Below are 72,089 nucleotides of genomic sequence, written 5' to 3'. Positions count from 1 at the left end.
GATGTTTGATTGTCGTTAAAATTGGTCCATCTGATGTTTGTCATTAGAATTGGTACATCCCGATGTTTGATTGTCGTTAAAATTGGTATATCTGATGTTTGATTGTCATTAGAATTGGTACATCTGATTTCTGATTGTCATTACAATTGGCACATCCCGATGTTTGATTGTCATTACAATTGGTACATGTGAAGTTTGATTGTCATTAGAATTGGTACATCTGATGTTTGATTGTCGTTAGAATTGGTACATCTGATGTTTGATTGTCGTTAGAATTGGTACATCCTGATGTTTGATTGTCATTAGAATTAGTACATCCTGATGTTTGATTGTCATTAGAATTGGTACATTCTGATGTTTGATTGTCATTAGAATTGGTACATCAGATGTTTGATTGTCATTAGAATTGGTACATCCTGATGTTTGATTGTCATTAGAATTGGTACATCTGATGTTTGTCATTAGAATTGGTACATCTGATATTTGATTGTTGTTGGAATTGGTACATCTGATGTTTGATTGTCGTTAGAATTGGTACATCTGATGTTTGTCATTAGATTTGGTTTATCCTGATGTTTGATTGTCGTTAGAACTGGTACATCTGATGTTTGTCATTAGAATTGGTGCATTCTGATGTTTGATTGTCATTAGAATTGGTACATCTGATATTTGATTGTCGTTAGAATTGGTACATCTGAGGTTTGATTGTCGTTGGAATTGGGACATCTGATGTTTGATTGTCATTAGAATTGGTACATCTGATGTTTGATTGTCGTTAGAATTGGTACATCTGATGTTTGTCATTAGAATTGGTACATCTGATGTTTGATTGTCATTAGAATTGGTACATCCTGATGTTTGATTGTCATTAGAATTGGTACATCTGATGTTTGATTGTCATTAGAATTGGTACATCTGATGTTTGATTGTCATTAGAATTGGCACATCCTGATGTTTGATTGTCGTTAGAATTGGTACATCTGATGTTTGTCATTAGAATTGGTACATCCTCATGTTTGATTGTCATTAGAATTGGTACATCTGATGTTTGATTATCATTAGAATTGGTACATCTGATGTTTAATTGTCGTTAGAATTGGTACATCTGATGTTTGATTGTCGTTAGAATTGGTACATCTGATGTTTGATTGTCGTTAGAATTGATACATCTGATGTTTTATTGTCGTTAGAATTGGTACATCTGATGTTTGTCATTAGAATGGGCACATCTGATGTTTGATTGTCATTAGAATTGGTACATCCTGATGTTTGAATGTCATTAGAATTGGTACATCTGATGTTTGTTTGTCATTAGAATTGGTACATGTGATGTTTGATTGTAATTAGAATTGGTACATATGATGTTTGATTGTCGTTAGAATTGGTACATCTGATGTTTGATTGTCGTTAGAATTGGCACATCCAGATGTTTGATTGTCATTAGAATTGGTACATCTGATGTTTGATTATCATTAGAATCGGTACATCTGATGTTTGATTGTCGTTAGAATTGGTCCATCCTGATGTTTGATTGTCATTAGAATTAGTACATCCTGATGTTTGATTGTCGTTAAAATTGGTCCATCTGATGTTTGTCATTAGAATTGGTACATCCCGATGTTTGATTGTCGTTAGAATTGGTACATCTGATGTTTGATTGTCATTAGAATTGGTACATCTGATTTCTGATTGTCATTACAATTGGCACATCCCGATGTTTGATTGTCATTAGAATTGGTACATGTGAAGTTTGATTGTCATTAGAATTGGTACATCTGATGTTTGATTGTCGTTAGAATTGGTACATCTGATGTTTGATTGTCGTTAGAATTGGTACATCCTGATGTTTGATTGTCATTAGAATTGGTACATCCTGATGTTTGATTGTCATTAGAATTGGTACATCCTGATGTTTGATTGTCATTAGAATTGGTACATCTGATGTTTGATTGTCATTAGAATTGGTACATCTGATGTTTGATTGTCATTAGAATTGGTACATGTGAAGTTTGATTGTCATTAGAATTGGTACATCTGATGTTTGATTGTCGTTAGAATTGGTACATCTGATGTTTGATTGTCGTTAGAATTGGTACATCCTGATGTTTGATTGTCATTAGAATTGGTACATCCTGATGTTTGATTGTCATTAGAATTGGTACATCCTGATGTTTGATTGTCATTAGAATTGGTACATCTGATGTTTGATTGTCATTAGAATTGGTACATCTGATGTTTGATTGTCATTAGAATTGGTACATCTGATGTTTGATTGTTGTTAGAATTGGTACATCTGATGTTTGATTGTCGTTAGAATTGGTACATCTGATGTTTGTGATTAGATTTGGTATATCTTGATGTTTGATTGTCGTTAGAATTGGTACATCTGATGTTTGTCATTAGAATTGGTGCATTCTGATGTTTGATTGTCATTAGAATTGGTACATCTGATATTTGATTGTCGTTAGAATTGGTACATCTGAGGTTTGATTGTCATTAGATATGGTACATCCTGATGTTTGAATGTCATTAGAATTGGTACATCCTGATGTTTGATTGTCATTAGGATTGGTACATTTGATTTTTGATTATCGTTAGAACTGGTACATCTGATGTTTGTCATTAGAATTGGTACAACTGATGTTTGATTGTCGTTAGAATTGGTACATCTGATGTTTGATTATCATTAGAATTTGTACATCTGATGTTTGATTGTCATTAGAATTGCTACATCTGATGTTTTTTGTCATTAGAATTGGCACATCATGATGTTTGATTGTCGTTAGAATTGGTACATCTGACGTTTGTTATTAGAATTGGTACATCTGCTGTTTGTCATTAGAATTGGTACATCTGATGTTTGTTTGTCATTAGAATTGGTACATCTGATGTTTGATTGTCGTTAGAATTGGTACATCTGGCGTTTGTCATTAGAATTGGTACAGCTGATGTCTGGTTGTCGTTAGAATTGGTACATCTGATGTTTGATTGTAGTTAGAATTGGTACATCTGATGTTTGTCATTAGAATTGGTACATCTGATGTTTGATTGTCGTTAAAATTGGTATATCCTGATGTTTGATTGTCGTTAGAATTGGTACATCTGATGTTTGGTTGTCCTTAGAATTGGCACATCCTGATGTTTGATTGTCGTTAGAATTGGTACATCTGATGTTTGATTGTCGTTAGAATTGGTACATCTGATGTTTGATTGTCGTTAGAATTGGTACATCTGATGTTTGATTGTCATTAGAATTGGTACATCTGATGTTTGATTGTAGTTAGAATTGGTACATCTGATGTTTGTCATTAGAATTGGTACATCTGATGTTTGATTGTCGTTAAAATTGGTATATCCTGATGTTTGATTGTCGTTAGAATTGGTACATCTGATGTTTGTCATTAGAATTGGTACATCTGATGTTTGATTGTCGTTCGAATTGGTACATCCGATGTTTGATTGTCATTAGAATTGGTACATCCTGATGTTTGATTGTCATTAGAATTGGTACATGTTGATGTTTGATTGTCATTAGATTTGGTACATCTGATGTTTGATTGTCGTTAGAATTGGTACATCTGATGTTTGATTGTCGTTAGAATTGGTACATCTGATGTTTGTCATTAGAATTGGTACATCCTGATGTTTGATTGTCATTCGAAACAGTTTTGAATTGTTTCTTCTGTAGACTTATCCAGAAATTGATCACTAATGACATCAACATTCAATTGAGTCAAGCCACATTTGTTTAAGAAAACCTCTATTCAAAATAGTGAAAACGTCCAAGGGTTTATATGGAAAGTGTTATAATTTTGATTTTATAAGGAGAAATGTGATGTATATGGAGTGCAATATGGGGATACAGAAACAATGGGTGCAGATCTTGCAGTAATTACTTGAAATCTTAGATTAATCCATGCAGAGGACCTTGCTTAAGTAGTAACACTGACTTATGATAGCTTTACTTTGTAATACAACGTCTTTCTCTCAAATCGAATGTTCAGTGCGTTCATCGAGTACTGCGATAGTTTCAAACAGTTAGGATGATCATTAAAAGAACATTAGAAATATCAATGGAATTTAAGAGGGTGTCCATTATGATATCAGGCAGAGGTCGGCACATGCTATCTCTCAGATTTTCATGAAACTTTGTGCACAGGTTCCTACTGACCCCAATATGAAATTTGCCAAATAAAAAGTTTCTATCATGTTTAGTTTGGGTTCGACATGGAAAAACAACTTTGAGATAATTTTCGGTGCAAAAAGGTCACGAAATATTGGAAAAAAGTGCTATGTTTGAACAGCTCTAAAATGTCATATAACTAAAAAAAATAGAGAAAAGCAATATTTTATATGTTAGATATACACTATATGCAATAACTAAGAGGGTTTTTGGTGTGTATATTCATCCAATGAATGAATTTATTAATTGTTAAAATTGCACATATTTCACACCAATATATTTTACAAAATAATGATCAAAATATAAGATCTCACAGAACCCAATACAATGTCTCAAAAGAAATAGATTATGTATAACCAGAAACTTGAAGAGGTGTATTTCAAGTTACAAAAATAAATTCAGTGGGAAAAGCAAGGTTTGATGGTGAAAAGTTGAACTGAAATCTCAAAATTTTCAATAAGTGCAAAAAGGTCAACTACTTAAATGAAGGTTGTTGAACTACATAAATAGAAATAAATATGAAGTAGATATAACAAATCAATGATTAAATGATTAAAATTCATGAAAAATTACTAGAACATATGAACATTCAGAAATAAATTTCATGTCTTTGTATACATTCTATATAATAAAGGCAAAAAAATGCCTATGTAATTCATTGTATAAAATTTTACAATGTTGATTTTTAGAGGTCATTTCTGACACAGGATTTGAGATAATAGTCAATTAATTAACACACATATATGAAGTTAAAATTATCAGTAAATCAAATTTTAATAAATTGCCTATCATGAAGAATCTAAAATCATTCACTCACATTACAAACTTGACATTGGCAGATCCCGAGGGGGTTGGGGGGAGGGGTAGAAAACACCCCCTCCTTTTCTCTGGGACATGTAGATAGTTATTTAGCATTAACCAGAAATTTTTTGACTCTCTTGTAAAGCATTTCCCTTTGCATTCATGAAATAACATGCCATATTCCATTTTCTGCCTACATCAGATTGGCAGACTTGCTTTAATGCATGTTTACTCTGATGTTGAAATATATATTGACCACTTCCAGATACACAAAATGTTTGTTGAATTTTACCCAGTGACAAAAAATGTTCATAAAGTATCTTCAACTGATGCATAAAAGGTTACATGTAACTAGCAATCAATAATAAACATATTTACTTTATCAATTCATCGGATATGACCTAATGCAGATTTTAGATCATTTTTCTGGAACCCCCCCCCTTTCAAATCACTGGATCTGTCTCTGTTTAACAAATGAAAATAAACAAATCATGTCTTAATGCCTGGTACTTAGTAGCATGGTTTGCAAAGTAAGAGCTAGTGCATATTTCTGACATTTGTTACAAACAAACTTTTCCCCTAGAAATTATGAAAATTGGCACTGAATTTATATTGATACATGTATATTAACAATTGATACATTTCACAGTATGGAATCTTATTTTGCCACCCCACCACTCTCTTCTAATTTATGTCTAACGCCATAGCAGTGTTTCTTTTGAATATTGGTTCACAAACAGGAATAAAATTTGTCACTTCAAAAACTGAAATATGCTGCAACCATAGAGTTAAAGTAGTGGTCATCATTTGATTATCTTTGTCAGCTGCAAAGTGTTTCTGTGAAATAACTGTCAACATATCTAGATTGAAGTGGAGCTATGAGTTCTGCAATTCCCCTTATAACTTCACAAGTCTTTTGTCTGTAGTAATTCTGTGTTCTCTCCAAAGCCTCTTCCTATCTTGGACTCAGCTGAGATCTAAATAACAACAGTTGTGTAAATTAATGGAAATAAAATGATGAACATGTTTAAATAGCACTGTAAGCAATGCACTAAGAAAGTCAAGATCATATGTTTGATATAGTCACAAGGTCAAAGGTCATGATATAAAATAAATTCTGGTCATTAGGCATTTCATGTGAAACAAACTAACCCAATACCTTATTCCTCAAGATATAACAGATCTGGTAGTAATGAATGTTTTTCAAAAGTAGGTCAACATGGTCAAAGTCAGAAGTTCAAAAGTAAAGCTCTTTTCATTAGTAATCTATAATATGTGAAATCTATATCAAAGCCCAATCCAAAGTGGCTGAGAAACTATATACCAATTTAAAGTTTTTGAAAATCATGCTATTTTGTTAAAAGGTACTAAATTAAAAGTCTGGTAATAAAGAATATACACATTTTGTATATCTTTATGTAAAATATCAATATAATAAAATCTGGGTTAAACTTCAAAACCAAGGTCACAATATCAAACAGCATGGTATCAAATGAAAGTTCTTGCCATAAGATATCTAAATACTAAACATAAAAGGCTAGACTACCTTATATATAGTTCAGGAGAATTGCCTACTGTAGGTTATATTTTGTTAAAAGTAGGCCAAACACAAAAGTAAAAAAAAAATTGATATCAAAAGAAATGTCTTATTATAAGGAATAAAAATATGAAATATGAGAGCCTTATTACTAACATGAGCAAGTTCCAGACAGACAATGCCCCCCCCCCCCCCCCCCCCCCCCCGACTTTAGTCATGGGTGCATAGAAATGAAAAATGAATCAACACAAATTAGGAACATTTGCAGTTTGAAAGGATTTAGTATGGCCCTGCTAACCTTGAAAAGAATTTGTTTTAATTTCCTGTATATTCCCACATCATACTCCTCCATACCCTAATTCTTTAGCCTCTGAATTGAACAAAATAAAATTTACACTACCTGAAGATCCTTGCTTATGAATATGACTAATCATTGACATACTCTTCTTGAGAAGAGGATTGTTAAAGATGTTTCCTTATATTATCCCTTATAAAACTTTGACCCCCTATTATAGCCTCATCCTACACCCAGGTCATGAATTGAACTAACTCCAATCTACACAACCTGGGAATGCTTGCATATTTTCATTACATTAAACGACCCCATCCTATTTTTGCCTTTTCTTGATTATCTCCCTTCAAAGGGGGCATGACCTTTCATTTAAACGAAAATGAATCTCATTCAATTGGGCCAGTGGTTCTGGAGAAGATGAAAATGGGAAAAATTATTACCACAATGATGACAACAGAATCCAGACAAATATTTATGAGAAAAGCTCTCTTGAGCCTTCAGCTCAGGTGAGCTAAAAAAAAAAACCAACTATATATTCATTGATTCAAAAATTAAACCACATTCTGATTTCAAAACATCACCTTTGATATATATATATACGAGCTAGTATTTGAAATTATCTAAACAAGAATTGTCTGAAGAGAGTTTAAAACTTGTCGAGTGGGTTAAAATCTTTGATAACAGTCATGAATTAAAAATGCATGTATGTGTTGTGTGTGGCATGGTGACATCACATAAAACTTCAATGTGAAGGGTCAAGGTCGTAAGCTAAAAATGTTACTATCATATGACATGAAGGAACACACATTTCTGAAATATCCAACCCCCATCTCTAACCATTCTTATGTTATTGTCATAATTAAAGTTTTTATATTCTACATGTATGTCTGTCAAGTGAGTTAAAACAAAAGGATTATAACATTGGATGCCTTTGGCCAGGATTTGTCTCAAGAAATATACATGTCAAATGTGGAATTAAGCTCTTATCTGTAATAGTTCTAAACTTACATAATTTATGAATTATGACAATATGACAAGGTCAGATGTACCATGTTCTGAATTTAAAACCTTTTGATTGAAATAAATAAATATACTCACTGATACAGTCTGATAATTGGCTTGCAGTAGGGGTGATTTGACTATAATTATTTTCCAAATCTGTAATGAAATGGGTGTTGTATTAATTATCAAGCTTTCGTAATTGGTATATACATGTATGTCACACTAATACACTTTAGTACCTGTGTGCATTCAAATAAATCATCAGATTTTGTGTCATGTTAAACCATCTGAATTTTATAATCCATTCAGCTTAAATTTAGAGAAATTAATGATATACATCAACCTGTAACACACACACCACCCCCACCCACATAATGGTTCTTATAGTTGCATAATTACATGAATAAATATATATCATTATTTTTTTTATATTTGTTATTCGGTTTTTGTCACATACATACATGTACATATACTACCCTCTCACACTGATTCATTCATCCTTTAATAGTTATTAAATCTAGGAATCCAAAAAACAAACACATGTGAAAAGTAGCTAGTAAAAAAAATCAGTCAAAAATAACCTGATATAATTTTAATATATATTATCTTTTATGCATGCATGCTGATATGTACATAGCTTGCAGGACAATAAACACTTTTCACCTCTTTCATCTTGTTTTTGTGTGATTCTATTGTTTCTTAATTCAATGATTTGTGGATAAACATGGTGTTGTAGTACAGATTTTAAAAATCCCTACATTAACAACAACAACCCCCCCACCCCCCACCCCCACCCCCGATTGATTTAATGTTTTTTTTACTGTGGGATTTATCATTTTAATCATTATTATTTTAAAAAGAATCATTTCATCAAATGAATTGTTTGCATTGAGACATCATGAGAACTTGCATCAAAATTGTCTAGCAATCAAAGACAGTTTTCAAAGAAAAATAACAGAGAAAATTCGACATTTATACTTACCACTTCCAACGGGAACAAATATTTCCCTTGAAACATTGAAGTTTACTGCTCTGTCTGCTTTACACTTTCCTTTGTGTAGTAGATAACAACATTTGGTGGTGGTTGCTTCCAGTAAATCCCCAAAGAATCGCAATGACCTCGGCATACTAGTAAGCATCTGCACCGTGCACGATAGTTTAAACAGTTAAACTTTTACGTCGAATTCGAAGTACCCCGATCTGTACAGCAGGGGGTCAATCTCGGTTGAATATTACACGCAGTTCCAACTTTAAAATATCTTGAATATCCACTTATGTCTTTTGAACAATTATTAAGGGTTGACAAGTCCCTAAAATAAGGACCACTCCTAGAAAAACTTCACCTTTCTATCATTTGTCAGCTATATCTGTTTACCCACGAAACTTATATAAGGTCCGGGCTGAATATTTATTTTTCACCATCAAATTAAAAAAAAAATTAATTCCACGTTTACACTTGATAAAAAAATCGAGATAAGTGAAACATGTTCTAAATAAATACTGTTTTCTTCGAAAATTACAATTTATGCAAGTTTCGGATCATTTTACATGTTTTACGCCAAGGGAGGTAACTCAAATTACTGGCTTTTTGGCTACTTCTGTCAGTAAATGCTCAACAACAGCATTGTTTCCCAGCAATTTTATTGTTTCATCTTAATTATTAAGGAATTTCCTTCAAATATTGTTTATACTTTCTGGACAAATTTTATTGTATTGGGTATTATTTAACTTTACAAAATGATCATTTTCTATAGATTATATAGTGTCCTCGAATTTATGAAATAGGCCAAGTTTTGGCATCTAACAATGTTTTTTGTGAAATTCACTTTACATACGATAAAATTGGCGTATGACCTTAACTTTTATTGGGTATGAATAAAATTTTGGGGAATTGCATGTGCCAGCCGTATTATAGCTACTGCCTGATATCTTCGTGGACGGCCTCTTTAAAATTGTATGTAATTATAATGATAGTAACTACACAGGTGGCCATAAGTATACCTAAAGTATTTGATGAAACAAATAAATTGCGGAAGAGTTTTAAGTTTGTAAGTCGATTGCACACATGCGTAGTTGAATATCACACGTGCGCTTATTTCCAATAGTAATTAAGATAGGTACAACACACATAATTGTTTGTTTGCAATATACTGTAACATCTTGAGTACATTGAGAATTTTGCTATATAAAGCCAACGCTTTAAAATTATCACAAACCCCAGACCAGTTCTTACTTGGTGGTATTTGAAGGTAAAATCCTAACGTACATTATTTATAATGATATATCTAGCATTGAATTAACTTTTTTGAATTTACAATGCATTTTCCTTACGTGTAGTATTACAAAATGAATGATAAAACTTATTCTCTTTACATTGATAATTAATAAAAGTAACTAGTTATGGAGATTCTAACGTATGTGTGAAGGAGATCGTATTGAATGCCTTATAGCATTTCTTATAACAACTGAACATGAACTTTCTGAATTTTATTAGATGAAATGATATGTTTTATGAATTGTTAAAATGTTTAGCGTATCGTTCTATGAAATGTTTTTCTAAATTTGCACTTCGAAACGTGGAAAAATATAGTACAAACTCTGTGTCTCTCTTCTGTTTTAAAAGGAGGAACATCCTTTATCGAACTTTTAAAAAATCACGTTAGAATTGTAGTGTAAAGTCCCGCTAACTTTATCCTGTAATTTTCTAAGTAAATAGAATGTGAACTTATGATACTGAAGTGGAATGAGGTTATGTTTAGTTTTACTTGTGATATGATGTTTGTTTCTTAATTGCCTTCAGCGCCTAAAGAACTTGAAAAATGTGTTTTGTATTTAAGAGTACTTCAACAAAAACTCAACCATGAGGGTTATGCGTCTGCTGTTGTTCGTGTTGGTGTTGCTTTTTATCAGTGATCTTCACGCTGACGTCGGGGACGACATGGCAACAGCAACTACTGCTGTAAAGGCCGGGATTGAGGCTACCAGCGCCATCGGCGATATCGTGGAAGGCGTCAAAGTCCTTGCTAAGATGTCCAAATTCCTCGGCAAGATTGCTCCCTTCTTGGCAGCCATCGGTCCAATCATGGACATCATAACGATGTTTCTTCCCAAACAAGAAGATCCAACTTTAAAATATTTGAAAGAGCAATTCTCCAAAGTGGACTCGAATTTCAGAAATATGGAGAGACTTTTTGTAGAAGTCAAAAATCTAGTCAGAGAAAAGGGTCTCAACGCACAGTTTTCAGAAATTGAACAAAATATCCATGCCTTGTCCTATCGTCTTCATATGTTGATGACAGCTCCGAAAGATGCCGTTGAGGGTCAGAAGGCTCGTTTTATCCAGGCTTTCGAAACCAGTTACCACAGTGCAGCAAAAAAAATATACGATGCTATAACAAAAGAGAGAGCGTTTACAGACAGTATTCCAAAAGAAGCAATGCAATATACAAGCAATGACCGCAAGAAGGTTCAAAAGATAATGACTGGAAGTCTCGCCCTTCTTCTTTCAGCTGTTAAAGTCAACTTAGCCTACCTGAAAGTTACAAAGAAAGACGCCAGCTATGAAATGGAAAAAACTCAAATGGATAAATTTATCAGGGAAGCTGCACAGAAAATCAAAGACGTGGATACGGAAGTCACTAACAAATGGACAACCCAAAGATTCACAGATTTGAAAGACCTTTCTGCACAATACAAAGGTGATAATCATGGACAATTTGCAAACCGATTGTATTCATTTTATACCGAAAAATATTACTGGAGAGAATGGGTCGTTCTTGTATACAACGAAATGAAAAAATCATGGACAGGGAAGAATGGACATATGTTTAATCTATGTGGAGGAGATGAATACCTGCAAAAGGACGGTAGAAATGTAATAACATCGAGCGTACCAAAGGAAAAATCCAAGATTAACACTAGCCACTACAAAAGTAAATTGGGAGGAGTTACAACTGAAAATGTGGTCTGGGGGGTCCATTATTGCTGGAGCACAACCAGTGTGCTAGACCAGATCAAAAAGTTTGCCGGCGGTTCTGATGTGTGCATGCGAGCTGTTGTATCCGATAGAGAGGGCGCAAGCGTAAGTGCCGCGCCTGGTCGCTTATCTTCCAAATGGAAATATTTCTTTAACATGTACGTTTTTGGTTGATGAAATACACGTCAGCATGTTATTGCCGAGTTAAACAGAATTAAAATGATAAAAAAATTCAAATCTCTTTGTTTTATTCATCTTCCAGCACAAATGATAAAGGGTGCTAGAAAAGTTTGTTCTGTATCGAGATGTTTCGAAAAACAGTTAAAGTGATTGCAGAATGAATGAATGTGGCTGAGAAGTTCGACATGGTTTCACGTGTTCTTTGCCATCCCTAAGATTTTCTTTGTTCCTGGAATTAAGAAATGAATGAAGTTTACTAGTACCGGTACCTATATTATACTATATAACCTCGACACGTGAACTGTCAGATATTATGTTATATAGTATATCATAGGTAAGAATTAGCGTCATTCCATATAATTTCAGTTAGCCACCGCGTACCGAATACGCATCGAACTTTGAAAGCAGCCACCTTGGTTCTCGATAAATTGTGGCCAAGGAATTTGCCAGAATCCTTGAACTAGAATAGATGTGTAGTATACGCATGTAATGAATGAAAGGCGAAGATAACAAACAGTGATTAATCTCATAACTCCTATTAGCAATACAAACTGGAGAGTTGGATAAACACAGACCCTGGAGATACCAGAGGTAGTTTCAGGTGCCTAGGAAGAGTAAGCTCCCCCTGTCGACCGGTCACACCCGCCGTGAGACTACATTTTCTTTTACTCTCTTTATTGCTTAAGACATACAATGCACTTCTTATCACATCAGTTATAATATGTATACATAAATAGTTATAAATACATAAACATGGCATTGTATGGCGGTGTACAAATTCAAAAATGGAGAATAACTTCAACAAGGTTTTCTCGCAACTTAAGTGCAAGGCATTAATATTTCCATAAATTACAAAGTTCGTGTAGATTATGAACACTTAATAATTGTACAAATTTGAAAACAGATGGTTTTTGCCAATGAAACTTTTTGATATATTTATAACGAAATTCTTCGTAATGAGAGCAAATTAATACAAAGTGGCATTTGTCCTCTTTGTATTTTTACAAAACTTACATACTCCAAGTATACATGTGTATATTTTTGCAGCACTTTAAAATTCGATGTTGAAGTTGCTCCTACAGAAAGAATAGGAAAATATTTATTCTTGACATCACACAAAACAAGTCTTCACATTTGGATACCAGAAAATGCAAAAATGTGTCGAGGTTTTTTTTTTAATTTCAAACTTCATTAATATCTAAACATTGCATGTAATATTGTCGCTAATAAATTCCGACAAGTAAAATAAAAGGAAGTACCTGTAATCTATCGTGATCTGTACTTCAAGATGACGTCATCTGTTAGAATCTGGTGCATTTCATTTTTCCCTTGTAGAAAATGTATTTTTAAAAAGGAGAACAAATTACCCTAATGCTTTATACATCCTTATTTCCAATGTGGTATTTTTGTTGCATGCAATTGTTTACGCTACATTACGGGTACATGCAAGGTGAAGATAACAAACAGTGATCAATCCCACAACTCCCATAAGGAATACAAATTAGATAGTTGGGCAAACACGGACCCCTGGACACACCAGAGGTGGGATCAGCTACCTAGGGTGAGTAAGCATCCCCTGTCGACCGGTCACACCAGCCGTGAGCCTTATATCTGGATCAGGTAAACGGAGTAATCCGCAGTCAAAATCAGTGGGCCAAGAACGGCTTAAAAATCGGTATGAAACACGTCATACAACATTTGACCCAAAGATAGATTGAATTGACAATGTTTATCTTTATAACATCCATAGAATTTGCTAAATGTTGACTTTAAACGAGACTGTTTAAACAGTATTTTATTATGATAATTCATAATGGGATCGGACAGCAAGCACTGACTATATAAATCCTCTCCGTATTTTGTATTGGAGGTGTACCGATACACATATTAGTGTACCATAGCGCCATGATTCCATTTGTGTATCATCTGGTTGTATTTGAATTGTCTGTTTTGGCGCTACAATAACATCAATCTAATTAAAATTAGATGTTATATCCGCTCACATACTCGCTATACGAACATCTAACAACATCAAAGAGGGTCACGTCAGAGGTCAAATTTACATTAAAAGATAACCAATCGCTACCACGGCGGAAGTGTCATCAGGATCCAATGAGAATCCTCATTATACATATATACTGTATTTGGTTACTTATTAACGATGGTGACAGATGAAGAAAAGGAAGCGATTAAAACCGTTTTAAAGACATTTGGTCTTGCGGCTTTGAAAAATGAAAAACAGGTACTTAAATATCTTTTATATTAGAAGTATATCTTCCCGGGGGTTAAAGATCCCCCCGATGTCGCCATAGTTTAAAATTAAAACAGAAGCACGCGATAAAGAAGTCACGATCGTGGGCGGTGCCATTTTTTTCTTCCTTACATAAACATGCATGGAATTGTGGGATAATACCCTATCGATATGAAGCGGGAAATTTAATTGGCTGTTGCAAATTTGACCTCTGACGTGAACCTCTATGGGATGTTGTTAGCACAGGCACTCGACGTATTAAATATCTATAATTAAAAAAAAATGTCTTCCAATAAACATAACACTCTCAAGGTATATCACGCCGCCATCTTGGTTTTCTTTTTTACCAGCTGCATCGCTTGATAATTTCGGAGAAAAATATGATAATTAGACCCCTACTGTTTAAAAGCAACTCTGTCAAGGTCTTACCTCTCGCATCGTCATGGTGAACTGGAAATAAAGTCCATTTATCGGCTATAATCAACCGTCAAACATTGTCTACTGTTTCTCAAATGCAAAAACTCGCTGAAACATGGACTTTCTCATTTTTGGTCATGTATTCATCATTAGAATCTGAGTTATTTTCATGAAAGAGAAAGACCCTCAACTTGTCATTTATTTTAAAACTATTCCTTATGAATATCTAATAAATAGTACATGATCAACTTTATGACAAACGGGATGAATTCAGCTTCTCCATCGTCAACTTGCCACATTTATGTAGCAATATTCCATTATCACTTGCATATGGTGTTTATATATCTCAACTGATTCGATATGCAAGAGCTTGTTCTGGACAGTATATTCCAATGTCCAGGTTGACAATTGACCTTTGACCATGTTACTTCAAAATCAATAGGGGTCATCTTCTCCTGAATACGTACCAGTGTTCCAAGTTTGATGTCTGTCAAGCAAAGGGTTCTCAAGATATTGAGCAGACAGTATATTCCAATGTCCAGTTTGACCCTTGACCTTTGATCATGTGACCACAAAATCAATAGGAGTCATCTTCTCCTGAAGATATACCAGTGTACTAAGTTTGATGTCTGTCAAGCAAAGGGTTCTCAAGATATTGAGCGGACATTATATTCTTATGTCCAGTTTGACCCTTGACCTTTGACCATGTGACCTCAAAATCAATAGGTATCATCTTCTCTGAAGATGAACCAGTGTATGAAGTTTGATGTCTGTCAAGCAAAGGGTTCTCAAGATATTGAGCGGACAGGATATTCTAATGTCCTGTTTGACTCTTGACCTTTGACCATGTGACCTCAAAATCAACAGGAGTCATCTTCTCCTGAAGTTGTACCAGTGTACCAAGTTTGATGTCTGTCAAGCAAAGGGTTCTCAAGATATTGAACGGACAGTATATTCCTATGTCCAGTTTGACCCTTGACCTTTGTCATTAGCATTGACCCTTGACCTTTGACCATGTGACCTCAAAATCAATAGGGGTCATTTTCTTCTGAAGATGTACTGGTGTGCCAAGTTTGATGTCTGTCAAGCAAAGGATTCTCTAGACATTGAATGGTCAGTATATTCCTATGCCCAGTTTGACCTTTGACCATATGATCTCAAAATCAATAGGGGTCATCTACTCCTTAGGATGTACCAGTGTGCTAAATTTAATGTTTTTCAAGCAAAGGGTTCTCAAGATATTGAGCGGATATTATATTCCTATGTCCAGAGTAGATTGACCCTTGACCTTTGACCTTTTGACCTGAAAAACACTAGGGGTTCTCTTCTACTCATAACCAACCCACATATGAAATATCATTATCATCAAGTGAATGGTTCTCAAGATATTGAGCGGACAACACATGGTCTACAGACCGACCGACCGACCGACCGACAGTTGCAAAACAATATGCCCCCTCTTTTTCAAGGGGGGGGGGGGGGGAGGGGGGCATAAAAAGTGCAGATATTAGATAGATGCATAATAAAAGAAAATGAATAAAATTGCATTTTTAATTATATTTATTAAAAATCCTAGAATAAAAGGCTTATTGTAAGAGTTATCTTTCATAATTTTGACCATCCCGAAATAGCATGCATTTAATTTAGAATGTGTATTGTTTGAATGAGTTTATTGATAGGGACTATCGAGAATATTTCACATTTATGGAGACGTCACCATTGTCGATGAAGGACTTTGAGCAGGGAGGAATCTGTATCGTGCCATACTTGCTGTGACACGGGACCTCGGTTTTTGCGGTTTCATCCGAAGGACGCCTCATTTTAGTCACCTCTTACGACAAGCAAGGGGTACTGAGGACCTATTCTAAACCGAATCCCCACGTGGCTATTCAATTTAGAAGAAATCAGTAAGTAATGAAATTTGAATATTACTTGAATAATAGTTTACAGTTAAAGGTCAAAATTTAAGTAATTTGAAGCTCAGTTTTCAAAACAACATGGATATGAAAGCAGAGATAAATGTCCAGACAGTTACAGAAACTACAGAACAGGTATCTGGAAAACAATCCATGCTTCTGTTAAAGAAAAAAGCGACAACTAAAACTATATACTATAGGATATAACATGTATGTAAAAGTGTCACAAGAATTAAAATAAAAACATTGAAAGCAATGAATAAAAGCAGGACATACATAATCCAAGCACAAACAAGGCAAACACACACAATCACAAACAACACAGGGTATTCATTAACACAGAGAAGATATAAAGAAAGAGCTTAGTAATAAAATACTTAGAAACTCCACATAAATATAGACAGTACCATTTACCTTGCTCCTGTTGAAGAGATATGTGTTAATACTTACTTTATTTGCTTTACCTTTATTTGTAAAAAAAAAAAATAAAAAAAAATAAAAATTCTTATACACCTGTATCAATACATAAAAGAGCAATGTATATCCATGATAGATTTGCAATACGCCAGTTTCGACATAAGAGCAATTCTGTATAGGAGGTGTGTTTAGTGTAACTTTTGAATGGCAAAGTGGGACAGAGTGGACCAACAGTCAATGAGGAAAACATAAAATGTATCAAAATCGGTTTCTCTTTAAATATGTAAATGTTGGATATACAAAATACCATCGAAAGGAATGTTTTACTAAAGTGGAAACATAAAAGTTATAAGTGTGATACAGCACTCTCAGTTCTTTGTTATGTAAACAAGGCTCGTGCCATGTGTTTTGTTAACGTATAGATTGTTCAATAGAAAATATCCTGTTTAAAACAAAATGAGATGAGCTAAACACTAGCAACTCTTTAACTGTGTTCATAATTAACTTATGAATTGAAAAAATGCTTTTAACGAAACATTTACTGGTACATTTTACCTATGTAAACAAAAACATGACACGAGCCTTGTTTACATCACATAGAATTGTGAACTCTGTATCTGCCATATACCTCGACAACCGGCATTCAAATTTTTGCTGATCATTAGAAATATCTTAGCAAAGCATTCTAGACATTAAAAATGGAAAAATGAGGATCCAATTTGCTATTGAATTGTGGCCTGTTTTATTTATTTGATTCCAGGCAGCTCTATTTCGAAATTTCATTATGTGTTGTAGGGGGCCAGATTGCATAATCATGCCTATGTGATACATATGTTCTTGTATTTTTGTTTTCGATTCATTCTGACCGCCCCTCCCACTAGCTTATTATGTTATTATATTACTTCGTCATTTTCAAAATGAATTACATATTTTCAATTCTCATCACTGTCCTGTTTTCACTGCCCTCATCAAGTAACAAGCAAATGCTACTTGGCAAGTCATATTAACTAAGGAACATAATTAGAATTTGAAAAGTTTCATCTCAAATCGTGCCCATGCCCCTTAAAAACTTCATCTTTTTAAAATGGTTTGTACACTTCTTTGAATGATAGATAAGACGTGTCAGTGAAACACGGATCCTCCTGAAAGATGACCAAGGTTCATACTTTTCTAAAGGAGGTCAAACACCAAGGAAAAGGTTGTGAGGTCAAAAACATACATCATGATGACAAAAACACAGTTTTGCTTTTGTATGTAACATTTAAACAACGTATACAAGTCTATAAAAAGGAAATTTTACCCAAACCAGTGGTTTCTAAGTCAAAATAAAGAAAGGTGCTTTGGTTGTTGTTTACCACTCTGGGTATTGGAGGTACTGCCACGTCTGGAATCTCCTCCACGCTTTGGTTGTTGTCGATTAAATCAACACCAGATTGATATGTAGCACCTTCCTTAACTTCTGCAGTTTACACCTGTAATACGGCATAAAATCATAATTAGAATCTGATACATGTATAGTACATGAATTGAATAGAATTCGAAATAAAAGACACCACAGAGTCGTCCACCTCTGCTTCATACTTAGATACAGTGTATTTCATTAACGGCAAACTAACAGCTCAACTTTATGATAAACGGGATGATTTCAGCTTCTCCATCGTCAACATCCCGTATTTGTGTAGCAATATTCCATTATCACCTGTATATGGTGTTTATATATCTCAACTGATTCGATACGCAAGAGCTTGTTCTGCGTATGATCAGTTTTTAAATCGAGGCAGGCTACTGACATACAAGTTGATGGTGCAGGGGTTTTAACAGTCTCGCTTAAAGTCAACATTTCGCAAATTTTATGGTCGTTATAACAATCTAGTTTACCAATACAACCTATCATTGGGTTAAATGCTGTCTGAATTGGTTCATACCGATTGTTAGGCCGTTCTTGGCACACTAATTTTGACTACGGATAATTGCGTTTACCAGGTAAAGATATTGGGTTCACGGCGGGTGTTACCGGTCGGCAGGGGATGCTTACTCCTCCCAGGTACCTGATCCCACCTCTGGTATATCCAGGGATCCATGTTTGCCCAACTGTTTATTTTGTATTGCTTATAGGAGTTATGAGATTGATCACTGTTCGTTATTTTCACCTTTCATACACGTACTCGGTATTATTGTGTATTTAAAATTATAGATCTTAACTCACATAAAGAAAAAGCGGAATTTTGTATTCCATGATTCTATTGTGTGTGTTTTGTCATACACAAGTTCTAAAACTTATATGCCCAACTACACTGACCTTCATCCGTATAAGTACGATCATGTTCTACACACGAGATGAATTGTACAAGTGTAGGAGGTTCTCTTAATTTCAAGTCGCGATTCTCCGTGCAAACGATCAGATGATTGTCAATGTTCATCCGTGATAATTTTGATAGAGAGCAAAGCCCTCTAACTGCCCGAAGGGCCATGAAAACGGAGCTCTCCGTATATACATGTTTAAAAGAAAAATATAGAAAACTAAACCATACCTATTGAACTTGAAAATTTTGGACCAAATGGCGGAGATTCGAATGAAACCCGTAAAAGCATGTAAATCTTATTTTCTTAGCCATATATAATCACTCCTCTATTAACGCGATTATACCATGTCTCCTATGTTTGTGAATTAGCTAAACACCGTCGCTGAATATGACGTCACAAAGCACTGTTTACATCAATTGCGGTATGTTTCCCACGTTCAATGAATGAATAGGCGGATCAAATGTCTATCAAAGTTAGGAGGATGCTGTCCTCACACGTTTAGTGCTAACTTCGGGATATTTTTTGTTTAGGGACTGTTATGGATATAACTGCCAATAAGTTTTGCTTCGCCCTCAAAAAACGGTCGCGCCGTAAGACATATTAATGATATTTTCGTGATAATTCATATTTTTCATAATTTTATAATCATCATATCAACGAAACATTTTAGTGATTCAAATCTCTTTTTCTCTTTATAAGAAGAGTTTCAAAACCCGGTGTCTAGTGATATTTGTAGGACAATTTTGGCCGATCGGAAGTCAGCCATTTTTTATGACGCTGTAGGTTGCAGGAGATATTTTCGCAAGAAAGTACTGGTAAAATTTATCTAAAGATAAAGATGCCCAATATTTGAAGTGATATTTGGTTAGGTATTACAAGTGTTAAAAATGTATAGAATAATTCTAGTATACATTGCCAGTATAGCAAAGTGCGTAATGAAAAAAACCCCACCTTGATATTCATTATGAAGGTCTCACCATGATGCATAGCATATACATGGGAGTAAATACTGAAAAATTCAAGTTAAAACCTACAGGTTCTAGCAGAAATTCTGTAGCTCTGAGAGAATGTGAATGGCCCCAAATAAAATGTAGATTTTAAGATGGGCAGATTTCGTTCTTGATTGTACACAGTGTCTAGATACCTATGTAAAACACTGATCCCTTATTGTCGCCCCATGATTTGAATAAACTTTAATCTACATCACCTGGAAATGCCTACATATTGATATGAGAATCCATGGCCCTATAGTATATTTTAAAACATTTATATCTATATATCCTTGTAAAACTTTGATCCCTTATTATGGCTTCAATCTACCCCCCTGGGGCAACAATTTGAACGAACTTGAATCCGCACTACCTGGGGATGCTTGCATATTAATTTGAGTTATCATGCATGGCCCTGCTGCTCTGGAGAAGAAGAGTTTTAAAGATTTAGATATCTATTACTTTTTTGGATTTTCATTACTTGGTTTAATGCTACAAACCACGGTCATATTACAGTTTTTCATGTTAATGCTAAATCATGGTCATATGGCGGGAAATAAATTATCAAACACTTGTACATGTATTTTTATAATATTTCTTTCTACCGTAAACCCCAGTTGATTAAAGACCAAAATCCCCCATAATTTTCCAAATGACATTCCTACATTTATTTCGATCCGCAATTTGATTTATTGGGATAGCATTGATAGAGGGCTCCTAATTCGAAAATGAAAAATGAATTCGAAACCAGGAAAACGGAGGGGTGGGTCTACCCTCCATATTTTCTTATTTTAGTCTGATATTTCGAAAAGCATGAAAATATATTTTATATAACAACAAACAATATTCTGAAAAAAGGCAAATCAATATGTAATCGGTAAAAACGACAATACTTACATGTTTATATAAAACATTATATCCCAATTACATATAGAGGCATGTATATACTACCACCACCACCACCCCTCTTGTGGCCCCATTTTGTGCCCAGGGGTCAAAGAGTGAACAAACTTGAATCAACACTGTATGAGGATGCCTATATATAAATATAAATTTAGATTGTAACGTGTAAAGGGGTCACTGTAAGTGGGCCCACGCAGAATCGTACCCGTATATTCAATACGGGGGCCCTGATTTGTTGTTTTGGAAATATTTCAAAGCGCAGACTTAATTCGATAGATATGTATCTAAATGACACTAACCAAGCAGGGAAACCCGCAAACTCCTTAACGTAGCACATCGGTAATTATTTTCACTACATATAACATGTACTATATAGGGGAACAAATCATAAAAATTAGTTTCCTGAATTGATGCTAAATGATGCTGTCGGACATGTTCTATGTAACCTAGTTCGTCTGCCGACACCCTACATAACATTTTCTAAAATTTTCACCCGAAAACACGACTATCCTCAAATTCAGATGCTTTTTCACATGTATGTAAACAGCCAGAGTGCACCTCACCAAATATTTCTTTGCATACAATTAATCATTTCTACAAATTATACAAAATTTCCTAATCTGGGATACAAAAATCACGAGAAAAGAATAAAGAGGAAATGAGAAAAATCGCGCATGAAAAAAAAAATCAATACAGTGACTAAGTTAATTTCGATTGGACAATTAACAGTGTAAAACCTCTACCCAGAGTTATCCTTCCTTACACTCACATACCTCTGTTAACGCCTCTAGGGTTTTTTAAGATTCATGCAAAGCGGTAAAAATACTAAAATAGAATATAGCTTTGACTTCAGTTGCAAAAATATACATGAACGTAAATAAATCAATATTAAGTATGTGTCAAGTCTTTCTATGACACAAGAAACACTGAATTGCGTTGAAACGCGAATATTGTTCTATACACTATATAGACAGGGGCGGATCCAGGAATTGCAGTTACGGGGGGGGGGGGGGCACTTTATGAGGCAGGGAATCTGGAGGCCGCTTGAGGCCCCCAGTGTGTCCAGGGCGAAGCCCTGGTGGGGGTCCAGGGGGCGAAGCCCCTGGAAGCTCCTGGATTTTACAGATTTTATAGGGCTTGAAATATGTCTCCTATCTAAGTCATCTGTACTATTTTCTATCATTTTTGGTAAGGTGAAATTTGTAAAGTGATGCAAATTTTAAGGGTTTGAGGGAAAAGTTAAGTTCTCCCAATAAAGTAATTCAAGAAATCAAAAGATTTTGTCGTTGGTTTCTCCGGGAGTGGTAGAAATTATTGCTTCTTTTATCGTTTTTGGTACATTTTTCTAAACAAGATACCACGATTACCTTAAATTTGAATAATTTAGGGGGGTTGGCTTAAATCCGCCACTGATAGGTATAGGTACATATGCATTGTAATGGGAAATAAAAACTAGAATAAATTGCTTGCTCTACATTTTCCTGGTCTCTTAGGCTTATTGTTAATAACGGTAAAAAAAAAAAAAAAGAAGTGGATTTACACGTGCAATATGGGACATTGACAGGTACATGCGAGTGAAAGGAACGATAACTCTGGGTAAAACAGCGAGAACTACGCTATGTACATGTAACAGAGATGACGGCACACTAGTAAATCTCAAGTCGGCAACAACCAGAAATAACCGCACACACGCTTTCACATCAGTAACCTGAACTTCAGACCACCAGCGGGTAAGTAGCAGAATGTCCAGCATTTACTAGATCCACACCTACATATGTAAATCAGGGATTACGTACACAGGCACCTGAAGTATGGATATTACTACCACCCCCACCCCCTTTTTCAATATGGCAATAATTTCTCTGAAATCTCTAAATCTTACAAAAAGTGTGAAACGATTACATGAATCGAAAGAGGGATGAGATAGACCGGGAATCCACACATTTCATAGAAATTATTGCCACCAAATAAAAAAAATTATTTAAAAAAAAGAGGGGGGTAGTAATATCCATACTTCGGTGCCTGTGATTACGTATTCACTCTAGACATACATGTATACTTTGCATTTAATAATGAACTTTACCGCACATCCTCATCGTTCCTTGACAGACTAATGCCCTATAAACAGGAGCTCCACAAGGCCCTCGCAATGATTGTCTACGAGCTTTTTCTATGAACTTGACTTTTTTCAATCCCAGAGTCAATTTAGGGTTATTCCTTTCTTTAAAGCAAAGCTACATGTGGTATCATAATGTGGCCTATAAAGTGTCTACAAGGTTGTCTATGAAATCCCATAGTGGCCTTGACCTTTAGACCCCACGATGAATACCGCCGCGAGTTGTGTCCCTTTACGGGGTCAGTCAAAGGTCAATCGGTAAAAACCCAAAATTTCCTTCTTTACCCTGCAAAATGTAAGACGTTGTAACTGAAGTTTACCTAATTATCAAGCTTTCATGTAAGTTAATGGGTTACCCCACCCTGGATTTAATTCATTGTAGTTGACTGCAATTGATGGGAAAATAACAAATGTCAAAGCTACAGATAATAAAACTACAAAGGCCAACGTAGTGAAATACGACTTTTAACCGGGATATGGCGGACAAGGGACGTAACTTGCGCGAAGTGTTGATACGTATATACATGTAGGGTTCTTCCACTCTTCATAACAAAGCTACCTGTACAGTATCAAATTAATGGAGAGAGAAAATGTGGCCTGCATAGTGTCTACAAACTTTTTCTGGTGTCTATCAGTGACCTTAGCTTTCACCTTTGACCCCCAAAATAGTTCTTCCTCCCTTGATAACAAAGCTACCTGAGAAGTATCAAACCATTGGAGCAAAATAATGTGTCCCTCAAGAGTGTTGTCTACACGGGGGGAGGGTGTCATGGGTGGGGGGTGGGGGTGGGGGTGTGTCATGCTGGGGGGGGGGGGGTCATGCTTTGAACAAAATACATGTATAATGAGTCTTCCATACAATTTTTGAATTTTCTAGTTCAGTGCAGATTTTTTAAAGAAAATTTTTAAATACAAAAACCCAATTTCCACTTTATTCTAATTATTTCCTCTTGGAAGGGGACATGATCCATTATTTGAACATACATACTTAAATTCTCTGTACCATAGGACATTTTGTGGCAAGTTTAGTTTAACTTGGCTTGGAGGTTTTTGAGAACAAGTCAATAATGTGAAAAGTTTACAGACAAACAGACATTTGAGCAGAAACCTAATGTGAGCTATTAGCTCAGGTAAGCTATAAAAAAAATTTCATAATATGCTGTACTATTGAGTGTAGGCAAGATAATTATGATATACTGAAAATAGAATCAAAGTGTGAATTTGGAAAACATATTTCTCTGGCTGTAAAAACTTATATTACAACAGACCATTGAATTCAACATCTTCAGAGACTGCAAACTTCTGTTATAGGGTCCTTACATCTAATTACAGTATTTCATACGATTTCTCTTTTGTTGAAGTCATATTTGCAAGTATCACAAATAAAGAAATATGTCTTGTTTCTACATATCCTAATGTAGATTCATTAATCAAACACTTAAAAAATTTTATAAATCATTTGCTGTCAGTCATGAAAAGTTTATTGAAATCCATGCATAACATTTTTTTGGAATCCTTTTAGCAACAAGTTAACAAACAGACACATGTACAAATAAACAAAACAAATGAGTTTAAACCTTTAAACCTTTGGCTTAGTAAATGTAATCATTATATAGCCAATATTATGTTAGAAATATAATGTTCCTGAATTCTTGAAAATTTTAGTGTGCAATATCTAGGTCATTATTAAATACTAACTTTTCAATAAATAATAGGAACCACCCATCATTTTGTTTAGTGTACAGGTTAACTTAACATTATTGCACTCTAGATGTATGCAGAGGTGACAAACTAGTTGTTGTGGTAACCGGTTTGAATAATTTATCCATTATAAAGCATCAATTACTTATCCTTATATATATTCAAGGACCAGAATAAGTTATTCATAATTTGAAACATTTAACTTCATTGATCAATGCAAATGAGTGAACATCAAATTCACATATGGGCAACTCAAATATTGCATGCATTCCTATCACTATCAGTGCCAATATATATTAATGCTTCCTTTTCTAAATTATCAACATGAAACAACTAAACGATATGTTTTAGCTATACTAATACAGGAATTATTGAATTAATATTGGTGAATATTGGCACTCATCAGATGTAAATATTTTGCTTGCAAGCTAGAAAACCTTTAGACGCAACCTGCATCATTATTCACCAGTACAAGTTCAATAATCCTATAACACTGGGTTTAACGATTGACATTGCTTTACGTACATGTACTCGTACATAAGTATTTAACTGACATGTGTAGCATGGAAGTGATATTTACAAACAAGCAATATACATATTCCTGAATGCGTCTACACAACAATGTGCTGATAGCATTTAGTGCATCACGAGTTTTGCGAATGAATTTTAACATGAAGAATGTCATTTTTAAAGAAGAATCTACAATACGTAAAAAATGATGATCAATAACGATAATTAAAAGTACAGTTTAAACTCATATTGCACCATGGTTCATGAATATGACAATGATATTTATAAATAAATAAAAATTCGTATTTAACTCATTTGTTGATAAGTTCAACATCAGAAAGTACAAACACCACAGTATTCAAAACTCAGCTGGCTTCCTTCTCAACTCTGTTAGATCTGTAATCCTGCACGATTTCTCTAATAAGTCTATCCTGCTCTTCAAATATTTGTGCTAATGTTTTCCTACCATTTTTTATATTATGGAGCTGTTGCTCACATTCACCACTAATTCCAAATCGGTGACAGTTTTCGAGCCAGAGTTTGAACTGAATGCACTCATCTCCTTGAATTCCTTGGGGAGACGCTATATTTACCAAACTATGCAAGATGTCGAGGCCTTGAACTCCTTGAATGCAGCTAGCAGATGAATCAAACGGTCCACAGTACTCAAAATCACCTTGCACACCCTGGAGTGGGGTTTGTTTGTCAACATCTGGTTTATCATGATTTTTAATGAGTGAATAATTTCTAGCAATATCCCGTATCATCTGATCTTGCTCGTGGAATATTTCGGATAAGGTTTTGCGTCCAGACACTATGTGGTTGGCTTGATCTTCACATCCAGGCAATCCGTACCTCTGACAACTCTCCATCCATAACTTGAAGTTCACACAATCGTCCCCCTGAATCCCCTGTGGGGCAAGTTCATTAGCAGATTCACTGTCGGAAGTTGACGATAAGGCGGCTTGGTTTTGATGAACCATAGACACGGTAAAATTTCTCACGTTCTGTAAAACACTGTTACTGTGTCCGACAGAATTTGACCTACTGTCCAATATCTGGGTCACCGGTTTCGGACATTCATGACCAAATGTGGTGGACACACAAGAAAATGTTCGTGCCGATTCCGTACATCTTGTACTTTGAATAAAGTAATCGTACACTCCCCTCGATACAAATTTCTTACTTCCTACCCTCCACATGTTGTCTGCCAAAATGACAGTAGAAATCTAGTCGATCACGTTCACCGGTCTGACCTCATCATGCTGTTTACAAATTTTTCCATGCAATCTAAGTCAGTAAGACGCTTGGCAGATTACAAGTTCATGAGTACAAAATAAATAGATAGATGTAGATCTAGTGCAGAAAAGGCTAAATAAGGGGTCACTTTTAAATCATTTTATGAACTTTGATTATAACATGCTACTATCTTTAAGTGTACCAGCTAAATACACACGTATACTATTTCATTGAGTGTAGATATAGGCCTAAACATCAGTATCCTCTGCACAAAACGCACACCTGACGCTTGACATGTGTGCATTCGTTGGCTACGTGATGTTTTAAAATTTAGAACTTCTAAATCTTGAACATTTTCCCCTCGTGTCCATATCGTGATGTATAGAACTAAGACACCCCTTCCCATGTACTTATTTAGTTTAAGTATAAATTATGAATATAGACTATAAATCATACTATGTTTTAAGCCTTATATTTATTGGGGGTTTGGGACCGGTGCATTCTTAATCTATATTACCATTTAAAGGAAAAAAACCCTATGTCCTATCTTCTAAAAATACAAAACAAGTTGCTGTCCTATAGACCTATACGATGTGTAATGAAAGTTGTGTATCCTATCTAATAAATACATACTTATGTATGTATGATTAAACAACTTTACTTCATTATCATTGTTACTGATCACATACAGTAATTTGTCTAGTGAAGTTTTACAAATCTCATTATTTTCAACTCTTTTCTTTCTTTCTTTTTTTTTAAATTGTTGTTTAAAGTGTTGCATTTTGCATATTTTTAAGTTACTGTTTTCACTTCTCAGTATTTTCTATCAAATATTTAATCATTAAAGATGTGTTAATTAGACTTTAGTTAAATTCTGGCCTGTATCCTACCTTCAAGTTACATATATGACCAACATGATCGATACAGGCATTTAAATTTTCATTTTCTATGATTGAAATCCAAACGCAATGCAAAACTTACATGTAATTTTTGCAATTTTATTCACAGGTGAATACATGTACTTATTTTGTGATGTTTAATTACATGTTTTCATATCAAAGAAGGTGTTGCAAAGTCTCATGTTAATTTCCCTAAAGGTGTTGCGTGAGATATCGATAAAATAAAGATAATCAAATATGTGATAAAATCAATTGGAACTTATTTCTTGATTCAAACATTTTTGAAAATAAGTTTAAAAGACGTGTATTTACAAGAATTGGCCAAAATAAGTTGAGTTTAAATCAAGCAATAAAAAAAGCGATTTATACGATTTTTAGCGTTAAAATAGAGAGATATCCCCGAATTTCAGAAAAACTGCCTTCTTGAAACAAATTGAATTTAGCATGAACATGTTCTTCGAGTTTTCCACTAAAAAAACTGTCACTTTGAAATTTTGTTTCACGGGGGCATTTTTGTTGTTGTAAATTTCAAAAAATCGAAACGATTTTACTGATAATATTTTCAACTTCACCTGTACGAAGGTTTTTTTTTTTCAATATTACGTTTTCCATCTATATATATTTTTTTAATTGAAACACATTTACAATGTGCCGAGTTTGAAATGAAATTCCAACCACTGTTAGTTTGTGAATGGGAGTCGCAACAAACACGCCGAACACAGCACAGCATGTGATACCTGTGTTTTAAAAGTCAAAGCTGTTGACGAGAATTCTTAGGTTTTAAAGCTTTGAAAGAAAAATGTCAAACAGCGTTAATAACTGTTAAACAGTTTGAATGGATAAGACAATATGTATTCCAGTAGAAAATTGCTATGGTAATCAATGTTTTCAGGTGCATGTACTTGGAATTTTGTTGAACTTTATTAATGCGTACTTCCCATATTTTGTTTTGTGGTTATAGTTATGTACAGATGATTGTAGAAAATAGTGCATGGGAGATAAAAGCTTTTAAACTGTAGTACTGTTATAGAGTATTAAATATTTGATACACTCGTAACCCTATATATTGTGTCTAATACTCAGAAAAATTAAAACAATTCAATTTTCACGAATTCAGAAATTTTGTTTAGACTAGATATGTACGAAAACATAAAATATTTTAGGCTTGTCCTTATTACTGGGGAATCCCAGAGGTATGAAAATGGCAAATACGTAATAAGAGTTTAAATATGAATGAAGGTAAGTTCTACGTCACTGGTGTTTAAATACTAGGCACAAAGCTCCGATAAGGGAATGATACTGCTTCCGTGCAACACCCTCTTTTTCTAAGGTCCAATATTTTATTGCACATTGTATTATGTAGTATATTCAACTTGGACATGAAATATTTTGCATGCATGCAATTCAATAATATTGTTTGTAAGATAGATAAGTTTTAAAATTTGAATTAAAGGTTTGAAATACCTTTTTATTGATACATTTGCAAAATAAAAAAAACAATAGTGCTGTAATATCCTATCTGTTGAAAATTTTTAAAAAAAGTTGGAGTCCTACCAGTATCGTATAAGCCAAAAAAAAAAAAAAAAATGTGTGTCCTATTGAGTTTTCCACTGGTCCCAACTCCCCAATAATTATTGATCGGTCCCTTATATTACTAGGCGTAGTTAAAGTACGAATATTGCAATTTGGCCTAACATATTTCATTTTGTTTGCTTTTGATGGGAGGAGAATTGAACAGTGGGAGAATTTTGGGGAGGAGAGGGGGAAGGGGAGAGAGGAAGGACGGAGTTAAATATTTTTAAACAGAGTGGGAGGAGTCAATCAAAGGAATAAATTTAAGTTTGGGGCATAGAAGATAGATCTATATATCATGCGATATATCCTGGTTTGGGTCAGTTTAGGCTTTATAATCATCCGCAAAGCTTGGTGGGAACCCCTGGAGCAAAGGAAGATAAGATAGTAAATAAAAGGTCTTAATCTCAGACTGAATTTTAAATTCACAGTGTACTATACCCCCCCCCCCTCCTTTTTTTTAATGTTTAAATTATCGCATATGAAACTTCGATTTTCACATATACACGAAACTTTTCATACATTGGAATACACCTTTAACCGCCTTAATGAGAGAGAAAGAAGGAGTGAGAAAGAAGAGAGAAAGAAGGAGTTAGAAAGATATGCATGTAGTCAGTACCATGCTAATTTCCCGCGAGACCAATACCTAACCACTTTCATCATTATAAAGTGTAGGACCTTTAACATACAGTATTTATATCAATCAAACCTAGGCTGCATAATTCATTAAAATATTGTAGAAATTCACAAAACAACAATATAATAACAATCAGAACGAAGGTGTTTAATTATTGAACTCATTTAAAACAAAAGCAGAAATACTCATACAGGTCTAATAGTTACCACCGGCTGTTGTATAGTTCAGAACCTGAAGGTTTATTGCTATAGTATTTATTACGTAAATATATGTACAACTTATTGTAGATCTTCGAAGTTTATCTTAAGTAAATATATGTACAACTTATTGTAGATCTTCGAAGTTTATTTTAAGAAAAATAGTGACGTAAGTAATCACAATCAAATACTTCAATTATATCGTAGAATAATTCCAAGCTTTCTGATTGGCCGAGATCCAACATACTAAACAAAATAATAGAAGGTTGTATTCATTTTCACGTGCCTTAGAGGAGAATTCCAACATCAGACTAAACTTAAATCTGGAATGTTCATTGCAATTGATACAATATGTTATGATTCTTTCGGGGGGGGGGGGGGGGGGGGGGGGGGGGGGGGGGGGGGGGGGGCATGACCTTAATTTCCCATATTTGACTCTGATATGTTTAACATAACATTGCTTTGGCATTACCCCTTCTTTCTTGACAACCCTGCTTCTGTAAAGAGGGAGGGATTGAGTGAGAGAAAGAAAGAGGGAATGAGTGAGAGAACGAAAGAGGAAACCCGGACGGTTTTAGTTTATATCTGTACAGTTTTCACACATGTGCCGCTTGTGGAGTCCATCAATTTTATCTTTTCAGCATAAGGACCATTCTGTGACTAGAGCACGAATTTTGATTTATATCGCAGGTAAAATACATTTAAGAGATCTACATTTCAAGTGTATGTTATTTCCATCAACAACAATTTAAAAGTACAATCTAGGATAGAAAAATAAAAATAAAGTAGTGGATCTAGAATATTACTAAATTTTAGAAAGGAAGCTTTAGTTTTGTTCATAAGTTTGTTTTTTGTTGGGGTTTTTTTTATACCCCCTCCCCCCCCCCCCCTTTTTTTTTGGTCTGCATTTTAAATCTAATTTTTCAAAAATGCACTTAATCAGTTTTGAATAACACTTGCATACGAAGTAATAAGATATGATTTTGTGATTTAAAATAGAACAAAGAGATCAATGCTTCAGCCAAAACGTGTTATTTTCACATGAATTTATTACTAATTCCCATTCTCCCCTGCAGACACTAATACGCCAAATAATTTTAATCCATTACATGATCTCAATGTAACATTACCTGCACAAACGTGGGTTTCATTTATTAGAATTATGTTGTTGGTTGTTTTTTGTTTTTTGTTTGTTTGGTTTTTTTTTTTGGTTGTTTTTTGTTGTTGTTGTTTTTTGTTGGTTTTTTTTTTTGGTACAAAATTCATTGATGTTTTGTCAAAGACATGTAGTATTAAAAGTATATGTTTTGGGGGACTTTTACATAATTACAAAATCTACTTTCGAATACGCATAACGGGCTATATCAAGTAAGGTCATCTCTTAAATTGTCCGATTTCCATCATATATTCATAACAATATTGTAAAGTACAGTTCCTTGCGTGTGCTGGGTTTATTTGTCCAGTTCAAACATCATTAGTATGAAAATAACTATACACCACTTTAAATATTTATTCGGTATATACATACAAATATTTGCACATATCAAGGATAACTCATGAAAGCTCAAAGGCATATTTCCAATTGGGTCCTTTATTAATGCACGGATAATGGAGCTAGGGGGTCATTATGTGGGAGAAATCCGGAGGAAACCCACATGCACATGCGGGTGAACACCATACCTTTTCACATACTACCACTGCCGATCACGGGGATCGAACTCGGGTCGCAGCAGTGAGAAGCGATAGTGCTACCCTCTGTTATTTCCGGCGATAATTTGAATTTTTCTGATTCAGTCACTAGCGAAAATAGTGATGATAGAATAGAAATAATGAGTGATTAAGGAGTAAATGTCTAGTTTGTATTATGGAGACATAAAGATAATAAAGGAATAGGCGTGGTTTGTGTAATCAGCGAAAGAAAAAAAAAATCAATATACATGTGAAACAAACAAGCTCAATATGCCTTTTATAGATCTACATTTTGTTAGTAAATTTGCTTCTTGTGACTTTTATGTCAACTTGAAAGATCCCTCATAGTAGTTTTATCAAGAAATAAAGCAAGTGTTTATTGCTGTACATGTACAAAACATGGTGAATGTAATTCTTAGTTGTTGTTGTTGTTTATTATTCTTCTTTACATTTACACAATGTATATGGTTTTCCTTATGCATCATTACTCAAACCGAGTTAGTGTTCCAGTGAACAGAAGCGAGTTAGTGTTCCAGTGAACAGAAGCGAGTTAGTGTTCCAGTGAACAGAAGCGAGTTAGTGTTCCAGTGAACAGAAGCGAGTTAGTGTTCCAGTGAAGAGAACCGAGTTAGTGTTCCAGTGAAGAGAAGCGAGTTAGTGTTCCAGTGAACAGAAGCGAGTTAGTGTTCCAGTGAACAGAAGCGAGTTAGTGTTCCAGTGAACAGAAGCGAGTTAGTGTTCCAGTGAAGAGAACCGAGTTAGTGTTCCAGTGAACAGAAGCGAGTTAGTGTTCCAGTGAAGAGAACCGAGTTAGTGTTCCAGTGAACAGAAGCGAGTTAGTGTTCCAGTGAAGAGAACCGAGTTAGTGTTCCAGTGAACAGAAGCGAGTTAGTGTTCCAGTGAAGAGAACCGAGTTAGTGTTCCAGTGAACAGAAGCGAGTTAGTGTTCCAGTGAACAGAAGCGAGTTAGTGTTCCAGTGAACAGAAGCGAGTTAGTGTTCCAGTGAAGAGAACCGAGTTAGTGTTCCAGTGAAGAGAACCGAGTTAGTGTTCCAGTGAACAGAAGCGAGTTAGTGTTCCAGTGAAGAGAACCGAGTTAGTGTTCCAGTGAACAGAAGCGAGTTAGTGTTCCAGTGAAGAGAACCGAGTTAGTGTTCCAGTGAACAGAAGCGAGTTAGTGTTCCAGTGAAGAGAACCGAGTTAGTGTTCCAGTGAACAGAAGCGAGTTAGTGTTCCAGTGAACAGAAGCGAGTTAGTGTTCCAGTGAACAGAACCGAGTTAGTGTTCCAGTGAACAGAAGCGAGTTAGTGTTCCAGTGAACAGAAGCGAGTTAGTGTTCCAGTGAAGAGAACCGAGTTAGTGTTCCAGTGAACAGAAGCGAGTTAGTGTTCCAGTGAACAGAAGCGAGTTAGTGTTCCAGTGAACAGAAGCGAGTTAGTGTTCCAGTGAACAGAAGCGAGTTAGTGTTCCAGTGAACAGAAGCGAGTTAGTGTTCCAGTGAACAGAAGCGAGTTAGTGTTCCAGTGAACAGAAGCGAGTTAGTGTTCCAGTGAAGAGAACCGAGTTAGTGTTCCAGTGAAGAGAACCGAGTTAGTGTTCCAGTGAACAGAAGCGAGTTAGTGTTCCAGTGAACAGAAGCGAGTTAGTGTTCCAGTGAACAGAAGCGAGTTAGTGTTCCAGTGAACAGAACCGAGATAGTGTTCCAGTGAACAGAAGCGAGTTAGTGTTCCAGTGAACAGAACCGAGTTAGTGTTCCAGTGAACAGAAGCGATTGAATTATCCATACACTTCAGCGACATCATCTGAGTTTTTAAGATTGAATCTATGCACTTTGATATACGATACATAGAAGTACAACCTGTCATTATGCCGAACGCTGTCTGACGTATGTTCGGTCAACAGGGCAAACATATTCCGCCTAGGCAAATGATTCTACTTCTGGTGTTTATGCCTCTCAACTGTTCAATACGAGGGCATATTCTGCGTATGACCAATTTGTTAATCTGGGTGATCTACTGACAAATGAACCAATCAATGTTACAGGGGTTTCAATAGTCTCTTTTCAAGCGAGCATTTCAAAAATTATATGGTCGTTATAATGACCATATTTGCAAATACAATCTGTCGTTAGGTCGAATGCTGTCTGATGTGTTTCTTACTAATTGTTAAGCCGTTCTTCACATATTGATTTTGGCTATGGATTACTCCGTTTTCCGATTTAGATAAGGCGCCGACGGCTGGTGTGACCGGTCCACAGGGAATACTTACTCCTCCCAGGCACCTGATCTGACCTTTGGTGTGTTCAAGGGTGCGTACTTGCCCTACTATTAGATTCGTATTCTATATAGGATACTAAATACTATCTACTAAAAAGACAAATTCAAGAAATAATTCAGAGACGTAATCCGACTAGCTGCAAAACGACGAGGAAGCAGTGCAAACGACACAGTCGCAAGTTACGGACGTCGATGAAAGCACCATAGGTTAAGTACTGTTTGGTCAAGAGACAGAAAACTTCTATCCCCAATGTGTTTCCTGTCAATTTGATAGTTTTGTTACGTAAATATCTGGATACCTTGGAACCTAAAAATTTATTTCTTTGAAAATGAATTGATGGAATTATAAAATTAGTGGAGTTTTAAAGTACTAAAAAAAAGCTTAAATAATTATGATAAAGGTGTTTAATGAGTTTGTAAATGCATGCTTTCTATTGATCAACATCTTCAATAAGTTTATAGCGTTCTAATAGTGAATTAACGTTATTGAGTTACAACAGGGACGTACATTTTATAGTATACATGTATATGTAGGTTCCTGTTTCACTGAACACGAAGTTACCAGGAATGAATAACTTCAGTTCCATCTCCCAGAATTCCCTGAACGCGCAAGCGCAATTGAAGTTCTTCGAATTATGATTATAGTCAGCCCGCGGGCAGAATAAAATGTTTTCAATGAACGCAAGACTAGCTATATAGAGTGTTTTGATCATTGATAATGTATCTATTTCTTCACTCAATTTCGCTCTTTCTTTGTTAATAAGTTTTACTGTTTTCATTTCCTTCAATTCTTGTGACTAGAAAGTATGGGGTATGATTAAGCGCACGTTGATGACGACACAAATGCTGAAGACCCCCTCTTTTATAATTTTATATACATGTATCACAATCAGCGTCCATATTGATAGCACTCAAGAGGGCAATGATACGATGTAGTAATGAACTTTGTTTGTTAAATTAAATTTGTATGTACGAGTGCTTATCGAAATACGGACGGAAATTTTTTAAGTGTCTCTCTTTATCGATTAAGATTTTGAGAACATTCTCATACACGAGTGAAGTTGTTGATTCCGTTCTCATTTCGAATTTCAGTTGTAAAACGAGATGTTTCCGTACAGTTATTGATATTCAGTTCACACGTACACAGTTGAATATTCTAACGCACAGTTCAGGATAGCCGTGGTGTTTATAAATAAGCTCTAGTAAACCATAAGAATATGGATCTTTTGTGTATTTCTAAACAAAAGAATTAGGATATGCATATCTGTGTGTTTTTCACAACAGGAGAGAAGGTAAGATGAAAAAATATAGACTTTTTATTTACAGAATGCTGAAAGTACAAACTTCCAGCTATTTAAAAGATATTTGCCGCGTTGTACTGTAACAATACCACTCTTGTGAATTTACATGTATAGAAGTGGATGCTTTCTTTTCTCTTTCTCAGAATGTCTTCAAAGTCTTTCGTTAAGAAAAAATCATGATGATTGCTTCAGCCAAGTCCCATAAATGGGTATTCGTGTTCTTTCTCCTGTACATAACAATGCATTGGTTCAATGGAAAGATCCGAGTCAGAAAAGAATTTTCTATTAAAAAGCATTTGCGGCACCAGAACTCACGTGACTTGGTGTCGGCAGATTTTGTGCCTGTCGTTGTGGGCACCAATGACGTTCTTGCCTTGTCTGCCTTTGAATCTGGCAGCAACATTGATGTAGTGTCCCTCCTGGATTTGTCTGCTCCTGTTCGGACCTTGATGTGTGTATTTTGGTTGGATGGGGTGCCGGATTTGACCACGCAGATCACGGCCTCACTACGCCTTTGTCCAGAGAGTCACGGACGACGGTAATGTAGCACCGTTATAATTTTAAAAGTAACAATACACAATCAATCTACATTACATCCAAAGTTCGTCCCGAAATTCCATGTACTTTCCAAGATATCCAGAAATCATTTAAGAAAAATGCCTATTACCTTTTACTCGAAATTTACCCAGGCCCTGTACCACTGAACAGAATGTTCTGTAAATCGCAACAAGTAATTACATAGAATGTGCAACATAAGATATCAGTAAGATATCAGATAACATAAGATATCAGTTTTGAAATGATGTTCAAAGTTAGTAATAGCTCTTATTAACTGAAAATTTTAAAACTGTCTGCGCTTTCACTTTTCAAAGCCATTTTGACCGGTATACTTATCCAAATGGACTTCATTATCATATAACGTTAAACACCTGTGTTGATGTAGTTTGGATGAAAATAAATATAAGATCTGAGTATCTTTATAAAGGCCTGCTATTAACATAATTCATGATACTATAAAAATTAATTTTACAATATATTAGGATGAAATATGAAATTGACCATTGTATATTTTCAAAAATCTTTAATTTTAAAAAATTCAGTACAATCTGGGCTGTATGGAAAAATATTTTTGATTAATGCCTTTCCACTCTTTACTTGGTACTGTCAACCTTGATATGTTATTATAACTAAACTATATGTGTGAATGTATGTATGAATGTTATTATCAAATACTAAAATTTGCAAATAAAAAAATAAATGGAATAAAAATAAATTTTGATATCATTTAGTTTTGCAGGTACTTTGATGTAAAATTGTGTTAACAAATAAATGACAATTTCCAATATCAGTCACTCTAATGGTTTTGTTCAGATATCAGATGACAGCAAAAACGAGTTTTGATGAGCAGAGAGTTGGATAATAAAAGCTTGTAAACATAAAATTTTAATTGCTATTTATCAAAATTGATATCTAAGTCTATAACTCGTTTTGAGTCCTTTCATCCTTTTTGTATGAATAATTACAAAGTGAAAGTGCTGTCAGTTTTACACTTGTCAGTCACTTGGAGCCATTATGGACTTTTGTAAATGAATTGGGGTAAGAAATTGAACTTTAAAATACAATTAACAAATATTCCGTTTAGTAGTACAGTGCCAGCGTCCAGGTAACGCATGAAACGTAATAGGCATTTTTCTGCATTGATTAATTGAATATGTATGAACATATTAGAATACAGAATATAATTTGATACCATTTCTTTTAAATCATTTTTTTTTTATCGTCGAACCTGGGTACCCTATATTCAGAGTTCTTTACCTTTACTCTTTAGTAGTATATGTACATTCGAACCAATGCGATATAATTGCCTGTTTTACACTATAAAATGCGAATATGTTTTTGAAACTCAAATGAAAACAAGACATTGTACAATGCGATAAAGCACTGATATAGATTTTATCAATTTTATTACGGATTAAATTTTAGCGGTATAGGGGGCTACATGCAAGTTTACCATATATAGTCGGTAATTTATTTAAAAACCATTCTATTTTCATTTCTATCGGAGTTCCCAAGTCATTGAAATAGGCAAACTATATTTAGATTCATACTTGCGCTGTTTACATTTACAGCGCAATCATGAGGAAATGGCTATCATCACAATTTGTAAAGATATCAGAGACCAAAAAAAAAAAAAATAAATAAATTTTTAAAAAAAATGTGAATATCCTAATTTGATTGTCGACGTCGACCCATTTAGTTTCGGATTTGACAGTATGTCGTGTTGCACAATGTAAAGAACATAAAAAAGAACGACTGGGGATAATTTTATCTTGAATATACAATTAAATAGATTATACTTGGGTATCAGATTAGAGAGTTTAAGTTGCATATCGTTCCAGAGTCAAGATATATAATTCTTGTAAGAACACGATGTCAATACATTTGTGCATTAAACAAAGGTGAAGATATAAGTTATAGATCACATTGCTACTTTGTTACACTGCCTAGACAATCCAGGTTTTCCTCCATTTCTATCAATGTGTGCATATATTTTTATTGCTAAACAATTTCAAAAACAAAATAAAGATAGAATTTGGTTGATAAGCATAGATAGTTGGCATACTGTGTAGTACAGTGTATTTGAGCGCAGAACTCAGTTTAAAAACCAATTTAGAAAAATGTTTGTTTGCAACGAATCGAAACTGAAAAATATATATCTGTAGATCTGTAACTCTAATATTCAAATATTTGACACAAAAGGAAAACTTTTGTTTAAAATGTTCCGGTCCGTCACGATTATCAGTGCGCAAACAATGATCTTTTTTAATATGGAACTGTGGAGATATATTCAGCCCCCTGAGCTTTAACAGTGGCCGGATAGCGTCCATCATGGGCCCCCGTCGTTTACTTCATTTCATCTTTTTGTTTGTGGTCGGATATGTGATTGTGGTAGTTAGGTTTCTTGTTAAAGACACCGACAGACATTATGTATTTCCGGTTTCCTCTGGACACGATCTAACAATGGATAATGTTCCGTGCCGTAGTTTGGACGGAAGAGCGATTCCGCTACACCTGTATAGACAACCTATATTCAATACCATGTTTCCATCTGTTCCTTATATCGTTAAGGCCTCAGCCTTTGGTATCGGTCATCTCGCACAAGTTTGGGTACTTGTCCTAGTAGATTTAGGGTTGTATCTACCGAATTTTGTTTGTATCTTTTACAACGGAAATAAATTGAATTATTCATTATCGGATTACTATGGCAACTTGACAGTCAGTGGTCACTCTAAAGCAAAATTGTACGTGCTTCCGGAGACGTACGCCAAAACCGCAAGGTGAGGTTCACCTTTACACATGTACTCGTTTCATGTCCATACATGTACATGTAGGTATATTTTTGATAATGCGTGTGCTTGCTTGGAAAGGGGGGGGGGGGGCAACAATGTCAAATAATTGATTTCTTTCTTTTTTTCATTTTATTTTGTTAATATTCTCCATTATAACGAGAAAACAATCGTCCTTATTTTCTCTGAGCAACATGTTTCCTGCATTCTCTTAAACATAATACATATTTGCAGTGAATCAAAGAACCGATATTTTATAAATGTGTCGCACCATCACGGATCTTCCAGCTGCCCTGCAGTAGTCTAACTATCCGTATTAATTTCTTTTCAGATTTTCGGCTGCCTTCTATTCCTGTAAAATGCCAAATTCCCGCGTGCCACACGCGGTGTCTCTCGTCACAGACGACTGTAAGAAGCCAACTAAAGCTTTACCAGTCATTTATAACTCGAAAATAGAACGAACCTTCACAGTCTGTGTTTCCCCCCTGCACTCAAAATTCAGCAAGGCTTACCAGCTAGTGGAGATGGTGGAAGTAAGTCTTGCGTTAGGAGCGGATCATTTTTTCTTCTACAACTTTAGTACGGACTGGAATGTGGACGCTTTGTTAAAGCATTATGAATCCAGGGGACTTGTTTCCATTATACAATGGCCGTTACCAATGATGCGAAATGGCTCAGACAGTGGGGGAAGTAGAGAAATTCACTACTATGGCCAATTAGCAATGCTCAATGACTGTTTGAATCGTAACAGGGGAATTAGTAGGTATGTTGTGTTTCAGGATCTCGATGAACTGATAATTCCCAAGTTTCACAGATCCTGGTACCATTTGATAGAATCTCTCCCCAGAAATGTATCTTCTTACATGTTTCGATCATCGTTTTTCAGATTAGACTGGCCATATGTTATTTCAGATTATAATTTAACAGAGATCGCGAAATCCTACAAATCGTACGCTTTTCTTAAATTGTTAAGAGAGGATAAAGTTTATGGCCGAGCTGTCAGGTCAAAGTACATAGTGGATCCATTACAAGTCGAAGTGGTTGGCATACATAACGTCTGGAAATTTAAACGTGGGGGCAGGCCTTATTATGTGCCACCGAATGTCGCTCTAGTTCACCATTATCGTGTTGACAAAAGTGACGCAAAACGCATAAGGGATGACAGTATTTTGAACTTCCGGATCGCCCTCCAGAACATCAAGAAGACTTGGCAGTGGTTACGCGATATTCCTCTGGGACCTAATACTAGTACTTAGCATTTCCAGGTTCACTGGGCACTCATGTTGGGTGCTTAATTCTGTTCATGGGTGTAGTGCATCGTAAAATACATCTGTACAACACACACATTCACACACACATGGTAACATACTAAATATTACATGTACATGAATTTGTACTGTTTTATTGGATTACAATTGTATATACTTTGCTTACTGTAGTTATGGTATTTAACACAACCATCATTTTAATGCATAGTCACCATAATGTATTTATTCTGCAACTACCAGCTTCTTTACATGAAAGTTACATAGGCCAATGTACAGTGTAGCCCCGTGCGCGCTGTCGTACTCTGACGTCATCAGATTTTCCTACTACTTCTACACTGTAATGTCAGGGGATATGTTCTAAGGTAAGCAGCGATTTTTGGTATGCAAAATCTTGTCCGACTTTATGTTGTATTTCAGAATAAATAAAATACGTCGTAATTGTCATGAAATATACGGTGGAATCATGATATTTCTTGGGGGCTCACTTTTCGTATACCAATGATTTCAAACCACTGCGAAATACACAGTTTATAAATGTACATTTTTTCAATGTACGAAAACTACATCCCAACGGAACAGTAAAATCTCCATAATCCACGAAATTTGCCCCCCCCCCCCCACAAATTTAAACAACTACATGTATTAGGTTCGTGTTGGAAACGTGAAGAGAGTTGATAAGCATCATATTCTCATACGTTATCTTACCTTTGTTCAAATATCACGTGTACTTCAAGGCAGAAGTGATGTATTGCGTTTTATGTACATATGTAATTGTGTTTGAGTACAGTGTAAACCAAACAACGTCTGAAATATGTCATAATGGTGCTTTTAAAATCAGAATCCGCTTCTGTGTCAGATGAAATGCATCAACATATAATAAGACACTACTGATTTCGTCACTAAGAGTGCATATGGTCCGTTTAATATTCATTTTCCTATCGGGTACAGTATTTCCACCCTAACTTTCCATGTTATATATACATGTATATATATATACAGGGTGGTTCAGAAACTGTGCTATCATTTCTGCATATGAAAATCATTTCAAAAGTTAAGAATTGGCATATTTCATATCAACTGACAAAACCCCACAGTTACTACCTTTTAATGATTAAATTAAGTGAACTTACGATTCAGTTAATCAATTATGATGTCATATTTGACATATATAAAAACTGCAATTTTGAAAATTTCAATGCATGGAATTGTTTAAGTTTTTACACTATGCTAACGAGCTATTATTCACGGTCACCTATTCTTTAGTGCATGTATATAATCAAGACAACGAGAAAAATATCTCAAAATGAGATGAGAAGAAATCAAACAAGTGGATATATATATATATACAATTGCTCAAAGGTGTTACATATAAGCAAGCATCAGAATATCTGGCATTACATTATTTTATACCCTCTTGAAAAAAGAGGGACATCAGTGGCGTAGCTTCCATTGAGGCAACCGAGGCAGCTGCCTCGGTAAAAAAAAAAAAAAAAAACCCCAACCTTTTACGTTGTTAAAATGTCGATAGCTTCTGGGGGGCTGCGCCCCCACACCCCCTGCCTCGGTAATATTCGAACCCAAGCTACGCCTATGGACATATTGGCTTGAACTTGTCGGTTGGTAGAGCAAATGTTGTCTTCTCAATGTCTTAAAAACCCTTTGCTTGACAGACATTTGTTATGTTGGTTTTCCGTAAAGAATAGACGAAACTCTAGTGATTTTAAGGTCAAACGTTTATCTACTCTGGATATGAAGATGGTGTCCGCCCAATATATTGAGACCCCTTTGCTTCACAGACATCAAACTTAACACATTGGTTCCTTTTAGAACGTAGATGACCCATTGGTTTTTAAGTCACAAGGTCAGTACATATTTATAATGTATTACATAATATTGGTGACTCTCTGAAATATCGTATGGTATCATGATTCATTTTCATTTTTAATCTTACAAGGTCACATGTCAGTTCACTCTGGATATAACAAAATACTGCTTAGAATCTTTCGAACCCTTTGTCAGATGGATATCAAACTTAGTATTATAGTTTCTCCTGTGACAGCCCATTTTTTGTCCACCATCATCACATACATTGTAAGTTTAAAGTCGATCCTTTTTTATATATATATATATTGCCATACGGAGACACATGTGTTTCTATGACGTATCTTGTTAATGAAGACCCCTTGGACGCACGATGAAATATGACAGTCTTGTAGAGAGTATGATTATCAAAGTTAGATTCGGCGTGAATGTTAAATCTAGTTACTCCCACTCGATCACCCATAGACTATAAGAATAACCGTGTTATCTAACATAAAATTAGACAATGTCTTATTTCACAAGACACCTCAGCACAATTTACAACGAACAGTGATCAATCTCATAACTCCTATAAGCAATACAAAATAGATAGTTGGGCAAACACGGACCCCTGGACACACCAGAGGTGGGATCAGGTGCCTAGGAGGAATAAGCATCCCCTGATGACCGGTCACACCCGCCGTGAGCCCTATAATCTTAAATGTCTTGCAACATCATTTCAAGCGTCGTTTGAATAAATTCCCCTTTTTTCTGTTTTCCAGTTTCATTGTATCAAGTATTAGCCTAATATAAGTATGAATGATTTCTGCAATCACCCTCTTTCAAGTGTCAGCTAGATTTTTAATATCGGTCTAAGTGCTAGTGTAATAAATATGTAGGCAAATAAATTGGGCGCATAGTTTCTGGAAAAACTTTCAGCAAAACAACACATTAAAGTCAATGTTTGTAAGTCATCACTTTATATAAATATCAAACAATACTTAAATTAAAAATTGCAATATAAAATATCAGATCTGATATTCAATATCAATCACAAATACAAAAGTTTGTAAATAATAAAGAAATTACATATATAAATTCATTATAAATATATAATATTTGGTTGCATATTATGTAAGAACCCTGTGAAATTAAAATTTTGCTAAAATAATTATCATCATTTTTCAAATTACACTAAAAGTCCATGACCATCCCTTGCGTTACTGGGGGTTTAACGATGACTGCTGAACCCTCCTCCCTCCATTGAGCGCGGTGATTGTTGTAAGAGGAAGGAGCTGTGGTCACGTGATTATGACTGACTTTGGTATAATTTGGAGTATTTGTTTGCAGAGAGGAAGCACGACTTCCATAAGAAGACATTGGTTGATGCGTGCTTGTGGACTGTGTGTTGTAGTTAGAACTTGGAACACTTTGTCTGTCGTAAACAAGATTTAGATTCCTACGAGCAGTTTCTATGTTGGACTTTGAATCTGTGTCAATATGAGTTTGGGGTTTATGCTGTTTATATCTGTCAAAAACAGAACTACTGGCCGCTTTGCGTAGTTGGTCAGTGTAGCCGTCCACGTCACTCAAACCAGTGCTCTCCCGAGAATGAATGGGTTTGGGCATGGAGGCACTACCATCACTCATATGTATATCAAAACGTTTGGAATGTAAATAATTAGGTACACTTTGTGACTGTTTGGTTTCTAACTGGTTGCTAACCGGTGTTTTCACTAGGGTTGATTCGTTGGAATTAGAAGTGTACTGCCCTTTACCCTCGGGGTACTGATGATCAAATCTCGGAGGCAGTGGAGGGGGATCCTCTCCATCTTCAGGGAATGTTTTATTTTCCGTCAGTGGAGTTGAAGTGATCACTAATTTCTTACTTTTCAAATTACGATTAATTGAGTTAGCATCGTTTAAAGGAGCGTTTTTCTCAAATCGGTTGATAAGTGATGTGATGGCGTGATGCTGTGCACGACTTCTATCAGGAACTATTGGTTTCTCCTGGTCTGCGTTTGTTTGGGATAGATCCATATGACAATGTGATCGCTGCATTTGTGGAGTTCGTGGTGGTTTTTGAGGTGGAGTATCTCTCTTTGTGATACTGTTTCCGACATTCCCAGCGATAGGTTTGAGATTGTTTTGTTGTTGCTGTTGCTGGGCTGCCTTTTGCTGTCGTTGATGGGCCCGACCCAATGTGATTTTTATCGGTTTCTCTTCGTTAGTGTGTGAAGATGTTGCAGACTGGTTGTACAAATTACTTAGTTCCTTTCTCCAAGAAGATTCTTTCTTTGTCTCTGCTTGAGCAGGACTATTATCTATGGAAGGTGGGGGTCTGTGTTCGCGCATTGGGACTTTCAGATCAGTATGCGACATATCTGAAGGCGTCATTTCGGCGAGTTGCTGTGATCCCATTTCTGTTTGGTACTTCATAGCAGAAGACACATCCAGTCGAACCTGTCTAGAATTGCTTTTTGATTTATAGTTTGGTGTATTTCCCGAATTTAACTTTTTTAAAGAAGGTGCATTATCTCTAGATTGAAATGAAAGGTTATGATGGTCAGAATGAGACAAGGGTGCTCTAGAAAGAACATGAACACTTCTATCTCGGTCAATATTATTTTCCCCGTTTAAGTGTTTTTCATTGTTATTTATATCACTTTTGGTAAATGGTCCAATCACATTTGGTGAGGCATATCCATCTCTATCTACAGCAGTGTTTGAGAAAGGAGGAGTATGGTACAATCCGGCATACTCTGTAGAAATGTCGGATCCGTTTCTTCCTGGATGTCTTCCACGTCGACCCGCTGACCACCGATGGTCAAAATTTCGTCTATCAGCGGAACTTGTGAATGGGTAATTCCTTACATTATTATTTGAGGATTCTACGTTCTGTCGATCTTCACGACCCAAACTTGTCACATATGGGTCGATGTTTTCAAAGTCTGTGGTTATTTTAAGCGGGGTAAATGAAGGGGATACCTCTAGAGGTCTGACAAAAGATTCGGTGACTTCAGCATTTTGATGATTGGGGACACTGAGCTGATTTGGTCTTTTTGGTGTGTGACTATTAGAGCCAGTGATTTTTTGAACGAAATTACTACGTAGCTTACTAAATGTCGTACTAGAAGACGGTCGCTTTGCCTGTGGCTCTGGCGTTTCAAGAGATCGACCTGGCTCTCGTTTCAGCCATGTTTTAATGGAAAATGTTGCTTGTTTTTCTGACAGCTTTTGATCAGTTAAATCCTGACCAGGTAATGGCATTGGTGGTCTTTCGTCAATAGGATCACTACGGGTATCAGACTGGGGCCCTACTCCCACATTTTCTATGTCCTCGTGATTTTCATAATTTGACGACGTTTGTAACAATGGAACATCCTGGTGACCATTCATCACTGGTTGTGGTTTGTGAAGACTTGCAGGGGGCTCAGACGTTAGTAGCTTTGGGGATGAAGAAGATGTTATGTCTAAATCTTGTTTCTTAAGCGCGAAACTTCCTTTATCAAAAACTTCACTTGTGGTTTTAGCATCTACTGTGTCGGTCCAGTTATTAAGCTGGGGTTTCGGAGTTTGATTTTCAGCAGAAGTTCTATCAGGGATTGTCTGGTGTAATGTAGTGAGTCTTCGAAGCATGCTGGCTCGAAAACTATCGTACCCGTGGGCCGAGTTAACAGACTGAAAAGAATAAAGTGACAGATACTTAAAGAAATTCTGCTTCTAATTCATTATGGTAAAAATCATAAAACAACATCATTGCATGAATTACCATTTGGCCCTTGTATTTAAATTCGAATTCAAATCGGTCTTTTGCAATCTTTCTATGAGCCAGCTTCCAGTAGTATTTGCAGTCATGAAGGAACACAGCCCATATTTGGAAAAAATCTTGTGGAGTACACTTAAACGAAAAAATAAAACATCTCTATGAGTTAAGGAACAATGATGTTTTTTGGTATCTTTTGCATCTGAATTAAATAAGGTTTTACCTGGGGGTTGTCGTACATAAAATAGAGTTTGGTCTTTTCGAACATGTCCTTTGTTTCCCTAAGACGAGTGTCTGCTTCTGTCATAACCTCTTGCGCTACAAACATTAATCAAAAACAAGACATGAATCTCAATTACATCTTTCTTAGGGTTAAATACAAGTGAAACGTTTTAAAAGTGGAAAAAGCCGTTATGAATTATGATTCAGTATATCTCACTTGAAGTAAAGAAATTATCAGCAATTGTCCTGAAACTGGTGACAGACTGGGATGACTCCGTTTTTGTCAACCTTTCAAGGATCTGCAAAATTCAGAGTATTGGATGACTGAGGTTGACAACAAAACAAGAATTCATTAGGCATAGTTATGTCTGTTTTAAATAGATCACACACCTTGTCTTGAAATGAGCGGAGTTCTGCGTGAAGTGTGGCAAGAGATTCATGAATACTCTCAAAGGACACCTGCAAACACAAAGAAATAAAAAATCCCTTGTTTCAGAACATGCACACTAGTTCAAGATAAGAGTTGTGTCCCGTCACACTACAAGCATCTCACCTGAGCAGCATGTCTCATGTTAGAAGGTTCTGGAAGTCGGAATCGAGTAGGGCATCCGAGGTCAATTTCTACTTCGTAAAACTGGCAGTACATTTTCATAATAAATTCTAAAAGGTTGCCCTTGTCATCCTGCAAAAGAAGACTCATTTACAGATGGCATAATTGAGCCAATAGCACATAATATAAATATTACATATCACCTGATTGGATAGCAAACAATACCTTGCAGTTTTAAACCAAAATCATCAATGTCTTATCATCAACACAGCAGTATGATATAATAAAAACTACAGAATATTGCATAAAGGATTGCTATACAACTCAGGCAAATTGTAATTGAATACCAGGACATTTGCCTTGTTTCGATATGCTTAAATATGATGAAGCTCTTACAATATCTTTAATGTCTTTGAGTTTGTTGAGGATATTAATGCTAAATCCGTCTGCTTGTCCGTTTTGCGAGGACCCATTGAGGTAGTTTCCCACCGCCAGGAGGGTCTCCAATAGATTTTTCAGAGAAAGGCTACAAATAAAATATACCAGTTCACTATCCACTAATCTACTAAGTCAATGGTTTTCTAGGATGTAAATTTAAAATCATATTATTCATATTACTGATTTTACTTTCTGCGAAAAGAAATCCGGTCATATGTTCTATCATTAGCCGACTGTTATATCGAGTATTTTAAAAAATCTTAACTTCAAACTGAATATTATACATAAATGAAAGAATGTCTAATCCAGCTTACCTGTTGATGATTTCATCACAAGCCGTGTGTAACTCTCGAAGTTGTTGATCTGATTATGAGAAATAAATTTAAAATTCAGACTACCTCAACAATAAAATACATTGTATCATACGATTTTCAGTCGCATTCAGAAATTTAAATCGAGAAGTTACCCATTTCAAAAAGCTGCCACTGGGCTCTGTATCTGAATCTGAGGAAATCAACACGCTCTCGGAAGTGTTCCATTTTGGACAATTCATACAGTAAATATTCTGGGTGATCTAGATTTCCTGCAAAAGATACCCTTATTGTCATTTTCGTATGTTCATAGTGATGGGATTACATATCATTTCCTTCTATATATTTTTTACACATTGTATGAAAAAACAAGTAACCTTCTATCTGTCTATTTAGTTTATAATAGTGTTTAATACATTGTTCAAATATCGGGAATTTATTAGTATGATCCTATGTTGTTTTGTGTGGCACCGATATTGAAAAATGTGAGCAACACAACTTCTTTAGTTTTTTTCTATTTGGTCGTTGATCCCGGTGGTGGTGTCGTAATATCTAAGCATGAATGTCTAACAAGAAAGATATAAATGTAATTTCACATTAAATAATCCGCTAAATTCTCATTTACTACCGAGATGAATACAATCTTCATGTTGTTCCAAATCTTTTGATTTCGTTTCCTTACCACATAGGGGTATATATCTTAACAATCATTGAATGAAGCATTATACCAGTATCCGGTAACCAAGATACTTTATTTCCATATCTCCACATCCGATAACAAGACACTCTCTAACGTTATCTATCAGTTTGGTTGATATTTCAAGCAATCATTCTTATTTTGTTGGAGTCTAGAAGCTTTTCGATATCACGGGTGCTCTGAATGCCTTTTGACCTCTACACTCTGTCGACATCGTGTTTAACCTCATGTATCTCTTCAATCGGATATTTTGCACTTGTCTCATTATTTACCCTTGGAAAGTTTCGTAGTTGTCTTTACCACAGGTATTTAGACTGACGAATGTGAGGTACTATAATATTTCAGCAACATATGTTCATTGTGATTTTATGAACTCCAGCTTTTTTTTTTTTTTTTTTTTTTACATATCATGTATCCAGAATATTGTCGTAAATAAATGAAAATAAATTCGCATGTAGCAATGCCATTATATCGGCAGATATCAAATATCCCTGTGTCATAATATTTTACGTGCTAAAGAATCAGTTACAAGTTTTTTGAAACAATGTAAGTTTATTTTGTAAACTTTTCACAAATCCTGAGGTTGTACAGGGTTTCGTCAATCTTGTATAGGAAGTTTTAAGATCGTGAAGCAAAAGCAATTTCTAGAAACCAAACTTACCTGGACCCTTTCTTTTGACATAGGCGTTGATTTTGTCAACATCAGTACTAGCACCAAAGAGTTCCATCAATTCAGCAAATCTACATTGTACAAGGAAATTGAAACATGAAATAATGATCTAATTTGCGAATACAACCTGTCATTAGGTTGAAATCTACCTATCTAACATGTTTCATACCAATTGTTAGATCGCTTTTACATACGGATGTTGACTACGGATTGCTCCGTTTAGCCGATCAAGATATTGTAAAGATGGATATATCCGCGTGTTGTTAATTCTACATATTTCCTTTACTAAGCATTCATGTAACGTTTAATCATACAATTTCAGTATCATCAATTCATTAATTTTATAACTATAGGAATAGTACGCGTAGGGTAATTTACGCGAAAATCTTGTAATCGTGTACTTAGTGTAAATATCCCCATGCGTAAATTTCCACATTTACAATATTGGGTTCACGACAGGTGTGACTGGTCAACAGGCAATGCTTATTCCTCCTAAGCAACCGATCCCATATCTGGTGTTTTCATGGATCCGTGTTTGCCCTAGTCTCAAATTTATATTCTTTGTCGTACTTATGAGATTGATCACTCTTCGTTATCACCACTTTTTCATTCAATATATACATCAATGGGAGCATTTAATTTATATTGCAAGAAACATTTCTAAGAACAGGAAAACAAAATTTGGTACATTTAAGTAACAGAACATTTCTATTAACTGAGGCATCGACTTTATATACAATTCAACAACATATAGACAACAACAGTTTGAGTCTGTTCATACCTATCTGTGTTTATAGGAAATATTTCTAGGCTTGCTATTGCCTGGGACAATCTAGACAATGGATGAGGTAGAGCTTTCATCGTGAAGGCAAGTCGACCCGATTTTTCCCTCTCTATTATGGTTACTAACTATCAATGAAACATAAGGAAAATTATTACACTAATTGATTTGGTCTAAACACAACTGTAGAATGACGGCATTGACACAAAAGCCATGCTATTCCTAAATATAGCATTACCAGTTTAACCCCATTGTATTCTACCTCGGGCGATTTTTTGCCACTGATTCAGTTATTTTAAAATCAATATCACTGAAAGAGAGGACCTTTGATGGATGAAATGATAGAGATTTCCGTAACAAATACATCTGCTCCTCCAGTAATGATCATAAAGGATCACCAAGTACATTTCTCTAATCTCAGATTAATAAAATCGTTATGTCGGGTTAGACTGGTAACGCTCAATCTACATTCACTGATATTTGCACAATTTGCTGGCAGTAAACATAACGTAAGTGTATATAATAAAAGAAGATCCTAGAAAAATCTACCGAACAGGTATATCAAATTACTTACTTGATGTTTCGTTTTCCCGCGTTGTGATATGATGTCACTATATAAGGTCATTCCATCCATATTGGTACCCTCTTGTTGTTGGAACAATCTTCAAAGTGCAAATAGAGATTACTGCTTATTTTGGTTGCAATACCGGTATACATGCCATTATCAATAGAAATTTGATTTTAATGGATATGTGTATTGCATTACATTTAACAGTGGTGCTTACCTTTCAACTTCCTCATTATCAATTTTAGGTTCTAGCATACTGTGCCATATTGTATTGCATACAGTGCTTCTAACTGAATCATCGCCTAAATGACAAATGCAACGATGCTTAATCTGTACCTTTCTACGTAAAAGAATAATAATAGTAATATCAGAACAACTATCAAAATAAACATCAAAGGCCTCACCTGAGCGGTTAAGTATAATTCTGTTCCAATCCAAAGCCTTCATCTTGACGGTTGGCCTGACGAGCGGTTTGTTAGGGTACACGATATTGCCCCTTCCAGGTCTGGGCGGAAGAGGTGGAGGTAGTTCTAGGCTGTATGTTAGTGTAGTCTCCGGTTGTCTTCTCTCCTGGTCTAGTTTTGTGTCTATAATACAAAAATGCATTTCTATTCAATTTCTCCATTAAATGAAAAATTGGATTAAATCCTTGTTTGGGAAAGCGTGATTTTTTTGTTAAAAATTATTTAAAAACTTCGCAGTTAGAAAAGATTCAATGCAGATGTCAAATAGACAACTTGTTTTGCATTACACAGTTATTTTATCAGCTATTTACAATCTGATGTACATACTTCAAATAACGAATTTAAAAGTATTAGATACATTTTTCATACAATCGCTAGCTGTGGCGTCTTATCTCACAAAATTCGTAGCTGAAGGGAATGTATTCTTTGATCAACCAAACGTAAATGAAAAATGGGGCCCGTCTCGAAAAATAAACGAATTGTGTGTTTTCAGTCTTACCTATTAGATTTAGTAAGGAGGATTTCGGAAGAACCCCATAGGAATTTGGTTTTGTTCCTGAATTTTCAAGCATTTCAGCAATGCTTCGCAGCTCTCCCATTTTTGTCATCAGCTTAGATACCCTGTCTTCATAGGATTTCACTATCTCTGTATGATCCCGTTTCATACGTTTCATTTCCTCTATCAGTTGTTTTTCGTTATCAGAGTAACAATATTGAGGATCCGGCCATCTTCGTGCAACTGAGGGTTCACTTATCCTTTGCATACTACGATCAAGTTCTAGTTCCAAAGAATGTCCCTCTGCTCGTTCTATCGATGTTTCTTCAGGAATGGCATCGTGGTCTCTTGAGGTAGCCATTGAAAATGGAGCAGATGTTCTCGAGGAGGTGTTCTTATATTTGGAATAACTATGTGATATGGTGTCGGCTGAGCTGTCACTGGACGCGGTGCTGGCCCTCTGAATGGCCCATGGGGTCAGTGACGCGTAGTGGCCTGATCTATCTACATCTGTAGAATTTTTAGTGTCCGGAAAATCTTCCTCGAGGTCCTTAAAGAAATCATTGATCAGAGACTTTTGTTTTGTTTCCGCCTCTGAAGTATTGGTATCAAAGGTTTTTATTTGGTACTTTTGTGACGTAGATTCGGATGACGTCATGCTTCGACTGGATCTCTCCTGGTTTTGATTCTCATCCTGCCAAACATACAACAGCTCAGAATCTTCGAAAAAGCGGGCACCATGAATACTTTTGATGGTACCTTTGCGAAATAGATCCTGCGCAAATTGCAAGGCGGCAGAACGATTTTTAAACCTGATGGGATTTTGGGCAATCAATGTTGTTACAAGAGAGGATCCTTTGAAACTTCCACTAGATCTTCCTGGAGTTGGACGCTCAAACGCCTACAATGATTAACAAATCATGAATAAAACATTTGCTTGTAGTGTACTACAAAACAAAACAGCTGTTTTCATGTATGACATTCCTTCGTGTTTTAGATTTATGTCGCTACACATGAACGGTTTTGAGGTTATCTGATATAATCTGTATAAACTAAAAAGCTTCACAAACACGTGCACAACAACAAAAGCATTTGGCTTGAATTTCACCAAATAGGGACAAAATTACGAAAATATTAATGGAATGTTGGGATTAATGCACGCAGAAATTCCTGCTTTGTGAAATTAAACTGACAGAATATGTAAATGCAAGAAAATTGCAATGTTTACAATCAAACGTATTCAATACGACCGGCATTCCCTTTACCTGTTCTGAAGAACTCATCCACTTATATATAGCTTGCTTCCTGTAAAAGCTTTCATTCTCATACAGATACTCTCCTTGATTCCGTTGGCGGTAAGTCCTACTAAGATTTGGTCTTTGATGAGCCCCATCCACTCGAGGGTCAGACACCAATGAAAATTTATCATGTACAGACCTACTACCGGGATCGAAGCTACTTTGATATTCTTTACTTCTTCCTTTGCTGACATTGTCCCGAGAGGAAGTCATACGCCTGTAATCCTGGGCGAGCTGTTGTACATTATTATACATAGGCTGTCCTAAACTTCCATTGTATTCTGGAAAGTCCTTTCGCGAATACATCACTGCTAGTTGTTTCAAATGGACTATGGTACTTGCAAAATCATTTGGGATAGAGGTATGTGCTCTCAAACGTGTATCAATTCTATTTCAAAATTGATAATGAGTAGCTAACCGCCTTCAGTAACGAACACAAAATCGTTGTGGATTTTCCATCCCCAAAACCTGATCAAATATCCATCACTGTCACGATATCAAATGCCGACATGTTATTCAATAGGTCCACAACAAAGTTTATTGAAATTGAATATCTGAAAGGTTTAAAAATTTACTGCAGACACCTAACCTGCTTTCTTCTTCTCTACTGTGTTACATATGTCCATAGAAATCATTTTATTTGGCACTCCGCAGATAAGCTCCCTGAATTTTCCGATATTTAAATCATCCAGTAATCGTACACTCGCCCAGATTCCTGATTTAAGAATAAAAATTCAGACACGACATTCTCCTGTCGTGCAAAAGGAACGTTGGTATAAAATTTCAAGATCACAATAATCTTAAGCAAACACTGTTCAGGAATTCTCTAAACGCTAACTCATCATTTTACCTACACGAGCATACAATTCCCTTTACTTTTTAACATCCATGGTCTTCCGATTTCCAAACAGCGTCCATTGTGTGCGCCTTATGATCGATTCCTTAATCCTTTGTCCTCGTCGGGTCTTGAATAGAGATCCAGATCAAAATCAGTCTACACAGCACAAAACCTCTCTCTCTTTCTAGTGAAGCTCTCCTCGTCTACACAGCACAAAACCTCTACTCTCTTTCTAGTGAAGCTCTCCTCGTCGGGTGTCAGATCCACCGTTGTGTGTTAAAGTGGATTTAAGATGAATGAATTATAATATCCATTGCAGCTTCGTGAATAACGAAAGTCCATCAGCCTCGTGTTCTTTTCACGACTTGTTTTTTATGTGGTGACAGAAGACTGCTCTCCTTGATATGTCGCCGACTGCGAATTCGGCCCTTGTTATACACCAATTAATATAAATAAATTTCCACTAGATAAATTTTCCCTATTGCGACCCAAATGTCTTATGCAAATGAGTTGACAGGTCGACTTTATCATCAAGGTAACAAGAAAAACCCAATAGAATAAGACTTCATAGGTAGATGCATGTATATATTTCAAACATGTGTCAATACAACTTTTTAAATCGAAAATTGTAAAGGTTCGCGTAGGGCACTCGGAAAGCAAACACATTTTTCTCTTGTCTGGAGGAGACTCTGTTTGCCTAAAAGATTTAAAGTGCACGAGTCCTTTGGAGTCATCGTTTGTCATCTACAAACATTATTGAAATAATCAATTGATTAACTTTTAACTTTGTGTAAATCCCCCGGCAGCCTCAACACAGACATCCTTTTAGTTCATTTCTCTTTGTGACAAAGACTATTCACGGACGGCTGCTTTGGCTGCATGAGATCGTGTGGAGGTAGACGGGCTCTAACTGACGTGGGATACCTATCTTGGGCTGAAAATAAGATTTAAATCTCTATCCCTCCAAATTTCAAACTTTACCTGAGATAATTGGACTTCTTAGCCGTTGTGCAAAATCTGGTCATTAATAGCAATAGGAGGTAAATGGATTGCTAGAAATGTGTTTTAAGGGAGCAAATAAGACGTAATTATGATAAAAATCTTCTTGGGTAATATAAGATTATATTACTCATTCTTTCATAGAGTTAAGTGTTGATGTTATCTTTTTAAATGTATTTACACCTTTTTTCCTAAAACCCAAACTCACGACAAATTTGGTGCACATCGATCTGAAGAAAATATTGGTGTTATCTTTGATTACAAATTAAAGATATATGTCTGATCTATTGTACATGATATACTTGCAAATAGAACAAAAGTAAAGCCCAAAATAAATCGTCAAATGCACCACACCAAAGCCATGACAAATCACTATCTTTACCTTTGGAAACCACATCCTACAAGAGGAACTTCCAGAAAATCACAATTCTACAACTCATTACACCACAAATTTCCAGATTTCAGACGTTTTGTTTCTATTGCTGAGAGTAGGGTCTCCCACTTCACTGGAAGCTGACTAATATAAATCATAAAGTATGTCACATGGGCACCTGAAGGAGTCACAGTTAATGAGTAATCTCTTACATCAATCAGTCAATGGTTTATGAATTTATGATTTAAGATAATCTAATTAAAGAAACGCAAGATATTATGATAGCTTATTATAGCATTGCATGCATTTCATTGTGGAAGTCACAAAAGACTACCGGCAAAGGATTAAAATGCTTGATTGGTGCCTAATTCTCATATAAGATCTTTGCCAAAATTTAAATTTTCACGTGTGAATTCTGTATATAAGCTGTTGGAAAAACAAAGACGTAACTTCCTTCAGATATTATATATTGTAAGAACTGAAAAATTATCAAACGCCATGGAGAATGGGAATCTTTTTGTACTTTTCGTTCATAGTGAAAAATTCTCGAGTGGGACATTAAACACCATACAACCAACCAATCATTCATAATGACCTTATTTTGCAAAAGGCATCTGGAATGATAGAAATATTTAATCCATATAAAAAGACAGGTTTTGGTTATAGTGCAAAGAGGTGGAAATACAAGAAACGTGAACAACACAGCTGAATCTTGCAAGACAGTTCAATCTATGATTATACAAAGTGCATCTGGATGTACAGGGTACTTGAGTAAATCACACAGTTCTATACTAGACTTTTAACGGTAAGAACATCAGTTTTAGACACAGAAAAAAAACCTTTTGTGTTCCCATTGTTTTCTTTCTAGCTGACTTGCTCACGATATAGTTGTAGCTCTCTTGTTTGTTTTATCGTTCCACTACAATGGTCAACGTACACCAAACGTCCTGCTTGACCACTCATTATCATCTATTTTGGTTATTATAGCAAGACGAACAACATCGAAAGGAAGTCTTTCCCGCAAAACTGGTGCATCGTAGATGCTTGGCCAAAACAGATCAAATTTTGCTCTGTAGATTATATGGGCAATTGCTTTTGGTGCATCACGTGAATGATTTTCTTCTCTCCAGAGTTGACCAACAAGAATCATAGATATGTCCACTTCCAGACAATCGTTGGGATACTGGTGATGTGTTTTATATAGTATCATTATCAGCTAAAGGCAGCAGGCATCGAAGTTATTATATATGCAGAGGCGGCCACGGTCTCTCATCAAATAAACGTAAATGCATCGATTATTGATCGAGACCCTTTGTATTAAGTCGATGAATATCGATATTTCAGCCACATATTTTGAGTGTGTTGTGAAGGGGTATGTATTCACAACCACTGGTTGTATAGAATTTGATAAATCGGAACAAACGATTTCCGGTCGAATTGAAAAACACGGGAAGTCTTTAATTACCGAGTACTATAGAATGAATTTTTTTAAAATTAAGATGTCGTATTGGCCTGAATAGTATGAGGTGAAAACGTGAATTTAAATACCGCTAGGTTTTTTGTAGTGACTCGTGTGAATATGCCATGAATGGCCTCCGATATTTGTTCTACATGAAGCTATATGGTATATGGTCTTCCATATGAAGAAAGAAATATATGAATTGCACAGATTGTTTCAAACCTAAATGAAGAATAATTGATTTACCTAATAGAGATAAAAACAATGACTCGATACTTTATATTTGACAGGATCTACAGTATCTGAAATTGATTTTTATGTTAATTATAATGAAACTGTATCCAACAATATCAGATTCTCCGCTATAATCAATAAGCTGATTTTGGTTTTTTGTTTACCTTTTTCTTCTTGGACGTCGGATTGGATGGCAAAGTGTCCTTCCGCCAAGATATTCTCTCCTTTGATTTTACAACTGCTCCGAAACAGATGTCTCTTCCCATTTCGACCCAGTGTTAATTCCTGTCTAATCCTTTGAAATGAAATGCGACTTACACTGACTGCATGCGCTTTTGTAATCCATGGCGATGTGCATGCGTATTGAATCCGTTAAAACCCTCGCGCGACATCCACTCACGTGCCATTTCGGCTTATCCAACTCTGTTTATGAGCGGCCTTTGACTGTCCGGGAGAACAAACCGCCATTATCCATGTCCCGGCTGTCGCACTTTCAGATAGAATTTTGCCTCGTTTCCAAAAACAACCACGCAACAAGGACGATTTTTATCTTGATAACGCTAGATCTAAAATGGGTAAAACCGGAAATTTTTCATAGCTTGTGAAATATTTCCATTTTTACCTGTCTTATTGTAAAGGAAGTGCGTCGTATGTGGAGATTTCGTGTAATTAAGTAAACATAGCGGGTTAGTGTAGGACAACATTGCTTGATGCCGTGTGAATAACTCCGAGGCCTCTTTGCAGATTTTAGATCTTTATACTCCTTTCGAATGTTTGTATACAAGGAGTATACGTTTTGGATATCGATGACATGCTTTGTGGGTTATGTTTGTCCTGTAAATCGTCGAGTTGACTTCTTATCCATATAAAGTCCACTCTGAGAGGAAAATGGAGCACAAATTCTGTTTTGGCAATCATATCTTCATTATTTTTTATATTTTATTTTGGCAATTTTAAAGGGAACTTAAAAGGAGATAGGGAGTGCATACCCCTAACAATATCATTGTCAATACAGATCCAAGTCAGCATCAGAGTGGAAAGGTGGAGATAACAGAGATCAATTAAGTAAAGAATACAAAAGCGAGAATAGGGCAAACACCAGAGGTGGGATCAGATACGTAGGAGGAGTAAGCTTCCACTGTTGAGAAAGAAGGTGAAGATATCAACAGTGATCAATCTCATGAATCTTATAAAGAATACAAACTCGGACTCCTGGACATATCAGAGGTGGGATCATGTACCTAGGAGGAGTATGCACTTCCTTTTGAATCTAATGAAATCATTCAATTGTCAAAACCAGCCTTTTCTAAATTTCTATTTAAATGGCGTACATGTCGGTATCGTCACAATCAACGTCATTCAGAATGAGGTGAATATTACAATTTGTTCACCATTCCATCTGGTATATGATATTTCATCCATATTGATAAAATGATACATCCACTGAAAACAATAGGAGAAATGGTACGAACTGCTGTGTATACTCATGTGGCTTCTAGTTTAGCGTTTGCCGCCTACAACAACTCTTTCAACATGTCAGAAAGTTTGCAAGGAATTTGACACATTCCGTTCAAAATCAAAGAAACAAAAGGTGTCGTTGTGGAACTTATTGGTGTATTTCATGTGTCGAGGTTTTAGTGCAGCTTGGTACATTACTGAGTGTCTGGCATTCCTCCCGTATCGTGTTTCTCTATCGAGAAGACTCGGCACCTAATCTGAAGTGGCCATTTCGCCGTCGATACACAATGTGCTATCGATGTCGTTTGAGTATTTCGTCCTCAGGTTCATGTGTGGATGCCGTTGTCGGAGATTTACATCTCGCACAATAAATGCAGAACAAGTGGTTCGTTTGTTGAAATAACATCGTTGAACATTGAATTGATTGTTTAAAGGACCCTCGTGCCACTACCTTATTGGCAGTCGTAAACTCAGAGCTACACAGTAACTGATAAACCACGGAACCTTTGTATTAGTTAAATAACTTTTTGACCGCGCATTCCAGTGGAAGAAAAAGACTTGGGGTAAACTAAAAACATTTGGGTGCTGCTAGTAAGCATTGTATGGTGCATCTTTCGTAGGTCAAACTACACCTTGTAATGGTGTGCTTACACGTGACACTGTACACCCGTACCCAGAATTCATTGTTAGCTAGAAATTTAATTGCACGTTTGTCAGTGAGGGAATAATTCACTATACATCTAATACTAAATGATATCATGATAAACGTGGAAATTAAGAGCCATTAGTGCAAAGACGTAGACGTAGCTGGTGTTTATTTAAGGGGTTTTGTATTTGTTATTACATGCCCTTTGTCATTTCAAAGGCTCGGGAGTATTACTATTGTGATAAACCGCTTTAACAGAAAATCTCATTTTGTCATCTCTTTTGTGAGAATCCTTTTTACTTACCTTGAATTAAATCTGTCCTTTTAGGAAATCTCTCCGAATACTTTACCGCTGCTGAAATACAGGTTAATCTGGCAATCACAATAGACTTTAACTCGTAAATTAAACAATTATTAACGCCAAACTCATATGAAAGAAAAATAGATAAGAACGAAGGACTGCTAGCTGGTTTTATTTTTCCTCAATGGTAATATATGTGCATTCTTTTTCAGCTGTGGAATTTGGCAAATGTCTTTAAACACAATTTTCCACGTATATTTCTAAAATACCTATACTGACATCCATTCAGACACCGGTAACATCCCCCATATCACAATTCTTAAATATCTAATCATCTATATTACCAATAAAAGTAAAGTATTATGCATCATATTTTTAAGATATTCTTAGTTTTAAGAAAAAGAGATACGTCCTTGTTGAATTTTTTTGGATCAACTCTTTAGTAATTGACTAATGACTGTCAATGTAAACGTTATGTGTCCCACTGGACAACTGTGGTGAAAAACGTGATATAAGTTAGGTACATCCTCAGGGCTTAGCTCTGAACACAGCTGGACAAGGTCAATTACAAACCATATCGTCAGCATAACAATGTTCTGCGCGTCCACTCAAATGAAAGCCTCAGTAGTACATGTAAATAAAGGAATACTTTTTAAAGATTTTAAAAGTCAAATCTTACCAGAGCCGAGATCATCGTGCAAAGGTGACCATCATCCGACTAAACAGCACTTAAACTGAGTACAAGATAGTTAATGTCCAGTGACGAATAGTCTACATCTAGTCCTTATGTAGAGTGGGAATTAGTACAAAGATTGACCGCTCTATTTCACTTCACGTGCGAGTAACCAGTGTTTTATTCAATAGGACCATTAAGGAAATTAACACAACGTGTTCGGGTCCGACCCTTCGAGTTTGTCAATGATGAAAGGCAATGAATACCTACATAATTACCACTGGCGAAGGCTTTTAAATAGGGAAGCGACCTAAAAACGCCCTGAAGTCTCTATACTACAAGTCATTGAAAAGGTTTTTTTTATCTATCATAAATTACATGCAAATTGTGTTAAGAGCTCTCGGAGACTTTTTGGTCAATGAAGCGTCGCTCAAAGACAAATATACAGTGGAGACTCACGCATAAATACACCAGTCTCTTGTTTGTACCTGTCGACTATAAAACTAGAGAGGTAAAACACTGATTGCGAGTTACATGTGTTAATGAGAGAGAGAGAGAGAGAGAGAGAGAGGCATGTAAAATGTTGAGAGAAATTATGATTTTGTTTGTGTGCAATTAACGTATTTTATATTTTTGCAGTGCGAAAGCTTCCTAAATTTGTCATACAGGTAAATTCTTCATATAGGTGAATTCTTGACCTATCTGTGAGATTAGAGTAATATGTTGTCATGAATGATCAGCGCTAACGTCGTTTGTCATCTCTGCTGGAATTTGTCACGCTTACGGAAAGGTGTGTACATTCCTAACTCGCTATTATCCAGACTGCTCAGTGGTAAATATTAGATTGATTGCATTCAACATTGATTACCTATTAAAAGACAAGAACACTCAAAGATATTTCAAGTGAAAATCATTTTCGGAATGAAACTTCAAAACGAAAGAAATTAAGCGTTATCTATCTGGATCTGGAGGTAAAATTTAATTGCGTATCAAATCAGTTAATTAGATAGGCTCCAGATCTTTTGTGTGATAAATTGCCAGTCATTGTCGTAAATGTGTGCAGCGTTACACTGAGACCAAGGTACAGGCCTTATTCTTTCCCTGGTAGCACGCTAGAAACTTAATATTATTGAAAGAAAAGACGAATTTTAAATGTGGATTGAATTTCTAGGGGTTTGGGACCTTTGAAGCGAGCGGTCGTGCGCATTCGTTTGGTCTGTTCCTTACAATGCATAATCATTTGAAATATCTGTATCCTTTCTTTGCGATCCTGTGATATGAAACGCGAGAACATTACTACGGGACGGTCTATGCTACATGTTCAGTTTTTCCACTCAACAAAGGACTCAAGTTGTGGATGCTACATGCAGTAAACTGACTTATTATTGGATTTACTTGAAACATGCTTTTATAGAAAAAAATATATTATTTTATGGGAAATTAAGAGCTTCAACAGTTGTAATTGAGATTCTTTCCATAAACTGACTAGTCTGATTAAGGTGGGGGATACTCTCATTAAATTAACGAACACAAACCAATTCATCTGATATTGAGAACAAAACACGCAGGTCAATTGTGGATTTTTAAATGCATAATATATATATATTGCACATACATGTATATAAACAGACACAGAAATGAAGACATTGCTTACCTACAATGCTGATGTCCGATAATATCCCGTAAATAATATCCTTTGAATGAGGAATTGGACGGTTGAATTGTGTTTAAATGTCTTATCATTGGCAATGTGAATAAAGTGGGAATTGCTCCGTTATAAGTCTTACAACGCACCCCGTAAAACCTCCATACTTACTTAAACACGGGCTTTGTCAAAGTAGTCGGTCCCGCATGATAAAGCGATATGAATGAGAAGCATACACGGTCAAGAATTCACGGTATCTGCTAATGACAATACAATCCGGAATGTCAGTGTGCCCAGGGGGGTTCTAGACTCTACACACGACGTAGATATTCAACACCTACTACACTAGATGTTTTCTTTATGTTATTTTGTTTCATTCCGACTTTTGTTACGATTAGAATTCACAGTTATGGGTAAATTGGTATATTTTTTATTTTCCTTCCAAGCCACTCGAGTGTAAAATATTTGAATTGTTGACATATATTCCGTAACATCTAAGGGTAGCGTTGAATTATTAAGCCACATAACACCCGCCGGGTATATTGTTTATCACGCCTCAAGGTACACAATCCGTCCTGTTTTTGTATTTAATCAATGTCAAAGAATCAAATATCTCAAAAGGTCTCTTATAATCAGCTCGGACTCCCCGTATATTAACAAAGTTACGGTGGTGTTTTCAATTTCATCAAATAAAGTACCAACAGTAGCAACTCCAAACTTCTTTACCGTGGACATTGTTCATTAAAAAGAACATCCTAATTTCATTTTGTAAAACTTGTAATACAGAACGATGCAAGTGGTATAAGGAAAACATCAAAGATTCTCCCATTTGTTGAGGTCGTCAGATTCTCCCATTTGTTGAGGTCGTCAGATTCTCCCATTTGTTGAGGTCGTCAACTTACAGATTTCTGCCTTTTTGTTTGGTGGTTGTTTTTTGTTTTGTTTGTTTGTTTGGGTTTTTTATCTGCATGTAATTTTTTGCTTTGAAGTTACACCGGTTCTCGTCGGGTTTTAGAGATACGTATTTTTTTATCGAGAAATGGAGTACAGTAAAAGAACATACACGTGGGTATCATTACTGACTAAACATCGGTGAATGTAAACACTACACATTTACTTATAATGATAGCTAAGACATTGTACAGATCCATGTCTGTGTCTTGTATGGCAGACTGTACAAGATCAGAAGTATGGACTGATTGTCGGAAGTGAGGGGTAATTGCTAAATTGTAAGAACATTTCTCTCATTCTATGTCATATGAAAGTTACACACAATATACAATTATTGACATTTCTAAGTCAATACGACGATTTGACTACCTTAGAAGTACATGATTCACGGATGAAGAGGTCAATAGTGTACTCCGAGGGTAGCTAAAGGATCGCAATGGCCGAGAAAATGTCATAAATCATTCTATTAGTAATATGAAAAAAGTTCAAGCTACTACATGAGTGCTATATGATAAGTGAGTGTTGTGGGGATGAAATCATTACTTAGACTATTTTTCAATTTGCAAGTTGGCAATCTTATCATCATACTTGTAAAAATTCTCATTTCAAATTCATTTTAGAAATATACCAAACAATCACTTCTGGTAAAACCTTTTTCTGACTGGTGCATGAGCTTGAATCTCTCTCACGCATGCACGCTAGCACACACACACACACACAGAGAGAGAGAGAGAGAGAGAGAGAGAGAGAGAGAGTATACACATTGCATGTTGTTATTTCCCCCACAAATATTTAAGAAGCAGACTAATTTACAGCGGTAGCGTGTACATAAATCACATGACAGGCGATATTGAAAAGGTTTACCTAGAATTCATAAAATATGCATTGAATGACAGGCAAAATCATAGACACCTCTATTTATCGATACATACTTTGAAACAGACAAAATGCCTCTGATGATTACACTTAAGTTTTTAAAATTCTTGTTCAAATTGATACACAATAGAAAATGCGTTCGGAAATATTATGACATCTTGGCAACAGAATGTGAAAACTTTTAAAGAAATGATTATGTAGGATAGGTCACCATAAAAACACTTCGAAAGAAAACAGTATTATGTAAACTTTGTAAATCCGAGGTAAAGGACGAATGTCATTGTATGTTAAAATGTGTATTCAATTAATCTTCGAACAGATTTTTTTTTTGGTTTGATTGTTAGCCCCCCCCCCCCCTTACTTCTTTTTTTTGTTGTTGTTGCAAAGAGAGACATAATATAGGCATTGGAATTTGCGGATTAGCCCCCAAAAGTTTTTGGCAGAGATTTAGCTCAATTCTCTGATTTCATTTTGTATTTATGGCATTGATCACTGTTCGTTAAGTTAGCCATTTCATTTAAAACTGTATGAATATAAAGTTGATAATATTGCTGACCGTTATTATTACATTTAAATTGCACGGTCCATGGGGATCCGGTTAGAATAGGTCCTCAGCATCCCTTTGCGTGTCGTAACTGCATGTAAGAGGCGACTTAATGGGGACCGTGGGAATCCGGGCTAGAATAGGTCTTCGGCATCCCCTTGCGTGTTGTAAGAGGCGACTTACGGATCATGAGACCGGCAAAACCGAAGCCCTGTGTCACAACAGGTGTGGCACGATAAAGATTCCTCCCTGCTTAAAGGCTCTGAGCGCCGAGCATAGGCCTAAATTTTAGAGCCCTTCACCGGTTATCAATGGATGGCAATTCTAGAATATCAGTTTTCGAGAAATACTATGTGAAGCTCTGAATGCATCAACAAAAGGGTGGGCAGCACTGAAATTCCTAGTCATGTTGAAAAAGATCTATGGCTGTATGTTTACCATCCCTATCTCAGAACGATTTTGAAAGCAAGATTTTCAAAAACGATCAATCTTTGACCTTGTTGCGAAAAGGTGGCGAAATTTAAGATCATAATTAGAAAATCACAAAAAGTTCTTCAGAATGTTTACAAACACATTGGATACGATAGTAATTACAGAATAATTCCCTGTTCTCATTTGCCTAAACTGGTACCCTGTTGACTTTGCATCTGTAGCCACCAATCAGCGGGGTACCAGTTTAATATATTGTCCTCCAGACAAAATTTTTATAAAGGGCTAAAACGTAAAAATTACTTCAGTTTCAAAGCGCTGCAGCTATAGCTAACTCATAATTAATACTACAAATTTGTTTTTTGGAGTTCTTGCAAAATATTGTGATGTCATTTTTGAGATAAAAGATAGACCCTATGCCTTTAAAACTGCGAAGTTAGGTGCGTATTCCTCATTGCTGCACATTTATGCTGTTTGCAATGTAATTTGTAGGCCCATACGAAGCATTTTCCCAGAGGTAATAAATGCTGCTATCAGCGGAGACTGCCATAATCAACTAATAAAGCCGTTCAAGGACTACGATGTGTCTTCGAATGAAATGTGTGAAGCTATGAAAGTCCAAAACTTCATAGTTATTTCGGATTTCAAACATTTCGGTTGAGCATCACTGAAGAGACATTATTTGTCGAAATGCGCATCTGGTGCATCAAAATTGGTACCGTATAAGTTTTACAATATGTGTGATGTGGTCTCATACATCCAATGTGATACGACAGAATTGGTACTCTAAACACTTTGTTCTCTGTGTTCCATCGGATGTTCTTACCGAGGGTTCAAGAAACCCTAGCAACTCTGATTTGGAAAGCGGTTATGAAGCGGAGCTTCAGTATACGATCGAAAATCCTTCTACATTCAGAATGGGTGATGGAGATCTAACAAGTGAGAAGTCTGAGCTTGAAGATAGTCCAAGTAATTCTTCAACGCCCAAAAAGCAAAAACTGGACAAGGACGGAACAGAAAACTTAGAACATTCAGTCAGATGGCCTACACCTGATATAAAAGAGTCTCCTTTCCAACCCACCAATCTCATATTTCCTTTATCAAGTTTAGGGGATCAGAAAAGGTCTTTTCAGGGATCTTGGTGTGGGAAATAGAAATGGCTCCACTATGATGTGTCCTTAGATGCAGCATTTTGTTTCTGCTGTATAACAGCTTACAAGGGTGGTATGTTGTCCAATCATAATAAGGAGAAGGCATTTTTGTCAACGAGATTCCGTAAATGGAAGAAAATCACAATGCGCTTCGAAAAACATGCCAACAGCAAGTGTCATAGAGAAGCAGTTGAGAGATCGTTTACGCTTCCAAAAATATTGAAGGATGTTGGTGAATCTCTCAGTAAACAACACTCGGAACAGAAAAAGACACCAGAGATTGCTTCCTGAAAATACTTTGGAATTTAAGATATCTAGCAAAACAAAATATTCCAATCAGGGGGAAACAGGAAAGTTCTCTTTATTTTCACGAGTTGGTTAAACTGCAGACAGATAGTGATCCTGTTTTGCAAGTATGGATTCAGAGAAAAACTGACAAATATGTTCCATTACAAGTTCAAAACGACACACTTTAAAAAGTAATGGCCAATCAAGTTCTTAGAAATGTTATGAAAGATTTAGAGACTGTCAAATTTCTAACCATAATGGCTGATGAGACTACTGACATTTCTAATAGAGAACAAACAACTCGTTATTTGCCTCCGATACATCGATGACCAGTTTGTGCCACACGGAATTTTTGTCGGCTTTTATGAAGTCGACGACATTAAAGCCGATACAGTCGTTTCTGCAATCACTGATACCATGATCAGGTTCAATATTCTTTTTTCTTTTCTTTTTTTTTTTTTTTTTAATTATTATTATTATTTTTCAACATTCTGTACATAGTTCATGGTATATCTTCATAATATATACATGTAATATAGAATTACAGAAGTGTTTATTTCTTATAGAGAGAGAGAGAAAGAAAGAAGGAGAAAGAGAGCTATGAAAATATTTGGTTCCATCTGTTCCAAAGGGCATCAAAATTTTCAGTATCACCATTTTTATAAGAAATGAATTTTTGTGTTTCGTAGAATAAATGATATTGCAGAACGCACACTCAAATTTTTCTCTGTACACCTTTCTGTATAAATACATGTATAATACTTTAACCAAAGGATGAGAATATTTTGTATACCCATGTTTTTCTCAAGGATGCCTACTATAAAAGACTTTTTTGTAAAGACTAGTTGACAATTTGTTTTCTGTTCTATGTAAACTTCAAAATCAGATAGAAATGATTGAACACAATTACATTCCCATATTATATGTTCTATTGTTTCCTCCTCATTGTGACAAAAGGTACACATTTTTTAGTTCACTTTTTTTTTTATTTTAAATAAAAATGAGTTTGTTGATAAATTTTTATTAAGTATTCTATATTGGAACCATTGAAGTTTACTCATTTTTGTTATTATGAAAGGTATTTTGTGGATTATTTTTGCACTCAGTATTATCTATTTCTAAGAGTTCATCCCATCTTGTTTTACCTGTTGTCACAGAGGAATTTTTGTTGAGAAGTTCATAAAAGCATTTGGACTTTCTACATTTCAGTACATTGTATATGTTAGACATAATGAATGGATTTGCCAACTTTTTAAAACTTATGTTTTTGGAAGACTTTTTAATCCATGTCTTTATTGCATGAATGATGCTTGCATATTCTCAAAAAAATGATTTTCACATTCGGATAAGTATCACAAAAAGTTTCATACCTAAAAAAAAAAACTACCATCTTCTTCAATAATATCATTTATGTGTCTAATGTTACTGTCAAAGAGTTGTTTATTAAAAATGTTTTCCCACCAATATGAATCATATGATTATAAAATAGAGGTGTATCTGCAGTAGCATTTGATTCTGTATCAGCATTTTGTAGTTCAATCCAGGATTTGAATACATCTATCCAAAAGTTGTTTTTCAGGGATTTCAAGAGTTATTTGACATATTCAATCCCACAAGAAATGAACATAGTTCAAAGCCAGGTATTAAGTCATTCATTCCCCTGTTTATAGAAATAAGTTGTCGTATCCAGAATAATTTCATTGATGCTTTGAAAGATTTTAGATTAATCATCTTTAGACAAGGACATCTTTTTTTACTCTATGAGTTGAACCATTCCATACAAATGAGAAGAACATTTTTTTTCTAATTCTTTACAAGAAAACACAGATGGGTTGGGGATAGACATAAAAATATTATTCAATAGGGGTAGAACTAATGTTTTAATGACTGTAATCTTGCCAATGGGGGTTAAATGTCTTTTTCCCCATTGATTTAGAATGGATTTGATTTTTATTAATTTTGGATCATAATTTAGCTTAGGCATTTTGTGCAATTCAACATAAAACATAAGGTTCAATATTCCTTTGAATCGATTACGGGGTCAGTGTTATGATATGGCTGCCTCAATGGCAGGGTCAAAAAGCGGAGCTGCAAAGCAAATTTTAGTGAAAGAGAGCAGAGCTCTTTATTCGCACTGCTATGGTCATGCTCTAACTTGGCATACTCTGATGGTGTGAAATCATGTGCAATTATGAGAGATGTCCTTGAATTAACGCGTGAAATAACAAAATTGATCAACGAGTCGCCAAGAAGAGAAGCAATTTTTTTTTTAGAAATTTGAAAGAATCTGAGAATTTAATAGACTTCATCACCTGGAATAAGAGTTTTGTGTCCAACAAGGTGGACAGTTCGAGCAGGTGCTCTTCAGAGTGTAATACTTAACTACAAAGTATTATTGGGTGTATGGGAGGAATCAATGGAGTATGTAAAAGTATCAGATATGAGATGCAGAATAAGAGGGTTTATGACCTACATGAACAAGTTTGACTTCCTCTCTGGTTGTCTGTTAGGTGAACAGTTGCTCCGTCATAGCGATAATCTTAGCAAAGCCCTTCTGACAAAAACTTTGTCTGCTGCAGAAGGTCAGAAAATGGCTCTCAGCACGGTGAAAATTCTGGAGTCTCTTAGAACCGACGAAGCTTTTCTCTCATTCTATGAGGATTCCAAAAAACGAGCCACAGATTTGGATATTGATGGTCCTGCATGCAGTGCCTCGTCGAAGACCTCCGAAAAAAATTGACGAATGATCTCTGTATCACCACGACACATGCAAAGATTTGTACAGTTAAATATTTTGAGGCAATTGATTTACTTGTGAATGGCATTAGAAATCGTTTTGATCAGCCTGGATATGCCAAATATATGCAACTGGAATTGTTATTGTTGAAGGGGGCCAGAGGAGAAAATTTTGATTAGGAATTTGAATTGGTCATAATTTTTTACGGTACAGAAATTTAAGAATAATTATTCAATTTCAAACACTCAGGTGCAATCTCCCTAAAGACATCACTCTTTCCATTCAGACAACAACTGAATTCTTCAAAACAAAAGGCATATTACTGTATAGCGAATTGTAATGCCAGCAACAAATGCTACCAGCGAAAGAATGTCCACTGCACACTGCGCAGCATCAAATCGTATATGCGATCAACTATGACCCAAGTTAGACTAAATAACCTGATGACCCTTCACGTATATATATATATATATCAAGAAGAGATGGAGAATTTGGATCTACGGGGCGTGACAAATGAATTTGTTAGTGAAATGAACACAGACTATCCGTTTTTGGAAAATCTAATGAAAGGACTGAAAAGTTGTGACATTTTGATGAGCCAATAATTCACTAAGTATTGCAGTTCAGTTACAACTTGTATATGAATTCAATATTCAATAAGAAGTAGCTTGTGTGTGTGCTCGACGTAGAAACTTTTTGTTGTTGTTGGTTTAGCCCTCACCCCCACTTTCAATTTGCTTCCGACGCCTATGATAGACTAGCATGAGTTAAAAAAAAAAAAACATACCATGCACAACAGACCTAAGCCCAAGGGAGCTAACTCGCACATTCTCTATTTCTAATCTATCCATTATCTTTTTTCTTTCTTTTTATCAATTACAGTGTTACAGAGGACTTTAATATCTTGTAGTGTAGTAAACCACAAGATTACATGTGGGTGGCTGAGGCCAGGGTCACCACTGTCGAAATGAAAAACGAATATTAGAATGATCTTTATTTAACACCCAGCTCTTCATGAATGGTTTCATGGTGTAGTGGTTATCACGTCTGCTTAACACGCAGAAGGTCGCGAGTTCGAGCCTCGCTGAAACCTCGAATTTTTTTCCCCCTCATGAACGATATCCTGCTACCCAGTCTTACTCAAATGTTAATAATTGTTTTTTATAGTCACGTGTTAAATTACAGTTCACATATTAACATAAATATCTAATTTTGAACCATGCAAGAAGGGCCAATATTAAAGTTTCTTTAAATATGCATACAATGAGCTAGGGTTAGGGATATCTCAGTAAGGATAATGGATGGATATATATATATATATCCACACAAGTAATAGTATAATAAAGAAAAATTAGAACGCCGAAAATAACTCAACTGGTTTCATTTTCAAGAGTTATGTACTGAATATTACAAGATATTAAATGGTGGAGCTATGTAGGTCATAACTCTTGAAAATATGGACATTGTGTGTTTAAGGTTGTTCCCCACAGGCTTATTGAAAAATATCTCTACCATATCTGTATATATTTGATATAGTATTTATGTATATGAATGTGTATATATATGTATACGTATATGTCTTATACATTCATTTTTTAAAGTAATATCGTGTATGTATTTATACATATGTCATTAATAAAAACAAATGCATCCAATCCAATGTGCCCCTGGCATCATTGGTGAGGAATAAGCGGGAATAGCCTAGGATATTTCATCCCAACCAAAAGTGTACGCTTCCAAATAAAAAATATAAATCATAGTAAATCAATATTATATTTTCCAAGATATCCTTGCAGCTAATATGTGGTAAGAAATAAAATTTAGTGATTACGAGTCATTACATTTAATACTATTTCGTGTATGTAAAATAAAAAAACAAGCACAATTGTGATGAAAGATGGCGAAATTTTGGATGAAAACATCACAAGACGATAATTTCCATGTTTACAGTAATTATTTCGGATAATTCACAATTACAAACATTTAATCAATTGCAAAAATGGGAAAATGACAATTATTGTGGCAAGTAACATTTCTCTCAGTTCTAATTTTTATAAAATGATTATTTAGCAGAGCGTGGTTTCGATCCACGGACCTCTGGGTTATGGGCCCAGCACGCTTCCACTGCGCCACTCTGCTTATATACACTGTATCCACACAGACGATTGTTGTGTTTAGGTGTTGAATTTAAAGGATACGACTAATGCGGTATTACATTAGATTGCGTCAGATTTCTTCCATGTGTAGGAGAGAGAGAGAGAGAGTCATGCTGTACTTTGCCTTCTACTTAATAGGTAACTCAACATTCTCTCTTGAACATGCAATTTTCCCGCCGCGGTGGCCTTGAGGTTATCTAGCCTTCGCCCCGCATGCGGAAGGCCGGGGTTCGCATCCCGGCTGTGACAGACCCAAGTCGTTAAAACAGGTAGTGACAGTTCCATCACCAAACGCTCGGCATCAGGTGTGAATGTCACGGGTTTAAAAACTGATGTCCCATGTCGCAGTAGGTGTGGCACACTAAAGAACCCTCAGTGCTCAATGGCCATGAGCGCCGAACATAGGCCTAAATTTGAAGCCCTTCACCGATCTTGGTAACGTCTCCATATGAGTGAAAAGTTCTCGAGTGAGACGTTAAGCAAAATACAATCCATCAATCAATCAATTTCATTATCTCGATCAATGAAAAGAAATTGGAAGGGCGTTGTTGGAATTGCGAGTACATCATCGAAAGATACAAGAACCGGTAGATGTCGGTGTTAACGATCTGTAATAAGAAATAAAGTTATCAAAATCAAGTGTAATTTTGTCAATTGAGAAAATTATTACATAGAAATAGAACACTTCGATCGATTATGCTTTTCTATTTTTCAAACTTTACATCCAAATCCTCATTGGTTTTCCTGTAACTTTGCCTGAGATTCATTTGGCAGCAGATGCAGTTGAGTCCTTTAATTTGATTTCAGGAATATTGTATGAACAAGGATTAAACAACAAGCATGATCAAAGTAAATCATCACAAATAAATAATTTGTAATGCACGCATGATTAGCGTTTGTTTCTTTACTAATCATTCCTCACGCATATCAATTATTTCTTTTAATAAACCTTAAAAAATTTACGCGTTAATCTGCATTTCATTCCAAATTTAAAACAATAATAATCTCCAAATTACGGCTCCTGAATTTTTGCTTACGACACACAAAAAATTTAATATGCCATAAGTTGACCCTCAGTGTAACTTTTCACGAACATGCAATTATTTAAAAGTTGATAAATACCATTCATGTTTTTCATGATATCAGAAAGGAATAAGATAAGTTGGGGATGAGAAGTTTTTTAAAAACTAAAATGAGCTATACCATCTCTTTAAATATTTATACGCCCTTTTACAATGATCTAGACTTTCTTTCAAATGTCTTGCAAATAAAGACAATTTTTATACAGGATGGTCTTTCCTGGTAAGAACTGAAATTCAGTGTACATGTATATGGGTCCATTCATTACTTTCATCAAGCAAACAATTCGCTGTGGTGAAAAGATGGAGATTTCAAAAATCTTTGCACAAAAAATGCCAGTGTATAAGAATGACAAGATTGCTACGCGTAGCCATGTCCCCCACCGCCATAAAAATGTTGAAGGACTAAAGTCCTATAACTCCGGAAATTTGTGGAATAAAAATTGTGGTGGAATATGATCAACTACATATTGTGACTATCAATCCTTTTAAAAAATTGAAGAAAATCCGTACAGCGGTTTCGGAGGAGTTGCGTCCACAAAGTCTTCCTCTAGTGTAACATGCACTATTCAACTCCCATAGCTCCTGTAAAATTTGTCGAATTCAAAGGACGGCGCAAAATGATCAACTGCATATGGTGATTAACAATCCTACAGAATTTGAAAAAAATCCGTATAATGATTTCGGAGGAGTTGTGTCCACCATGTCTGGTGGGACGGACGGATGCACGAACACCGGTATTTCTATGTTCCCTTCCGCGTAGCAGTGGGGGATAAAAAGATCACAAGACAAACATTTTCTTCTATACAGAGACAGCTGATTTACAAATGGAACCATTTAATGAATTAGAATAATACAATGTATAAAAACAGTTTTTAGCAGAGCGTGGTTTCGATCCACGGACCTCTGGGTTATGGGCCCAGCACGCTTCCACTGCGCCACTCTGCTTATATATACTGTATCCACACAGACGATTGTTGTGTCTATATGTCTAGTTTAAAGGACACGACCAATGTTGTATTACTATGTATTGCATCAGATTTGTACTGCCTTTAGGAACACGAGAGAGAGAGAGAGAGAGAGAGAGAGAGAGTCCCACACTGTAGTTTGATTTCTACTCAATAAGTAACTCAACATTCTCTGATCAGCATACATTTTCATTCTTTTACAATCAGAAATTATACATCTTTACACATCGTTCAATTTTGTTATCACGATGAATGCAGACAAATTAGAAGGACGTTGTTTGAATAAGATTCTACATCATCGAA

General features: G+C 35.6%; 4 protein-coding genes, 1 long non-coding RNA gene and 3 other non-coding genes across 11 annotated transcripts; 3 read left to right on the top strand and 5 right to left on the bottom strand.

Annotated features, from left to right (window-relative positions):
* Nucleotides 1-4,389: 4,389 nt before the first annotated feature.
* LOC125663957 (uncharacterized) lies at nucleotides 4,390-9,214 on the bottom strand. Its single transcript, XR_007365681.2, has 3 exons — nucleotides 8,798-9,214; nucleotides 7,912-7,971; nucleotides 4,390-5,961 (listed from the first exon to the last, which is right to left on the bottom strand). It is a non-coding gene; the product is annotated as an uncharacterized LOC125663957 (long non-coding RNA).
* Nucleotides 9,215-10,031: 817 nt separating this feature from the next.
* Nucleotides 10,032-12,028, top strand: LOC125663956 (uncharacterized). The gene is made up of 2 exons (XM_048896410.2): nucleotides 10,032-10,064; nucleotides 10,653-12,028. The coding sequence occupies exon 2, from the start codon at nucleotides 10,676-10,678 to the stop codon at nucleotides 11,963-11,965; it is 1,290 nt and encodes a 429-aa protein (XP_048752367.1). The 5' UTR covers nucleotides 10,032-10,064; nucleotides 10,653-10,675; the 3' UTR covers nucleotides 11,966-12,028.
* A 12,719-nt stretch (nucleotides 12,029-24,747) lies between these two features.
* Nucleotides 24,748-29,215, bottom strand: LOC125663954 (uncharacterized). The gene has a single exon (XM_048896407.2). The coding sequence runs from the start codon at nucleotides 26,695-26,697 to the stop codon at nucleotides 25,861-25,863; it is 837 nt and encodes a 278-aa protein (XP_048752364.2). The 5' UTR covers nucleotides 26,698-29,215; the 3' UTR covers nucleotides 24,748-25,860.
* A 5,869-nt stretch (nucleotides 29,216-35,084) lies between these two features.
* LOC125663953 (uncharacterized) lies at nucleotides 35,085-40,369 on the top strand. The gene is made up of 3 exons (XM_048896406.2): nucleotides 35,085-35,296; nucleotides 35,449-35,843; nucleotides 38,984-40,369. Exons 2-3 carry the CDS (start codon nucleotides 35,482-35,484, stop codon nucleotides 39,906-39,908), a joined length of 1,287 nt encoding a protein of 428 aa, XP_048752363.2. The 5' UTR covers nucleotides 35,085-35,296; nucleotides 35,449-35,481; the 3' UTR covers nucleotides 39,909-40,369.
* A 2,307-nt stretch (nucleotides 40,370-42,676) lies between these two features.
* On the bottom strand, nucleotides 42,677-60,711 carry LOC125663952 (uncharacterized). Of its 4 annotated transcripts, XM_048896405.2 has the most exons (17): nucleotides 60,617-60,711; nucleotides 58,293-58,343; nucleotides 50,687-51,584; nucleotides 50,128-50,310; nucleotides 49,941-50,025; nucleotides 49,730-49,817; nucleotides 49,156-49,283; nucleotides 48,366-48,445; nucleotides 47,163-47,279; nucleotides 47,011-47,059; nucleotides 46,655-46,784; nucleotides 46,262-46,390; nucleotides 46,099-46,167; nucleotides 45,926-46,007; nucleotides 45,710-45,804; nucleotides 45,493-45,621; nucleotides 42,677-45,401 (listed from the first exon to the last, which is right to left on the bottom strand). In XM_048896405.2, exons 3-17 carry the CDS (start codon nucleotides 51,339-51,341, stop codon nucleotides 42,915-42,917), a joined length of 4,506 nt encoding a protein of 1,501 aa, XP_048752362.1. In that variant the 5' UTR covers nucleotides 51,342-51,584; nucleotides 58,293-58,343; nucleotides 60,617-60,711; the 3' UTR covers nucleotides 42,677-42,914. The 4 variants fall into 4 exon arrangements, with proteins under 4 accessions (XP_048752362.1, XP_048752360.1, XP_048752361.1 ...); XM_048896403.2 differs by lacking the exons at nucleotides 58,293-58,343; nucleotides 60,617-60,711 and adding an exon at nucleotides 56,049-56,462; XM_048896404.2 differs by lacking the exons at nucleotides 58,293-58,343; nucleotides 60,617-60,711 and adding an exon at nucleotides 54,201-54,230.
* Nucleotides 60,712-68,603: 7,892 nt separating this feature from the next.
* On the top strand, nucleotides 68,604-68,676 carry Trnav-aac (transfer RNA valine (anticodon AAC)). Its single transcript has one exon. It is a non-coding gene; the product is annotated as a tRNA-Val (tRNA).
* A 974-nt stretch (nucleotides 68,677-69,650) lies between these two features.
* Nucleotides 69,651-69,722, bottom strand: Trnam-cau (transfer RNA methionine (anticodon CAU)). Its single transcript has one exon. It is a non-coding gene; the product is annotated as a tRNA-Met (tRNA).
* A 1,972-nt stretch (nucleotides 69,723-71,694) lies between these two features.
* On the bottom strand, nucleotides 71,695-71,766 carry Trnam-cau (transfer RNA methionine (anticodon CAU)). Its single transcript has one exon. It is a non-coding gene; the product is annotated as a tRNA-Met (tRNA).
* Between the last annotated feature and the right edge of the window lie 323 nt (nucleotides 71,767-72,089).

The sequence above is a fragment of the Ostrea edulis genome, chromosome 1, assembly GCF_947568905.1.
Source record: "Ostrea edulis chromosome 1, xbOstEdul1.1, whole genome shotgun sequence".
Classification (NCBI taxonomy): domain Eukaryota; kingdom Metazoa; phylum Mollusca; class Bivalvia; order Ostreida; family Ostreidae; genus Ostrea; species Ostrea edulis.
Note: the sequence above shows the minus strand (reverse complement) of the source record. Positions and strands in the feature narration are given on the sequence as shown.

What these genes read in the sequence shown, in the direction of transcription:
- LOC125663956 (XM_048896410.2), top strand. Translation starts at nt 10,676, where the DNA reads ATGAGGGTTATGCGTCTGCTGTTGTTCGTGTTGGTGTTGCTTTTTATC.
- LOC125663954 (XM_048896407.2), bottom strand. Translation starts at nt 26,697, where the DNA reads ATGTGGAGGGTAGGAAGTAAGAAATTTGTATCGAGGGGAGTGTACGAT.
- LOC125663953 (XM_048896406.2), top strand. Translation starts at nt 35,482, where the DNA reads ATGATGATTGCTTCAGCCAAGTCCCATAAATGGGTATTCGTGTTCTTT. An exon ending in CCAGAGAGTCACGGACGACG is followed by an intron (nt 35,844 to 38,983) that starts GTAATGTAGCAC and finishes ATTTCTTTTCAG; the next exon opens with ATTTTCGGCTGCCTTCTATT.
- LOC125663952 (XM_048896402.2), bottom strand. Translation starts at nt 52,287, where the DNA reads ATGTATTCGCGAAAGGACTTTCCAGAATACAATGGAAGTTTAGGACAG. An exon ending in TGATAATTTCTTTACTTCAA is followed by an intron (nt 45,805 to 45,925) that starts GTGAGATATACT and finishes TAATGTTTGTAG; the next exon opens with CGCAAGAGGTTATGACAGAA. An exon ending in TTAAATACAAGGGCCAAATG is followed by an intron (nt 45,402 to 45,492) that starts GTAATTCATGCA and finishes TATTCTTTTCAG; the next exon opens with TCTGTTAACTCGGCCCACGG.